Raw genomic sequence first — 57,374 nt, forward strand, 5'->3', positions numbered from 1 at the left:
AAAGCACTCGATAAATAAAGTTGATTTGATTTGATTTGAGTCAGTAAATCTTCCAGTTTCTGTACAGTAGCTTCCCTTAGAAGACATTGTACACTAAACAACATCCTTCCTAATAACAGTTTCCCTTCAGAAAAGAACCCTTTTCACATCAAACATTTATTGCAATTTGCTCCTCAACATGTGTTCCATCAAAACAGCGCGAATGAGACAAAAGAAGTTGCTCAATTATGCACCAAGCCGTTCACAGGGCGCTCTGCTAATCCCATCATGCTCCACTGAACTAATGACAGCAGCAGGTGCAGGCAGCTGTGACCATGAACACGTGAAATTATGGTCAAACACGCTGCATGTTTTTTAGGTGGAGAGCACTGAGCTGTGACATTTATTTACCGTTTACGCTTCAGTGATGTCACCATTTTTTTTTTAATTGCAGGTTTTTACTTGGACATCAAACGTGTGATGAGTCTGGATGTGTGTTCAGCACTCCAAACTAATTCATCTTAACTGAACTCTGTGTTTTAATGAAAGCAGCTAAGTGCATGAAGCTCTTCTACTTGACAGTGTTCCATTTGGTGTTATTTTATGTGTACCTCGCTACATGTCAGACGGATGTGTTGAACTTTTTAATCCATGCATTTCACAGCTTTAGATTCTCGCTACAGATTCAATTTTACACATTAGCTTTGTTGCAAATTTAACCAACTAACCAAGACAATATTTAGCTTATTAGCACCACCTTGAATATACTGACATGCTGGTTAAATGTTACTGCATCAGTTAGAAGTGACACCATAACAGGTTGCAGGACCATTCTGCATAATAAGTTCTTGGACTTTGAATGCGTTTTATTGTTTTCTGTAGTTTTTCTTCAGTAACCCTGTCAGTGATGCACTTTTACATACAGTTGTATCGGCTCTTTAGCTTTCACTAGAAGGTGATTTAAGGCTGTTACTGTACTGGATTAGTTGTCACAAAACAGAGATGTTACAACGGACAGAAATCTTTGCACTGAGCCTGTGATTGTGCAGCGCATGCTAAACAGGTGCCCTTTGACTGTGACACACACACACACACACACACACACACACACACACAGTGCATCGGTTCTTTCTAAAATAGTTGTGAGGCCTTAATGCATCCAGATCAGCCCTCCCCCCACCTCCGATACACACCAGACAATAAAGCTCACACCGCCCTTTTTTTCTTTTTTTGTATCGTACAAAAAATCATTAATGGAAAAGGAATGCAAATAACTTGATTCTTTCTTTCTTTTTAATCTGAAAAGAGTCTTTCACGGGCTGCTGCATAATGTAGAGTTGCCATGGCAACAACCTCCCTCATAAGAAGGGAGGGGCTTGACTGGAAACCGCGGTTACAACTGGAGCCGGGACGTCCCATCAGGAGTCCCGCAACAGGCTGCTGCTGTTTGGTTGGAAACGCTGGTCATTTCTGGAAAAAAAACTAAAAACTAAACTTGTTTTTAGTGTTTAAAGCTGCACATCTATATTGTAACACATCCAGTTACCTACAGCAAAAGCTTGGGAAGTAGGCAAGACTTAGTTACTATCTGGATGCAAATAATATAAAGTTATAGCATATTGGAGAATTTGAAGCGACTGGCACTTAGCTTAGTTAGCTTAGCTTAGCACAAAAACTGGAAACTGAAGAAAATGACAAACCTGGCCCTGTTCAGAAGCACATTTAAAGCTTCCAAATTACATCTGAAACAACATTCAGAATGAAACAACAACTAAGTAAAATGACAGTTGTTATGTGCTGGGCAGGTTATGAGCAGTTGCTAGGTAACCAGAGGAAATTACAGGAAGTTACCAAAATGCAATAATCACAACCCATTTATCCCCGTATTTTCCGCCATTTTAGTTCAATTATTTTACAGAATAAACTAATGATGTACGTTTGTCATCACAACATTAAAACCGCCTGCTTAATACTGTGCAGATCCTTGTTGTGCTGCCAAAACAGCTCTGACCCATCAGGAAATGGAGGTGACCTGTTGATAAATGGCTACCAGGACTTTGACAGTGAATCCTTTGGGTGCTGTTAGTTGTGGGCTTTGGGCCTTCTTGGATTGGACTTGTTCTGTCACATCCAACAGATGCTCCATCAGACTGAGATCTGACGAGTTTGGAGGTCAGTGTATTGAGCTCGTTGTCATGTTCCTCAAGCCTTGACCTGTTGGGGAGGCTGCTGCTGTCTGGGAGTGACACTGCCAGCAGAACACTGTATTGTAAGAACATAATTGATGTCATTCAGGGGTTTACAGGCATGGCTGACCTATGCATAATGTGTGACCTTGTTTTACCTCAGAGGGGCTGATAGCTGAAGTTTTGACCTACAGGTCAGCTAAGTCAGGTTAGTTATTACCCTGTGTTTCAAGGATTTGAAGTTAAACTAAGCTAGTGAATACTGGTCAGTCGCTCTTTTTGTCTTATTCTCTGCAAAAAAAGAATAAAGAATGACCTTATTATTTCCAAAAACGAGGAATTACGCTTAAGAAGTTTATTTATAGTACATTATTTCTACCACAACACATTTAAGAAGCTATTGTACTTTACGCTTCACAACATACTTGATTGTACATGCAGTAAAATATTAAGGTTACTATATGATCGTTTTAATCCTAACTACAATATGTTGAGATAAAACAGTAAAAATAACACAAAACTTTGCATCAACCATTTTGAATTCTGAGAACTTCTAATGAAATTATGTTCAACCAACAAACTACACTGAGTTGGACAAATTAGCTTTTCTTCATCATCAGAGATTTTTTGTTCTTCTTCTTCGCAGTCTGAACCATCTGGCTAACACTTTATAATAACTATCCTATTATATATAGCTTTAGAATAACGTCCCAATAACATATATAAACTATTAACCGATACTTAGCAAGTCATTAGTAAGTAATTCACTAATGGCTTGTTCATGATCTATGACTGATTTATAAGGTATGGCTGTAAATCATTAATATACAGTTAACAAGTCATTTATAACTCATTAACTAACAATTTGTAAATGGCTTATTAACTATCTATAAGGCATCGTTATAAATCATCAACAAACTATTAACAAACACTTAACAAGTGGTTAATAACTCACTAATTAACAGTTTACAAAGGATCTATTAACTAGTTATAACGGATAGTTATTATAAAGTGTTATCCACCATCTGAATTGGTCCAGCTATGGTAAGATCTAGACGAGGGGACTTTAAATCCTACTGAAAAGTTAGCAATTCAATTTAAGCCTTTTCAGGACTTTCATGATGTCATACACAGAAGGTCTTTCGGGTCCATTGGACACCAAGAAAGAATATGTGCAAAATATTTGTTGGTATTCATTATAGACTTTTATACTATGTTAAATACATGTTCTGATAAGTTGATGTATTTTTGGTTCCAAATGCACGACAAATGTCCTTCTTTTTATATAAAAAAAAACAAAAACAAAAACAAACAAAAAAACCCAATAAAAAATAGAAAAACAATACCTGTCACCTAAACCAAATAGGGTTAAGTTACCTCAACTTCAATTTTAATTAGAAACCAAGAAATGCTGCATTTTGAGTGTAAGTTACACATAATGTTAAGTTGATGCAATTGCTGGTATATTTTGTCAATTCAACTCAACAAAAATAATGTTTGCAACTTAGAAAGTTCATCAAAATCAGTAAATGTACTTTTTTTTTTCTTGCCTCCCATTAATGAAGTGTTGAAAACAGCTTCCATTAATTACTTTCCACACTAATAGGGGCCATTTATCTACAAAACAAAATGCTCTTGTTTTGTTAGACTATTTTTGTGCCTCCTTACTTTACAGACAATCATTAAAGTCAGTTTAAAGTTAAAGCTGTATTATAAAAATCACGTCCTCTCCAGTTGATAACAGGCCACCAACTTGCTTGTGTAACAGAAGCAGCAATAATGCATGGAGACCAGGGCTATTTATACACGTGGATGTAATATTGATGCAGGTTTCTCTCCGGCCTGGATGGAGCCAGACTGCTGCGGTGTCTTTCCCTTTTACCGTCAGCGGATCCCTTTAATAAGTGAAGTGGAAGTGAAGCGGCTCAGTGCAGCTGCGCTTCGGTCGTGGAGAGCAGCAGACGGACGGACGGACGGAGGGAAGGCGGGCTGCAGACAGACAGACAGGCAGACAGACAGACAGGCAGCACACGGTAAACTGGGAAAATCCCAGTCCGGACCAGCGGCTGTCGTCACCTCGCACATCCTCATGCGTCACTGTAGTTTTTGCGCCGGCACCATCAGATAACCTTTAGGTGAGTGAAAACATCCGCTCCGACTCAGTCACACTTTGTCCTTGGTGATTTGTGTGCGAGACTTTATTTAGATCACGGGATTCATTTTAAATATGCATCCAATCATCTGAGTGTCCTGTCTGGCTGTTGGATATACGAGCATCACTTCAATCAGAACAAATGTGCTGCGTCCTGAATCTGTGAAAACTTCCCTGGACCTCTGTGTTCACTGATGCACCTGCTGGGTTCTGACTCAGACAGGATGTTATGTGTCACATGGATGGTGTTTTTTTTATGACTATTATCCATAGTTTTGCATGCATCAAGCAAAAAAATATTCATCATACATGTGTGCATGTCCACTCTATGGTTTCTTGCACTTCTTTTTTTTTTTTTTGTACATTATTTTTCCTATTTGTGGTTGATCTTGACCTGTGAGTAAGTGCAGTTGTCCTTCACGCTGAAGTTGAACAGAGTTTTTCCACAGTGTGTTTGGCTGATAGTTATTTGCTCCTTTGCACTGGAGTCGTCATTGATTTGAACAGTTTTTCTGCTATGAAAAACGTCTGAATGGGATTCTTGTGGGAGTGGTCCAAAGCTGGGAAGGTTCAAGCATCTAGCAAATATAACAGCATTTCAATTAAATTATGCTTTACTCATCAAGTGACTGACGTTTGGAAATGGTATTACTTTACATGTCAAAGGCATTGATTTCTTGGGGGGATTTCAGGAGGGGGGTCATGGCAGGAAAAGTCCATCCATCATTTATCCGTCCATTTTCCTCCGCGGTCGGGTCGAGGTGGCACCAAACCAAACATGTCGTTCCAGGAGTTCCTCTCCCCAGCAGCTCCTCCTGGCAGGTTCTGAATCCACCCCGGGGTCTCCTCCCAGTTGGTCGAGCCCAGAAAACTGTCAGAATACAAACCGAAGCTCTGTTTGATGTTTTGGAAATTGCATGTATTCACGTTCTTACAGAGAGTTAGAGGAGAAGATCAGTCTTATATCTGAGTGTGGGAAGGAGTTAGCCTAGCTTAGCATAAAGACAGGAAGCATGGGGCAGCTGATGATTTATTGCTGTGCTGCAATGATTTGATTGTGTTGTATAAAGCATCCTTTGTGAGTCCTACAGTGTTGCAGTGAGTGCGATGCTAAATGTTTGGATTACGTTTTTAACCCACTTCATAGCACCTTTACTGACACTGTATGTGTTTACATCTGGTAAAATAGCAAGAAGGATACCAATATAAAAGTATCCTTCTCCTGTAACTGATTAAACCCCTAAAAACTTATTTAGGAGATTCCTGTTGACTCTCCCCATGGCCTCTCAACTGCCGACATATAATTGGTTTTGTTTTGATGCTTTTGTAAACGGCTGACTGCCACCACAAATCTGGCCTTTTGAATTTTATGATATACTTTATTTTCGCAATGTTGAGGTACTTCATGGAAATGATGTTATTTGTGCAGCTTCTATATATACTTTTTTTTTTTTTTAAAAGGCAATGACAAATGGACAAAAGCATTCTTTAAGCCTGCTACACACTACGATCTCCGGTCGTCCTCGATGAAAGATAACAATCATGAGAGAATCGTGACGATATCGTCGGTCTTGGCTCTAAATTGGCCGTTGTCATGGTCTTGCGACCAAGGACAACCTGGGATGAAGTTCTGACAGTGTCAGAAATTTGGGGTGATCATCTCACAGTGTGACTGCTGCTGATACCAGGTCAACTAACTAACCAATAGAAATGCAGTATGCAATGACGTACTGGTCAGTGCAACACCAGCTCCCCATGTCCATATTCTCCTCCTTCTCCTCTTCTTGGGATTTCTCTCCAAACACATAAATGGGCTCCATTCATGCTTCACTAGTTTCTTTTTCGTGGATGGATGGCGCACGCTTATGACGTTTTATTCTTGCCCATTCACATTGACTCATGTACATCATAGGCTGGGATTCAGCTTGCATTTTCATCGTGCAATCAACACACAGCAAACTTCATGTTGTGCCCAAAGTTTATTAGATTCATGTCATGTCATGGCTAGCTATGAATTTATAAGATTGTTAAAACTGCACAGTTTGTAGCCGGCCTTAGACTGGACTTCAGGAATGGTTGTCTCTGCTTTAATAACTCTGTTTAAATGAATATAGTTTAGATGTGACTCTACAGCGTAGCTTCACCTCGAATATACAGATCTATGAATCCCTGCCTCTGTATTCACAAATCCCTACACACTCACTGTAACTCCAGCACACCAGCTCACCTAAAACTGTACTCAGTGAAGTGTAAAGCTACTCTACACTATGCAATGGCTGAAATATTGGAGCAGGTCAGTAATACGCGTTTGAACTGAAAGCAATTTCTTAAGAAGAATAATGACACATAAAGTTCCACCTCGTAACTTGACAAAATTGGTTCCTTAAGTTTTTTTGTTGTTTGTTTTTTTTTACATCTGCAACCCTGAAAATATGAATCCATGTTTTTGAGACTGTCATCGTTACATCGTTGACTTCTTATCTAACTCTGAGCAACAAGGTGAATAAGTGAAGTTCCCAAGATGGTAAACTATTTAACTTTATCAAGTGAGTAAATATCAAAGATGGACCAAAGTAGCTTTGGATTCTGGTAGATTTTAATAGAACTTTTAAGACTTTTTGTACTGGATTATTGTTGTTTAAGAAGTACATCACCAAACCATATTCATTTCATTAACTGGCTCCGTTCCTCTTCAAAGATAAACTGCGTGGATTAAAGTCTCTTTTCATTTGCCGGCCCTCTCTGTCTAGCCTGATCTCTCTCTTCCTCACCCTGCGTGTGAGAGTCTTTGATGTCCGATCGGTAGTTTTTCTATGGCAGCTGTTTTTTCAGTCATTGTGACATTAGAGGTGCTTCAATGCAGTAAGTGGTTCTGGGAACAGGAAGCGGAGAGTGATGCAGTAAAGGCTGCATAACTCTCCCACCACTGCAGTACACTGTGCTGCAGCTCAAGCAGCGCTTATGTGGGAGTATTCTCATGCTAATCAAGAATTAAAGCAGCCGCTGAGATGACTCAGAGCTCTGGAGTAACACGAATACGTAACTTCACATACAGTGGCTGACTTGTCACTTTGCGTTACATGTCATACGTCAAAGCTGCTTTGATTGTAAACATATGAGTCATCCCATTTTTGTAAGTACACATGTTAGCAGTCTTTTGATATTTTTCAGAAAACAGCTTTTAGTTCTGTACTTTTTAGTCCAACCTCCCCGACTGCGACTGTGTTGAATTCAGACTTCTTCGTCACAGTGTTAGCAAACATCCATTCATACAAACTTTACAAAGGTCAGATTAGTTCTATCAAACTGAAAATTCTCTGAACGTCACTGTTTGGAATTAAAGATGCATCTGTAACACTCTGGATTGAAACCTGTAGCAGACGATGGCATCAAGTGCTTCTTCAGATTCAAGTTTTTGAACGGCTGTTTTTGTTGGGGTGATGTTTGACATTTAAAATTAAACTGGATTTAAGAAAAGTAATGTAGATGAACATGGCTGGTTTCTTCAAAGTAAGGTATGCAAGAGTAGACATATAGTCTGTAATGTCCTGATTTAGCTGTTGTAGCGACAGCAAAATAATTTTTTCCATGAAATTCCACCCTTGGATCTTTGTTTTGTGAAATATGTTCATGAACCAAAGAAATAAGGGTAGGACAAAGGGATAAAGGAGGGGAAATTAGGAAAAAGAAAAAGAAAAATCAATAAAATAAACATTAAAAAAGTAAAACTAGAGAGCCCTCAGTAGAGGGACGTAGCTGCCCAATGTATGCATGTTTACCTGATTCTGTGTTTTACTGTGCACCTACTTGAGGATGAATTTGCCTTAAAATGATGCATAATGTAACAGGAGCTTAGTATCATGTAACACAGATGTTTTTCATGGAAGGGAAGCATTTTTCTGTAATTTACGTCTACAGCCAAGCACCTAAGATGTTTGACCTTGAGTTATGACCAAATGTCACATCACCAATATGGGTTCCTATCTGATTGTAATGAGAAACTATGTGTTTATCTTACAGCTTGTCCAAATTATAATGGATTTAAAAATGTGTGATGATTCAGTGTGACCTTGACCTTTGTCTGAAGGTCAAATGTTACATCACCAGTTTATTGGCCTCGAATGTCTTCCTAAGTTAGTGTACTTAACTTATGTCTTTTTGTGCATTTCCAGTCATACAGAGCTTTTTAGGGACATGTGACCTTTGACCTCTGTAGCAGTCACCAATGCATGTACTGACCCCAAAATCTAATCAGTCCAAGAAGGGACCATACTGAGGTCATGTATGAAGTTTCAAACTCGTCTCCTGTAAAGCGCTCAACTGGTAAAAGAAAAAAAAACAAACACACGGGCACGACACAGCTGCAAAAAAGGAGTAATTTGTCTAACGTCGACTAAGCCAGAATCCAAAAAAGTAGAAATATAGAATATAGACACCCAGAGACAACGGGTTTAACACACTATGACGTAGATATGTCTGTACAGTAAGCTGACCTCCAGTGTTTGATTATCCTGACGACGACCGACGTATTTTTCCGCTGCACGTTGACTGGTGGTTGTATTGATGTTTTCCCCGTGCAGCGACTGGAGGCCCTGGAGGCTTGTTGTTCTGAACTGTTGCACTGCGACACTTTAACCTCTCGGGATCAATGGACCCAGCGCCGTGAGCTCTGCTGGGGCTCTTCAGCGGCGACGTCCGTCTGGTTAAAGCTAATTGATTAACGTTGGACGTGAGCCAGCTCAGTCACTATCAGATGAGTCGTTCCTTCGAGTGTGTGAAAAGGATTTCGAGAAGTCACAGTGTGTCTGGGTGCTGAAGGGTGAAAGTATTACTGCAAAAAAAACAAAAACAAAACAGCAACACGAGGCTCTTTTGGTTGGTGCACTATCATTTAATGAGTGCTGCACAGTCAAGCTGTCTGACCTTAAAAACACCAACGAAAAAATGCTGGGATCATCATCTTCTTGCTTAGTTTGTAATTATTTGTGCCTTTTTCAGCTGTAATCACTGGTGGATAAATGAAAGGTTACTAACATGATCTGAACAGTACAGCTGAATGGATCTGTCAGTTGTTATTAACTTAACTTGATGATTTAATCCATTAATTGTAAAGCACAAGTGAACAGAGCGCATCACAAGTTACCAAAATCCAAAAATCACGTCCTAAAATTTGCTTCTTTTGTCTCATTAGCAGTTGTGAAACCACGGATGATCAGCTTTTAAAGAAGCAGGATATCTTGATGTCTTTGGCGATCAGACATTTTACTTTGATCAGTTTGTTGTCAGTATAAATCATGGACGGAAGCCAGAGACTTCGAGAAGTTTATTATCGCTAAATTGGATAAGATTGGTTTGTGCTTTTCTGTAAAATTTGACAGTGCTGGATCTGTGTACAACGACCTTCACAGGTACACAAGCCTTGAAACAAACACTGGACTGTTTTGTTGCAGTTCAGTTCAGCTCAGTTCAGTTCAAACAGCTTCGTTGGCATTTATGGCCACAAACAATCTCCCTTCAAGACTAAATGCTGCCCAAGCAATAAAACACAATTTGTCCTTGCAGCTAGATATGTCCTGTTTTCTTCTCCGAGGAGAAATGTTCATTTTGAAGTTCTTGAAATCTAAAATTACAAGAGTTTGTTAAAAAAGAATGACCCTCATGTTAGTGTATGTTTTACATTATAGGACGAGGTGCATCTCCCCGTTGAATAGTGACGACACATTCTGTTTTCCTTTCTTCTGTGTCCTCCTTTTTCCATCACCGGTTTGTAGTCACCAAACAGTTTGACCAATTGATTAAAGAGTTATATATATATATATATTCATGTATATTCATATATTCAAACCAACAAAAGAAGCAAATCCTCACCCCCAAGAAAGAAGAGACGTTTTTGCTTTAAAATGAAATCATTTATAGAACCAGCAGCTGATTAATTTTCTTTCAATCAACTAATTGGATCACCTCTGCACGCTGTGTTATTGATTGCAAAAAATAATTAATAGAGCCGTTTGTTTTGATTTGAATGGGCTCATTCCTCTAAGATAACACATGCACATACATCCGCCAAGAAAAGACGGCGTCTCCATGCATGAATCTGTGTTTCAGAGTAGTAACAGTGGGGGATTAGACTCTTGTAGGACCAACGGTTAGTTCTGGTACCGTTTGGAGACCGCTCTGTTCTGATCTGTCCACACAACAGTGACAAATTGTTGATGAGAAGCTGAATCCATCCTCTGACTCCTCTCCTCTATGTCTGCACTGACATGTTCTATACCTACTTTCTTAAAGAAACACTCCGTCTGTAAAGTGTGCGTCATGTTCCTGCCAGCAGGGGATATCAGTGTTGCACCAGAGGAGCAGGACCCGCCCAAATAATTCACATAACCTGAAAATAGACTTGTGGTGCTTGTTAAAACATACCCAGTCATCAGATTTGGTGACTTGTTTATGCCAGTTGGCCTGATGAATTGGCCAAGCAACGAATGCGTACCCAGTGTGTTTAATGTTTGCATTTCAGATTATTCTGTTCTTTCACTTCCCGTTCTTTTGCATTCTCTTTGCATTGAACAATTTGTTTTCTTTGCTCTCCAGACAGAGTGAGTCAATATTCAAAAATAACCTGAACAATCTGGGATTCCTCTTTGACCTTTTTGGGTTTAGTGTCTGGTTTTCTACGCAGTTTGCTGCAGTTTATCACTGGACTCCCTTTAATTATGCTCGGCTGGTACTTAGTCAGCAGAGAACACTAAAGTACATCCAGAGCAACTGGTTTGTTCGCTCTAGCATGCAATATAATGAGACCATGTGGGATGTTTTTTTTGTATAAAAATAGTTAAATTTCTATGGAAATTCTCTTGTGTCATGTTCTTAATTCATTGTTGACTAACTGCTCATGAGTTGATGTGTCCTCAGAGGTATGATGGACATTTTGTGGTTGGTTAATTAAAGAAGAATCAGACGGGATGAAAGTTAGTATCATCAATAAATTGTGCTGCTGAGTGAGAGCAGTGTGTGGGATGAGCTTGCGTTCCTGAGATCAAAGTGTTACCTTCCAACGCACCTGCATGTGGGACAGTGAGATGTGTGAATATGTTCTTTAAAAATTGTTAAGAAATTGTGTGCACAGTATATTACTGGAGTTAAAAATGCACCGTTGTGGATTCAAAATCTCCATCTTTTAGAGATCTATCCAGCTGGTGTACCTTCACTTAACTAAACAAGTAGCACAGAGACAAGATATAAATCAAGACGGAAAAAAAGAATCGAATCATAGTATTCCCGTTTCCTTATAGAACTAGTTTCTATGCAGAGAGTAATCCAGTTAAGTGGGAGTGGATGTACAGAGGGAAAACAGATGCATTTGGATAATTACTACAAACATTGTTTGTGGTCTGCCAATAAGATTAAAGCTTTCAAGAAATAGGAAACTCTCGAGGGGCACGTACATCTGTGAATGTGGGCTCCTGTGTGTAGGAAAGAAGTGAGTGTGTTCAGCCTGAAAAGACAGCAGGAGTGATTTGGTTAATATGGAACAGAAAATGTTTCTCTGCCCAGATATAAAGTATAAAAATGTACAAAGCTTGAGGGGAAATCTGTGATCTCAGGATGCTCATTTTACTGTCATGTTTTTGGATGGAGGAACTGAGGTCTATAAAACATCTGTAATGAGACTCTCATATAGACACAAAGGCCTGGATGTTAAGACTATTTCTGGTGATGACCAACATGTTGTGTATAATATTAAAGATGTCAGGTTGGATTCTTGTTCGCTTCTGCTATGATTTGCCAGTTGCTGATTTTATTGTACATTTTGCGAGTTGGAAAGTCACTCGCTGTCCCTCCTGAGTTTGTAGTCACTGGTTTTGTTGCATCATCTGTCTTGTTTACCAGCTCTGCCTCGGTGCGTGAGTCCCTCGGGGCCAACAGGACAGATAGTATCTTGCCCTTGCAGCTGGTCAATAACTTCTGCTCCTTCAACTATCATGTATATGAGTATAATATAGTCTTCTCTCGGAGGATTATTAGGATATTTATGGCTTTTTTTAACCATCCTGTTTCAATTACTGTGACTTTGACCAGCTGTTGCTTTGAACTCTTCCAGGAATCTCAGGAATACCAGCTGATAAACTGTTTGTTTAAAACCCTGCTGCAGTTTATGCAGTTGAACCATTCTTAATGGACTGTTTAGCTTTGTTATTTTCCAATAATATCACTCCAGCTGTCTTGGAGGATAATATACACTTCGGGGACAGTTTGGTTCAACTCTATCCATGCTGTGCCTTTTGCACCAGTGACACTGTTGTATAAATGTAATAATTTGTCTCCTGCGTCCACTCCTTATCTCCAGGACTCACTGAGGTTAAAGAGCAGCGTTTAAGCCCAGCCTCCTCCAGCCTCACTCCCTCCTCTGATTGGCCCCTGCGTTCCCTCTACTCCGCCGTACAGCCCTCCCCCTTCACCCCGTGGCTTCCTGTCAGTCTGTTTGGATTATTGTAACAGCTCAGGCCTCTCACATGCGTTGCCCTCACTTGCCCACTGCACACACTCCAGTGGTATCAGAGATGAGAAGGATTAGATGACAGAGAGCCGCGTTCGTTTTCCTCCCCAGGAGAAGAGAGAGCAGCCATGGAGTTAAAGTAAGTGGGATGTTTTGCAATTTAAAGATGGAAAGAAAGACTGGAAAGAGTGGGTTCAGTAGAAAATGGAAAAAATGTCATTAAGGGAAGGAGAACGCAGAACACTGTTGCTTTGAGAGAGTCCTCGTGCAGAATACAGTCTTGAAAACAAATGTCAGTCTGCTGGGCTTCTGCAACAGGAAATCATTATTAAAAAAAAAAAAAAGCTTCTGTAATTCTAGGTTGTTACCCTGGACGTCGGGTAAATTACTGCTAGAAATACAGGTTTTGTTCACGTGGTCTCAGTTGTTCACATAGCGAGACACATTCTGTTTACTTTCAGAAGATGTGCCTCAACAGCGTATCCGTGCACTTTCATTTCCTTTTCTTGTTTGTGAAGCTCCTTGTCTGCTGCACATCTGTCTTGAAAAGCAGCAGGTGCACCGTGCAGCGTGTTTATTCTCTGTGTGTTGAAGATAAAGTCCAGTGTGTGACTTGAATGCATGATAAAAACGACAATAATACCTCGCAGCGTTGTTTAGCTGTCTGATGCATTCTGATGCATCTCACTAATTAACATGTTTGTCCAGTAAATTTCTACGACTTCTTGTTTTTGGAGCAGTAACTTTCTAGAGTCTCTGGTGGTTGCCTGGCAACTGCTGCCAGCCCAGAGATAATTCGGCACGTAACCCTCTGTAAAATAGTGAATTGTTGTTTTTATACTTTGATTTTCTAATGAATGAAACAAGTGAAACAAAACAGTGAACTTTACTGCTGGTAGGATGCTCATTAGACTTACTTTCAGTCTTCTTGCCAAACTAATGCTGAAGCTTTACATTGAATTGACGGATATGGAGAGTGGTATTGGTCATGTGATCCAGCTTTCTATCAGAAAGCGAATATTTATATTTTATTTATGAAATGACAGATTACATTACACATACTTTTCCCAATAAAATAAAATACTAAATACAGTCTGTACAATAGGGCTGCAGTAAATTATTATTTTCTTGTTGCTTAATCTGTTATTTTCGCAATTAGTTGATTAGTTGTTTGGTCAATTAAAGCCATAAGATATGATCAGTGTTTCTCAAAGCCCAGGATGACGTCCTCAAATGTCGAGTTTTGTCAGCAGCCCAGAAAAGATATTTACTTTATTTTATAGTGGTGTAAAGAAAAAACAGAAAATCTTAAATTTTAGGAAGGTGAAATCAGAGAATTTTTCTGTTTTTTTAAAATAAAATATATTCAAACAGATAAATCGATCATCAAAATAGTTTTTTCGCTGACAACTAATTAATTAATCTTTGCAGATTTACCAAACAAACCCTATTTTCATTGCATGCTGTCAGCTTCCTCAGGAGGCTCAAAGGTCAGCTAAATCAAAAACTAGACCCAGTGTACGTTGTCACTGTTTCACTACGGGAAAAAGCACTTTGTCTGGACATTGAGCCACATTGTTTCAGCTTCACTGAATTCTGGTTGACAGATGTGCAGCGTGGACGGTTTGCAGGAGCATTATGCTTGCACATCTGTAAGCCTTAATTTTAGGTCAGCCGTTAACATACATGCACTCGCAGACGGACACATTGTCTTATCTCGTGTCCCCAGACGGCAGGGGTGGCAGATATAAAGCCAAAGTGACGTCTGGTTTCCTCACTCAGCTCAGTCATTTTATTCAGGGGCGTGTAAATACAATCAGATAAACCTTCAAAAATTCACAGAAATCCTGACCAGGACTCGACTCTCGAGTTCTGCAGCTTACATCAAAACTCAAAATGTCTTAAAGCTGCCTGAGCAAAATCCCTCACTGACCAGGACATTTTCATCTGTGGTTTTCAAAACTGCTGCTCAGACATCTGAAAGAGGGGTTTGTGGGCAGGATGGAGATGGAGTCAGACGAGGGGATGTTCGGACTGAAGGCGTGCTCTGCCGCTGTAATCTCTCATCATCCTGTCCCCAGTGGACGCTTTAGATTAGCATGAGAGCGTCCTTATAATTCAGGGGTGGGGCTTCTGTCACCCACTCCAGCTTTAACGGCATGTAAAGCCCCTGATTCCACTGAAACAGAAGCTTAAATGTGTGGTTTTGTTTTTTGTTTTTTTTTGGCAATTTTAGGGAACTGCTGCTGAAAAATATGTTGCCAGACAAACTGTGATCATCAAATCACACATAAACACCATTTATAATAATAATATAGTGTACAATCATCAGTCAATGCAGTCAGTGCAGTATTCAGTTCATGTTGTCGGTCCTGATTATGGTGATTTTAGGCATAATGAACACATGAGAACAGTCGTCTGGAAGATAAGCAGGAGCCCATTTGTGGCTGTTTTGTAGCCAGCAGCAGTTATTATGGTTCATGTAGGGCATGATGAATGGGATGATGTGATCGTCCCAACTGCCATGTCTCTTTTGTGCTTGACCATGATGCCTCTGTTTAAATATCCCGTCTAGCTTGGAGCTGCCTTATTTTGTGTCCCCAGAATGGATGGATGTCAGATCTAGAGTCTTTCAAATCATGTACAGTGCGATCAGACAGTTAAGGAAGAAGATCAATACTCCTCTCATGACTGTGCATTAAAGGGAATTAACCATCAAGGTTCAAGATGGCGAGAAACTGCACGTAACCTGACCCTGAAAACATATTGTGCTCTTTGATTGAGATGGAGTTTATTCATTAGGAGGGATCAAAGTTACACAACTGGATAGATTGTCATAGGAGCTTTAAAAGTGATAGCAGGTGTACATTTGAACTTTAGACAGAGCGTTCAGTCTTTATGCTAAGCTCAGCAAACTGCTCTTGATTTAAACTTAATGCACACACATGACAGTGTTTCCCCAGTTCTCCAGTGTGCTGTAACTCAGATAGCACCTAACATGGGCTGCATTCACCCCAGCTCTTTAATCTGAAACTACATCCTGGGGTAAAGCGAGGTAATGTGGCTCAGCGTAACAAAGAAGCAGCAGCAAAGTTGATTCCATAACCTGCTGACATAACATTAAACCTGCATGTAACTGGACTCTTGGACTTCTGGCCTGACAAATTAATGAGTCTTATGTCATAAAACATCGCTCAATAATGTGCAGGTGAAGTGAGACAAACTGTGTAATCTGTCACCTCGTTCTTTCAGTGAACACGTGTATGTAAAACGAAGTCATTCCTCTCGTTGTTTACATGGTGCAAGTGGCCGTTCTGACTGGACAGTGTCGTCATTGTGCAGCGTAACACAGCATTTTGTGTGTTTAGAAATGGGGAGATGATAAAAACAGCTGAGGTCGGTTCTCTGGAAAGAGCTGTGGGAGGACGGCAGAGGGAAACCCAGAGTAACACACAGGCCACCATGTAAACCAAAACTAAAAATATACCTTAAAGAACTGCATGGACCATTTATTCTTCCTGGTGAGTGGAATCAGTTTAAAATGACATCTCAGTGCAGATTCTCATCCTGCAGCAGCTAAACTGTAACTTTGGTTGCTTTTATTGATTGGAGGATGGGTTTAGAGAGGAGCAGGTCTTGTGAAGTTGAAATAGAGTTGTGTCATTTTGCACTTTATGGCCGTCTTTGAAGTGTCTGTAGAGCGAGCTGATGATGTGGGTGTAAAAGGTGAAGCAGCTAAAACAGGTTCAGTGGCGTGTTCACTCCTCAGTGTGTGAATGTGTGTGTGTGCCTCGGAGCTGTTGGCGTCGCTTCATTGTGTTGGCTTCGTTCCAGGCCCTGCAGTGACATCATGGTCATGTAGGCTTCTTTGAAACAGAAAGAGCTGATATCCCAACCTGTTTTTGAGCATATTTACATCCATAATAGTAGGTATTAGCATGCAAATGAAAAATCGATAGCTTGTTGATCAGCTCTTTATAACTGAAGATGCCGGCCTCTTTTTTCTTATTATTTTTACACACACTATTGATGCATCCAAATATTCAACAACATTAATAATGTGAATCCTAATTAATGTTTAATGTTAGACAGTTTCAGAGTCTGTTTGATTTCAGGCTGTACCTTTCAGAAAATGTGTTGAAGTTGTGAGTTGTTTGTCGTGGAGGCTGGTGCCTGTAAGGATGGCAGCGTATGAAGAAAATTTGCATTATTCAAATCAGAGGCAGCTTCTATGACCACTATATAAAAGTCTCTGGAGGGATTTTCACCACAACCTGTGCCACTGAGCAATGTTATTGTTCTTTTGTTTACAAGGATACCTAACAAATTTAAAAAAAATAAAATAAAAAAAACTTGATTTGACTTACAAATATTCTGTGTAGCCAAAGCCTGAAGTAGCTTATGTGTGCCATAGAAGTCCGTTAATGTTAGTACCTGTTGAAATTGTGTGAAATGTTTCTTTATCACGAAGAAATATTTAAATCATCCCCACCTGCTATTAATGTTGAGTAGTACTTATTTATATAAAATAATCCCTCAATATCGCCCCAGTTTGATTCAATAAAAGCTATTTTAGAAAATGTATTGGCCTTTTTAAAGAGCCCCTATTTTGCAGATTTATAGGTTCATAATTTTATTTTTGGGGCTCTATTATAATGTGTTTACTCTCTTCAGTGGGCAAAAATTGTATATTTTTTCTTATATTGCACATTGCAGCACCTCTTCCCTTCCCGTGTATCTGAAACGCTCCGTTTTAACTCCTGTCTCCTAAAGACCCCGCCTCCTGGAAAGCCCAGTCTATTCTGATTGGTCAGCTGGTCCAATGAAAGCAAGGCATCGTTTGTTATGTACAATTAACCCAGATCTACGAGTAGAGTGGCGAACTTTAGGAAGCTGCTCCTTCTTTGAGAACGTTCCAAAAAATGCCACTCGCCAGGTGTTATGCAAATGTGTAACATGGTGATGTCAGTAAGAAACAGAAAAACAGTGATTTCTGTGGGATAGAATAGCACCTCGTTTCCACATACCTCTGAGTCCGTATATGAATCAGACAGACTCCATCATTCCTATAGGAACCTTTGTGATCTTTGATGAGTTTACAAAACACCTCCTTTCATTTTTTTCTGGTCTGGCCTCCAGTATGTTGAAAATTGTAAACGTTTGCGGTGTATTACGGAGGGACTGGTCGTGTGCAAGGAAGTTTGAAAATGAATGAGCTAACATCCTATTTAGTTATTTGATTATGTTGACAGTCGAATGTACAAGTACTAAAAACTACTTTAGCTCGTTTAACACATGCAAACTTTGTAACATGCAGACTTCACACATCGGTGGTTCATACGTCCTGTAACAAAATACTTCATAAAACTGGCTACACATGTGGTGAGATAACCGTCTCACTTGTCACTGCGTATTATCGTGTTTTTGTGCCAGTAATGCTCCATGCACGTATGCCATAAAAGTGGAAGGTAAAAACTGAACTGCCTCAGAATAGCCTCTCTGGTCTGGCTGTGGTGAAGTTTTCATTCATCCTTAATAAAATGCATTTGCCTTGCATTGAACACCAGGGGGCTCAATTCTTATATTATGCAAATTTACGGACATAAAGCGAAACTATGTGGAAATGAGGCTTTGCTACTTTTCTAAGTTTGCAGAACGTATGAATGTACAAAAAAAACCCAGCTGTATCACACTAAAGGAAAAGGAAAACACCAAAACTCATTCAAAATTTGGGCTCTTTCAAAGAAAAACAAAACTTAAACAACATATTTGTGACCAGCTTTAAAAGGTTCACATCTTTGTCAGCAACTGGGCTTCGGGCCGAGCGCCGCAGCGGGAAGGGAAGTCAGAAAAGTCCTGTGAGGCTTGTTTGATTGTTTCTTTTCATTAGAATTCTTGGCAACAGGAAAAATATAAAGTAAAACCAGCGTTTCCCTTTAGGGCACTGAACGCAAGGTGAAGCTTTAGAAATTAATTGTTGCTGTCATTTGCCTGCATGTAGATTCTCCACCCACACGATCTGGTATGTGGCCTGCATTTCATTCCCTACACTGGCTTTTCGTGTTCTGCGTCCCACTTCTCTGACTGACTGAGCTCACTGAGTTTGGCAGAGGCTCAGATGAGATCACTGGAACAGCTTTGGAGCTGCCAAGCATAATGAAATGTGTGAAAAAGCTCCATCAAAAGCAACTGTTTTGTGTTTTACAGGATAGCAGTCTCTCCGGTCGCAGAAATTAGGTAGCAAATCTTCAGATACAGAACCGGATAAGTGTTGGGGAAGACATTATTGTTTTTCTGTATCAACAACAGTAACCTTCAGATTTTTTTTCATGGTTGAATCTCAAATCTGAACAAGTTCATTTTAAACTGACTTCATATGTTTTTATTTGAAGGTTAAAAACATTTGTCATTTTTTCCATAAACAGTTAGGACTTTCCACACAATAATAGATTCACATTCTGCCCGTCAACAGGGAACATTTTTTTAATGCACTTACATGTTTTACCTGCAAACAAGAAACTTGATGCAAACAATCAAGACTATTTACCCCAATAATCACAGTGAAATGCCATTTTGTTTCACACTGGGCTCATTTTAACTGATTTCTCGCATGAAGGAGTCCTATTTTCTCCCAGCCCATTCTCTAGAACATAATTTTCTCTTAACCAGTGAGTACCAAGTGATGCATCCATCCCAGTTTTCATTCAGACAAAGACACTGTGGCAGCAGTTGCTAAAAGTTCATATTTGTCACTTTAATCAAAGTGTGTCGACTTATTATTTCTGTATGTGTACATTAAAATATCACCTCAGTCGGTCTCATCCGTCGTTAGATTTAGCTCAGAAGAAGCTAGCTGGCCGTGAATGAAGATGATGTTCTTGTTCCTAATGTCGCCCACGTAGCTGTGATTTATCATTTGCTTTCTATCCACTGAACAGTTGTCAGCAGACCGACCGGAATCATGCACCAAAAACCCTTTCAGTCACTCCATTTACTGACCAAAAGTTTCCTTTTTTTGTGGTGGAGAACCCATCACATGATGTACATAATGTGCTAGTATCATCCAGCAGTTTATTTATCAGGTCTGGGCTTTCTTGGCGTCTTAAGGTTGCAGTTTGCACAGTTTGTTTTTATTTTCTATAGGTTTTCAGACACACCGGTAGAGTCCGAGTAGCTACGACGCTGATGGCAGTCAGGCCTTTTCAGTTGGGCTCTATTCTCTCAAAAGGGAAATAAGATTTGTTTCATGTTAAAGGAAAACACATCTGCTCACCTCTTCTTTTTCTGCCATACTCTGAGGTTGCTAATTCTCTGTCATCTTCTTTCCCTCTCTTCATTTTCTGCATCTGACTTTCTTCTGTTTTGTCTGTGCATGCACAGTGAGTCAGCAGCCTGCACACATATGCACTCAGAAAGATCCATTTGGCTCCATCTCTATTGGCCGAGCTGGAGACCCTTAACTGCTTCTTTTTTTTTCTTTTTTCTCCCCCCCATTTGTTGGATCACCGGCCGTCAGCCAATACTGGCTCACATACTCCTGATGCTGCACACGCTCGGCGCTCTGCAGTGAGGCAGCATTTAGTTCAGACAGAGAGGAAGGAGGGAGATGAATGGATGAGACGGACCGAGCGAGGAATGCAAGTGATGGGAGGAGAGGAAGTGATGAGGGAGAGTAAAGGAGGGAGGGGAAACGATGATGTAAAAACCGAAATACAATCCGGCTGAATCGCCCCTCCTCAACTTTGCTCACGTGTGTGCACACCCATAAACACATGGAGGAGCCGAGCTGCTCACACTCATCCTGGCGTCTCCTGCTTGGCTTCTCGTCACCACCTGGAGGGAAGCATCGTTTCATGTCAGGACTGATATGGCTTGACGGCAGGTTCAGAGGGATCTGACACACAAAGAATCTGTGTTTGACTGATTTGGATGCAGTGTTTCAGTCTGTATGCTGGTGTGGATGACGCCTGTTGATTGGTTCATAAATGCAGCACTGTAAGTCTTCTTACTGATATTGTCATAGTTGTGCTGAACTATTTAGAATAGCTGCTGCTGTCTTGATCTCATGTTTTGTTTTGGGTTTTTTTTTTAGCGTGGAGTCATTAGGTGCTAGAAGGTTCTATTTATTTGTTTTAGAAGAAATTCCTCCAATAATATCCCCCTCTGTCATGCGTACCTTCCTCTGCGTACAAGAGGACGACTCAGTCCAACAGGAATTATTCCGCTTAGCTGGTGCGGATCTGATTATGTAAGAGAGAAGCGTTGTGTGGCTGCTGCTGCGACCTTGTGCACTGTCAGCACAGCGCTGCTTCTGTTGTCCTGTTGTGACTGTCTGCGGGATTTAGGATTTTTAGATTTATAATCAGGGCCATATTTGATACTCTGTTCATCTCTTTTGAGCTGGTCTGTGGAGCCGGTGAGTTGCAGTTTCTGAGCTTTTTGTGTTTGTGCATGTCTGTGTGCAGGCATATTCAAATCTGACACATGCAAATGTTTGTTTTTGTTTTATATGTGGGTGCACATGAATGAATATAGATGACAGTTGTAAAATTTAGCTTTTTTTTTTTTTTTTAAAGATCAGCTTGTGGAGTCCGAATTTAGCTGCTGTGCATTCAGCTGCACTACTGTGACTGTGCTGCTCAGTGTTTTACTGTTTGGCAGCTAACACATAACATACCAACCATCTAACATGCTGGAAAGTTTGACAAAAAAGCTCACTGACAGCACAGCAGCTTCATTATAACAGTATTTATATCCTCTAATCTGCATTTTCAGGCTTGCCCAAACACCACATTGTAGTTCGAGGCTCACATATCTGCTCCCAGAGACAGTATTGAAAGGAGGAGACGGATGAAGAGAAAATAGACTGGAGGAGAGAGGAGAAAGAGCGTGCACCGTAGAAAGAAGTCCAGTCCCTGAGGGTTTTCCTCTCAGCAGCAGAGGTGGCCTGTTTCTGTGCCTGTCTTCAATGTGAAGAGACAATAAAAGCACTGACACACTTTCCGTGTCTAAGTTAGCTGCCAGATAATGTTACAGGAATATCACGCAGAGGAAACCATGCAGGGACAAGATGTTTCCGATAAAATTAAAGAGCACTGTGGAAAGGATGCAGAATTAGTCGTAATTATTCGGTTCTGTTCTGTTGCGGCGTCTTGTGTCGGTCGTTTCACTGTTTTGTTTCTCACTAATGTGTGCTGAACGCTGAGTGCCGTAGCTTTCACTTTGTAATCAAATATTTATCACTCAAAGTGCCTTTTATGACAAACACGCAGCAAAAGTTCCAGCTCGGATACAACCACTGCTCTTCTGCTGCAGTGGTTCCCAACACGGGGGTCGAGACCCACTATGGGGTCGCGACACAAATACACAATGTAACTTCATGGGTAAAATAAAAGGGAAGAAGAAGCAGTCTGGTAAAAGTAAAATTTTACTTTTCTCAAATGATGTAGTAACTCGGGACATTTGCTGATATGGAACACTTATCCGTATTTCTTTTTCCAGGATTTACCATCTTTACGTAACTGAGAAACTGAGAAATGTGTAGCAACATGAGGCCACAGATTGCTGTTGTGCCTACGCTCAGGACTGTATCAAAGCTCATACAGCTCAAGCTCTCAATTTCATAATGACATTTACAAAGAAACTGTACTTTATCTGGATCAGGCCTATCTGGCTGATATTCGATCCACTTAATAATGTTAGCCAGCGCCAATCTGGTTCCTAGTAACTGGATATCCATGTAGACTATTGAAGTTAAACAATAGGACAAAGCACCATCACTTTTTGGTCACAGCCTGAATTAAAGCTGGGGTAGGCAGCATTTTTTTAAAAATTTTTTTGGCATCATCATTGTGCCAAAATTCCACAATCATCTTCCAGCAAATTACAATAATTGATGTGGTCTGGGTTCATCACCTCCTCCTAGCTCTTTATTCATGCTTCAGAAAGTTTATCCTGTCATCAGAGACTTTAGCCAATCACAGGGCTTTCCAGCCAGCTAACAAAGTCTGCACTTGAAATAGGATGGTGATGGTCAAACAGAGAACTTTTACTCAGAAGAGCAGAGTTTGGATCCTGTGTGAAGCCATAAATCAATATCAGCTTTTACAGCCTACTGCAGCTTTACCTATTAGAGGTCCTCAAGGTAAAAATATGCAAATGTGTTACGTTAGAACCAAACTTGTTGCTGGCAAATAAGTTGGCAAAAACAAACTGGCTTGCTGTTTATCTGTGATTTTGTGCAAACTGGGGTCTGGTTCCCTGAAACACTTTGCTTGGACATTTATCCAGACTTGGGTTTGGTTGAATTGCTTAAAAGCTTGAATCTATCCAGCTGTGACAAAGAGTCACAAGTAAACAGTGCCTCATTTTAAAGGATGACAAGCTAAAAAAAAAAAAAATTAGACTGATGGACTGTTGCCAAAAATACAAATGGTCCATCTAGTCACTATTTAGTTTGTTTTTCTTACTGATTTTTTTTTTTTGCCATCCGCTGCTTCCAAAACCCCAAATCCATATTTAAGAGATAATTTTTAGGCCAAGTTGTAGAGTAATGGAAATCTGAACATTGCATCAGCTTATTAAGTCCATCTGCTGAGCAAGATTGTGTGATGTGATTGCAAACTCTAGAACAACTGAGTGGATTTGTGGTGAAATGTTTTTGTGAGCTGTTATTCCCAAATGTCAGAAATGAACTTTTGATCCCAGTGTGTTTACAATGTTGACCAGGCTGTTAATGTGAAGAGTTCATTTGCAAAAACAGATAACTCCATTTTTGTAGATTTTCTGAAATCTTTTGTCGTTGTTGTTTGTTAGCTTGAGATAATATTAATCAAACTGAAATTGAGTGGATTTGACTGACAAAAATAGAGATAATTCAAGTTTGATTGGTATTGTCTCAGGTAGATGATGGAAAAGTGGGTAGGTGATGGAGTTATCTGTTTTTACAAATGATCTCTTCGTGTTTTGATCATCAGCTGAGGTCACTTGGACCCCCACCTCCTTGTTCTCAACCTCTTCGATGTTATACCTGATCCTATTGACATATTGATGAGAGGATGTAATCATGGTAATGAGGTTCCTCTACTGATCAACTGGGAGTGTCCTGCAGATTGAGGGGATGTTTACAGCCACTGTTTCTAATCTTAATACTTCATTGTTTATAGGATTGGGTTAAAGCCAGGAGCCACAGGCGCTGATCGGCGTGTCTTTTTGTGCATTTCCTCTCTCAGCGAGCGCACGGAAGGAAGAAGCTACTTTGTCTTTGCCTTCAACCTCAAACTCTGATCTTTACAACCCGCAGGTTTCCACTCACCACCGTGAGACCGTTGCGGTGCGTTTGATCATACACGGTGCCCTTTTGTTCCGTACTTAATCCCTGTGTGTCACTCCGCAGGGTGCAGGGTAAGAGGAAGAGGGACTCCTATGTTTTAGGATGGCCAGTGAAGGCTCCACTATTCCCAGTCCCGTCGTCCGCCAAATTGACAAGCAGTTCTTGATCTGCAGCATATGTCTGGACCGCTACGAAAACCCCAAAGTACTGCCCTGCCTGCACACCTTCTGTGAGAGGTAAGTGGAGTTACCAAGCTGTTCTGATTAATCCTGTTCATTTTGTACTTTGGGCAACACTTGTTGAGCTTTATATGTATAAATGCAAATGTATTTTATGTGAAAGGGCTATGCTGCCCGACAGTACGAGCAAGACGCAGCAACAATGCTTTAGAATGCTTAATCAATACTGCTTTATTCTCACAAGAGATGGTTTTGCATCGCTGCTGTTGACTTTGTTGTGTTGGCCTCATCCTCTCTGTTTACCAGCCTTTGTTCCTGACACAAAAGACAAATTGTGGACTGTGCCAGGCTGTCCTTTGGCTCTGGTTGCTTCTGGAGGGTTATTGTGCTGTTACATTTAACAGTAAAGTTGTTTCCTCGTTCTGAGCCGTGCATCTATTTCTCACATAATTATCTGTGATAAATTTTAATGTACCATCTCCTCCCATAGTTAACACAGTGATTGAATCAGATTACAGTGAAATTATCTTAAAGCTTTGTATATCCTGGGTTTTGATTTTCCTCATGTTGCTGCTAGATGGTGTATTGAGATCCTCTATTCAAGTAAAAGTACCAATGTAAAAATACTGCATTACATGTAAAAGTCCTGCATGTGAAATAATGTTTGTTAAAGTATATACATTAGCAAGATTTAGCAGTAAAATGTAGTTAAATTATTGAGGTAAAAGCGGTGGTCTAGTCCCTCTAAGTGATATGTAGTCGTATAGGACATCATTAGATTATTAATAGAGAAGCATCAGTGTGTTACTGTTGGAGCTGCTGCAGGTCTGAACTACTTTATATACAGTTTTATATACAAGGACATCAGATACATTTAAAGGCTGGTCGGATGATTAATGGGAGAGAAAAGAGACTTAAAAAAACTACGTCCTGATACACAAATCTGTTTACAGTTTGTGGACTTATTCTAAAATGTTTGATTTTTGGTCAATAAATTGGATCCTGTGTGAAGTTTAGAGAGAGAAAAAAAAACGCTATTTAATGGAACTTTTAACAACTCAGACATCTAAAATGTGATCCAAACAACACAGTGCTTTCTGTAATGATGCCAAAGTGGTTGGAAACTGGAATGATCTTTAAGTGTGTGTTGTATTTTATAAGCTTGTTATATTATCCATTGTGCAAAATCTTTCTTAAAATTGTAGTGACGTGGAAATGTAAAGTAGCTTAAGACTACATAGTTACTCAGTTACTTTTTACCGCTGCAGATAGAACTATGTTTAATCATGCTTTAATTGTAGTAGAGAAGCCAGAACAACTATGTGGATGTTAAAAAGGCAATGAAGCACTCGGTCCTCAGTGGCACAAAGACATGCACTGCACTGACCTCTGTACTGAAACTACACAGTTATTGTAGCCAAAACAATGCATGATATCTACTCAAAGACTAAGACTTAGAAAAAAAAAATACATATGCTGTTAGTAAAATTCATCTTTCATTCGCCTTGTTGTGTTTACTCTCAGAATACCGTTGTAGGCAGGCTGTCGGAGTGTAAGTGTACTGAATGTTGTTCCCATGTTAGTGTCAAACAGATTGGAAACTTTTGTTATCATATGTGTATTAGCATGATATCAGTGGGACATATTGTGACACTGCTAGTCATGAGAATGGTCTATGATGTTGCACTATACTGAATTCATTAAGTACATGTGCAATCAATTGCAATTCAATACTCTGATGATGACTCTAATGATGGCGGCGCGAACCGTCTCTGACACAGTGTCAATGTGTTGCACACCGGACATTAAAAGCTTCACAAAGACTGCATTTATGGCAGGTTTATGGTGTTTGATTGCACTAATGTGCACCGGCGTAGCTGATAAAGGAGGAAGCAAACAAGTCGGTGCTGTAAATCACTGTCAGGGTGTAAAACTTTCAACCACTAGATGTCCTCAAAGGCAAGATTTTCCTAATGTGTCCCTCTGGTTTATTAAGGTCAAATACAACTGTTGCTCTTCAGTGTTTTTGTTGAATGCTGACAAGTTGCATTGTGTAACTAAAAATAAGATTATATCCTATGAGACTTGTCAGTTTGGAGAAAAAGAAAAAAAAAATCTGCTTGAGCCACAGTCTTTTTAATACAGCTTTCAACCGTCCGTCCTCTCGTCCTGCAGGTGCCTGCAGAATTACATCCCGGCCCACAGCCTCACACTGTCGTGCCCCGTGTGCCGCCAGACCTCAATCCTGCCGGAGAAAGGTGTGGCGGCGTTGCAGAATAACTTCTTCATCACCAACCTGATGGACGTGCTGCAGCGGGCGCCGGACAGCTGCAGCCAGGAGGCCGCCGCTCTCAACAACATCACCACTGTGGCTACAGGCCAGCTGCTCTCCTGCCCCAACCATGGAGGCAGTGTAAGAGGAATCACACCACTTTTGCATGCCTGTTTTTCATGCACTCATACTCACAAAGTGCTCAACAATGATAGTATGACATTAAACAAATGTGTAAACTCATGCATAAAGTGAGAGCTGTAAGGCAGCTAGTGGGTCAGTTATAGATTTATATACAGTTTAAGCCTGAAAGTATTCACGTTTCTCGCTCTCTTTTCTTTCTCATTTAAGTGTAACTACTTGTATGTTTTTGGCTTTTGGGCTGATGAGAAGTTCAGGTTTTATGTAATGATTGCTTTTGATGTTTACGTTCACCCTAATGTCATTTTAGGAGTTTAAAAATATATACTTATTTTTACAGTATGGCAAGGGCACAATATATGAAAGATATATGAATAAAAGACAAAAATGCCCAAAACTAAAAGAGAAACTTAAAGGAGGGCTGTCAGACAATTTAAAATACCAAAGAAAACCAAAAATGTAGCTCTCTTTTATAACGTTAACACAATAGTAACATCTTGAGAGTGAAGATGAGCAACACTGAAAAATGAGTCAAGCTAATTTCCATACCCATTTGTGTTACAAGACGAATCTAGGTCCTTATTTATAAGCAGTGATGCAACCCTGTGCCAGCAGAGGCCTCATATCCTCTCATATCTATTCTGTGCTGGGTTTGTACAGATGCAGTTTTTTTCCATTTATGCAACAGACATCATTTCCATCTCCTGAACTCAATCTGTAGAAAAAAACTGCACATTAAATGAAAGGTCAAAAGTGTCTGTAGAGCATCAAAACATTGCTGCCAGCTTGTGGCGTAATGTTACTGGAAAAGGGTATTGAGAGCAATTTGAAATTTGCATTCCAGAAGCTGCACAGTGTCGGGTGAAACCAAAAAGGATGCGTTAGCAACCCTCACAGCAGAGCAACGCTTGTCACACTGAGAGAACACTGATGGGAAGATGTGCTTAAGTTTAGTTTTTGAGCAATGCAGCCCACACATCAGGTGTTAACAGAATAGCAATGAACCCGAGGTGTTGCCTCAACCCAGAGCTCTGCTGGTACCTCTGGATTCAAATCACTGGCTCAAGCTTCAAGAATCAATGGTTGGGGTGGATTCAACATGGGGAAACTTTTCCTTCATATTGAGTCTGATTTGGAGATATCTAATTTAAAAAATGGAAAACAAAAGTTGGTACATAATTGAGAAAATTATCTTCTAGAATCCCGATTCCTGTCATTTTCCAACCATCCAGGTTTGAATAAATGGTTTCAGCTTGTGGGGCCCAGTATGGAAACATTGGGAACAATGTGGTCCAACTTGATTTAATTTAAATGAGGAATTTTCTGAAATACAATTGAGTTAAATTTGACTGATCTAATCATGCAGAACTGTAGAACAACAAAGCAAAATATGTTTCTAACAACAGGGGCTTCCAGTACAAACACTGCAGAGTGTTTTCATTCCCTTTATCACGTAGAATAATGAGGTAATCTTGGATATGTGTAGGTGAGTCTACGTGATTTTTAACCCCATAAAAACTGTATTATGGTAAAATACGGCTTCATTATTAAAAGATGCCTTTCAATCGTATGGGTAAGCTGTGAAAACCATGTCGATGTTTTGGGGGATCATGTATGACTTTACCAAGATTTACAGCAAAATCAAACAAAATCAACAATATAAACCTCACAATGGAGCTAGAATTAAAGTTAGGGGATCACATACTCACTAGGATTCATCCTCTGAGGGCCTTAAATGCCTGCACAAAATTTCATAGCAATCCATGACATGTTTGTTGAGATTTTTCAGTCTGAACCAAAGCTGTCAATCAGCTGCCCACAGAACCACAGTGCTAATGTGGCTAAATAGTTTTGGTGTAAGACTCATGCCTGGTTTTAAGTCTAATCTTTACTTTTCTTGCATTTCAGGTCATGGAGTTTTACTGTCCTCCGTGTGAGACAGCCATGTGTCAGGAGTGTACGAGTGGGGAACACGGAGAACATCCTACTGTGCCTCTCAAAGACGTAGTGGAGCAACACAAGGCCTCGTTACAGGACCAGCTCGACGCCGTCAAGAAGAGGTACAACAGGAGCATTATGTAGATGTCATTAGGCTGCACCGCAGACGTCATGCGTATCAATGACATGCATTGGGCAAACACAATCCTCCTTTATTGTCACACTCTCTCTCATATGACTCCTGACCGGCTTTATGGACATTTTCTCCTCATTTTCCTCGTTGCTTCCAGGTTACCAGAGATCGACTCGGCCCTGCACACGCTGTCAGAGATCCTGCAGCAGCTGACCAATCAGAAGAGCTCCATTGAGGACGACATCCATTCTACGTTCGATGAGCTGCAGAAGACCCTCAACGTCCGCAAGAGCGTTTTATTAATGGAGCTGGAGGTCAACTACGGCCTCAAGCAGAAGGTAAAGAGAGAAGTTCAAGTGTGAATGTTTCAATGAGACTTTTGTGATCACAGTCATGATGAATGTTGTTTGAGGTTTTGAATCAGTGTAAAGCACTTTGCACTTGTTATGTGGCTGAAGTAACGAGAAACCTTGTGTTATAAACACCATAAGGAATTTATAGAGAAATGATCAAAATAGTGTAACTTTAAAATGAATACAACACTGATCTTATTGTAGTCTATTCTTGGAAAGCCTTTAACCTCTTGCAGGCGACTCATCAGGCTGTTTTTGCTGATGTATGTGTCAGGGGGCTCAGCTGGCCTGATTGGCGATTAACCGGTAGAAAGAGGGGGGTCGGTGGAGCTGCTGCTGCTGCACCACCCCGACCCGACAACCAATCACTCAGATGAGTTAAGAGCCGGCTGCCACTCCCTCAGGGAGCCTCATCACATGGGCTGCTAATGATTTACCATTCAGTGGCTGGTGTGCAGTCAAAACACTGCAGCCCAGGGAGGGTGGGACGTCAGATATGTGACTTTCAGCTGCTGTACTGCTGTAGCTAGATGGAGCCAGTGTACTGTATGCACTCCGGGGTTGATTTGGGCGTGTCATGTGCAGTGAGCAAATACAGTACGGCTCAGCTCTTCATGCTGCAAACACTTTGTCCTCCTGCTCTGAAGCTTCTGCTCTGTTCTCACATATGGAGAGGATGTTCGTTTTTAGAGCTGGTCAGGTTGAATCAGTCGACAGGGAGGAGTGGTAGCTGAAGGTATTTGGATGAAACATTTGACTCCAGGTTGAGATAAAACGCCAAATGGCCTCTTCTTTTGGAGGAGAAGAGGAGTGTGATGGCCAGATGCAGGTGAGTTTGCTTCTGTGCTTTCATGAGATGACGGTGATGTCGCCAGAAAACAACAGCCTTTTATATTATAGTTCCTGATGTGTGCTGTAGCGCACTGAGAGGTTTTATGATCTAACTGCAACTTGTTTGTTATTGGTTGAGATGGTGACACTTCACATGAAGGTTAGAAGACACATGACGAAGCAATGCGTCACTAATGCATGACTTGTGATGATGTCATGCATGTAATAATTCAGGATGTTTAATCAGTTTCTATAGCTAGCAGTTAGCAAAGTCACTGTGAGATTGCATGATCCACCCAATGGATCATGAGCACCTTACATTTATTTGTATGTTCCCAAATCAGCTGTAAGTCATTTACAAGGAAAAGTCATTTCAGAGCAGTGAAGATATGAAACTGTTTTTATCAAACTGGTTCTCAGACGTGTTGCAGCATGACTCAGTGAGGTTTCTGTCACATCTACAAGCTAGAGGGTGGCACACAGGCTTTTTTATGCATTTTTTTTTATTATTGCTGAAAAAAGTAGAGTGAAATTTAAAGAACATAATAAAGAACATAAAAGAAAACTGCAGCAAAACTATGTAACTATGCTAAAGGTTATTTCTGTCTGCCATCAGGCTTGTAACAACAATTTCACAGATTTGTGTTGTTGTTGTGTAGCACGGTGGGGTCAAAGGGTCAGATGTGAATTGTGTTAGTAACTGGACCACAAAATTGGCTTGAAGAATGGAAAATGTATTTCAGTCTGAACTGACAATGAAGTTAGATGTTATTATAAATGAACACAGGACGTGGCAGCCACATCTGACAGACATTTATCTGTTGTCATGGACAGTAAAGCTGCCACTGTGCACGTCTGACAGACTTTTGCTGGTGCACACGTGAGGAATTACAACAATATATGTTTCTGCCAGCATGTTTACAATAAGCTAAGAGTCGCTCAATACCGACAAGTCCTGATCTTTAGTTTTTACACTGGTATGGAGGAAATCTTTTTTCACTTTACCTACTAAACATTAAAGCTGGCTGGGGTTTTAATGTGGGTTTGGCTGCAGAAAACGCACTGGTTCCTAAACTAGGCATTGGGATTTAACAGAAACAAAAGGTTTTGTTGGACACTGAATAATTTTACTTCATCTGGTAACTGTAATGTACTTAACTGGGTAACTATAAGAAAACAAAACAGTCATTTGGTTTCATCTAACTTCAGTGTCTCTGCTGCCCCCTGCTGTGTCCATGTGTAGGTGCTCCAGGCCCAGCTGGATACTCTGCTGCAGGGCCAGGAGGGCATCAACAGCAGCTGCAACTTCACGGAGCAGGCCCTGAGCCACGGCACCGAGGCCGAGGTGCTGCTGGTGAAGAAGCAGATGGGTGAGCGTCTCATGGAGCTGGCCAGCCAGGAGCTTCCTCTGCAGCCCGGAGAGAACGACCAGCTGGACTTCCTGGTGGAGACAGAAGGACTCAAGAAGTCCATCCACAACCTGGGCACTATTGTGACCACTAACGCTGTGGCCTCTGAGACTGTGGCAACAGGTGAAGGGCTACGACACTGCGTGGTGGGCGTGCCCACATCCATCACCATAACCACTAAGGACAAAGATGGAGAGCTGTGCAAGATGGGCAACGCAGTCATCACCGCTGAAATCTCCTCACCTGACGGCAGCAAAGGTGACGGAGAGATAATGGACAGCAAGAATGGCACGTATGAGTACCTTTTCACAGCTCCCAAGGAGGGCGCTTTTAATTTATCACTGCGCCTATATGACCAACATATCAAAGGAAGCCCCTTTAAGATAAAGGCCACCAAGTCCATAGATGTGTCGCCAACTTCAGACGGCATGAAGAAGAGGCTGAAGTCTCCAGGCAGCGGACACATCAAACAGAAGGCCATCAAGAGGCCGGCCAGTATGTACAGCACCGGCAGGAGGAAAGAGAACCCCATAGAGGACGACCTCATCTTCAGAATTGGTAAGAGTGAGAGTTTTCTGACCAGGAGGACTGAACATCAAACCTTTATTAGTACCAGCTGAAACAAACTGATTAAATAGGTTTCAAAGGTGCTTCTCAGTGTGACTTTATTTTGTTAAATAAAAAAGAGAAATGTAGAAAGATGCAGAAAGTTTTTTTTTTTCTTACTGCAAGGTATTGAGTAAAATATTATGTTTATATCAGTTTCAGATATGGCACTGGCACTTACAGTCATACATTTCAAACAATGCCTAGTTGAGGTCAGTAGATCAGCTGCTTATAAATCTCTCTGATGTCAGATTCAAGGAAATTACTTTCTGTATTAAATCTTTTCCAACCAAACTTGGCCTCCTCTTCCAATTACAGGTGAGTCTGTATGAAAAAATCCAAACGTTTGCTATTTGTTCAGCTTCTCAAATGTGCTGATTTTCTGTCGTTCTCAGTTTTTTTGATACTGTAAATTTGACATATTTGGAGTGTGAATTTTTGGTCAAACAAAAAGGGCATTAATGGCATTTTGTCCACAAATTTTCTACTAGTTTGTGGGATAAATATATAATAAACAAAGAATAAATATTTAAAACAATGAATCAATAAGACCTGCAGATCTTTATATTTTGGTAATATGCTGTATAAATGCTTTTAAATACTTGCACAACAGCAAAAATTACAGCAGCTGCCTGTGTTCGTGCAACTATGGAGCTTTATGCCACCTTTATATGTTGATTTATAAGCATCACTTCATTACATGCAGTACCACTCTGCAGGTAACTTGATTAAAAGGACATTTCACGTGACAGTCCGACCCTGACCTCAGAACCAATAAGCTGCATCGTTCACTCCAGTATGAACATGGCTGTGTTTTAATGTCTTTCAGGCACAAAGGGAAGAAACAAAGGGGAGTTCACTAATCTGCAGGGAGTGGCTGCATCCTCTCTGGGAAAGGTGCTGATAGCAGACAGCAACAACCAGTGTGTCCAGGTAAAAAAAAAAGACTTTCAGTGCTGTAGATGCTGCAGTTTATTCAGAGGTCAGTGGTGAACGTACGAGCACTCAGTGGGGTCGAACAGCGCTGCTTCCTCTGCACTTAGTTTGGACTGTGTTATAACAGGTAGTAACACTTTATGGAGCCATGGAAATTTAATTTGCTTAATATCTAATTTTTAAAAAAATGCTTTGTGTTATGTAGATTTTTTCCAACGATGGCCAGTTCAAAAGTCGTTTTGGTGTCCGGGGCAGGACTCCGGGTCAGCTGCAGCGGCCCACAGGCGTAGCCGTCCACCCAAATGGTGACATCATCATCGCCGACTATGACAACAAATGGGTCAGCATCTTTTCAAGCGAGGGCAAGTTTAAGGTGAGTCAGGCTTTTATCAGTTCTCATCTTTATTCTACATTCAGAGTGCAAGTAATTCAACCGTGATTTCACTTAAAACAAGAATCGTTGGTATATTAACGTGAAGACAGCTGCCATGAATACTGGTATTAAATGTTATATTGTCCAAATATCACCACTGCACCACTTTTTAAAAGATCACTACAACTCTGGAGAAATATAAGTTGTTTTTTTAATGATTCACAGAGCAAAAAAAGACAATCTATGTGCCATGCCCTGAGCCATTTACAGTTATCAAACCTCATTTACACATTTACGGAGATGCTCTTATGCAGATTTTGCCTTCCCTTTTCAGTCTCGCTGTCTTTACAGACGTGAGTGCAGATTTTAAAGTGAAAATAAATTGTTTTCTGCTTTGCATAAGTTTTACTTTCTTAGTTAAGTTACAGCGCAATTGCAATAGCAAAATGAGAGATATTCCTGTGTTTCATTGAGGGCAGCATGTGGCTCATCACTGAATGGAACTTCTCTTAAACAGTGTGAAAGAACTGTTTGTTTGCTGTCATGGATGGTTTTATTTTGCACTCTTTAACTGAAAATCACATATAAGACAAGATATGAACACTTGTTTGGTATGCATAATTTGGGAATTGTGTACTAGCCATTAATCTAATGAAACAAATACTAACAGTGATCATTTATAGGGTAGGTGTTAGTTTCCTCACATGTGGTGTCTTTTCCAGAATAAGATCGGCTCGGGGAAGCTGATGGGCCCTAAAGGCGTGTCGGTGGACAGAAACGGACACATCATCGTGGTCGACAACAAGGCCTGCTGCGTCTTCATCTTTCAGGTCAACGGCAAGCTGGTCACCAAGTTCGGTAACCGTGGCAACGGTGACAGGCAGTTTGCAGGTACACTCAATGGTAATACTGTGCACTGCCCCCTTACAGTCTTTCTCCAACCAGCTCACACCCGCATGTGGAATGAAGACGTTTGCCAAAGCAGGAACCATAAAGACCCCATGTTCCCGTGGACTCTGAGTTTTCCGACATTTGCAGATGAGATAGAAGCTCGTAAATAGGTCATGAATGTAGAGATGACTTTTTAACTTTGCATCGGTCGTTACATACATGATTAACTCAAGTGTCCTTAAAGCAGCATAATGTCCTGTTGATCATGTTGTGTATATGAAGAGTTCATTTGCAAACACAGATAACTCCATTTTTGTAGATTTTCAGAAAACTTATAGATTTGCTGTTTGCTTGAGAAAATATTGATCAAACTGAAGTTGAGTGGATTTGAATCAGCAGAAATGACACGACAAAAATAGAGATAACTTAAGTTTGATTGATATTGTCTCAGGTAGATGATGGAAAAGTTGGTTTTCTGTAGGTTTGTGAAGATGGAGTTATCTGTTTTTGCAAATGAACTCTTCATATCTTACTACAATCTTTTTGACAGTATACTTAATTTAAGTGTAATAAACGTAATCATACTTTTTTTCTGGCTGCTGCATGTCTTCCATAAACATCTGCCATCCCAAAGTTTGCTGAACTCTGTTTCTTTTGTTTTAAGAGCAGAATTTGACAAATGACACATGTCTGAAACCCTTTGTTTTTTATTTTATTTATCCAGGCCCTCACTTTGCTGCTGTCAACAACAACAATGAAATCATTGTGACAGACTTCCACAACCACTCAGTCAAAGTAAGTGCAATATCGGAGCAGTCAAAGTGTATTACAGGTACACTGGGTGCAAGTCCAACAGTGAACCCTTAAAGGGCCCTCCAGGCAGAGTGTGTTCTTTTTGTTACTTTACTTGTTTGCTTCATGCTGGAAAGGCTGTTTTTAGATTTACTGTTTAAAGGGGGAAAGTTAGGAAAGTTCTGGTCAGTCTAGAAACCATCATAGTCTACTCTGCAACTCACACAAGTGTAACATGGAAGTCTCAGTGAAGTGGGAGACATTTTATGTTCAGAAGTTTTTAAATGAGCAGTATTTGCATATTCATAAAGTCTGTATTTTGTCAAAGAGTAGATATGCTTTCAAGATTTCTTAAACAGATAGATCACTGAGCTTCTCTGGGAAAAAATGATCAGACACAAATTACAGTTAAGTCCACAATTTTGGTAATTTTGCATCTGTGCACCACCAGAGGGGATTCAAAATGAAGCAATCAAGACATGAATATCTGTAGACTTTCATAAAAAGTATCGTATTAACTGTTTTGGAATAACAGGCCACATTTGCACAGGCTCAAAAGTAACTGGATAATTGACTGAAAAACAGTTTCATGTCCGGCTGCCGTTTCCTTATTATTTCATGACAAATTAAGGAGATTAAAAGTCTGACGTTTATTACAAGTGTTGAATTTGCATGTCCAAAAAGGTGCTGATACAATTACTGTATGTTATGAACTGTTTGCATACAAAGGTGCAAAGTTTTGTTTTATTTTTAGTCATTTTAACATTCCCTCTCTTCTGTTACCTCCTTGAAAATGTAGGTGTTCAACACAGAAGGGGAATTCTTGCTGAAGTTTGGTTCTAATGGCGAAGGCAACGGCCAGTTCAACGCCCCCACAGGAGTGGCAGTGGATGTCAACGGAAACATTATAGTAGCAGACTGGGGCAACAGCAGGATACAGGTTAGTGCAAAACTACAAGATGTCTCACATCCACTCAAGTCTAAAGAAAAGACAAGAATAAGTAGAGTTTGCTGTGTTCTATTATACAGGATTCAAAGACGTTTGAGTTACAGTATGCAGTGATGGTTAATTTCTATATCTTGCAGATCCAATGTCAGAGATTTAGTTTGAATGTAGATTTTTACTAAATCTATTGCCATGTTATATTACTATGTGATATCCTACTTTTTAATATAATGTTGCCAAGACAACACTGTTTTGCTAATATTTATGTACAGGAAAAAAATCTAATTTAAACTTGGGAGTCTAACTTCATTAACTTTCATGTTACCAAATGTAGGTCTTTTGGGTCCATTGGACCCCAAGAAAGAATATGTGCAAAATATTTGTTGGTATTCATTATAGACTTTTGTGCTATGTTAAATACATTTTCTGATAGGTTGATGTATTTTTGGTTCTAACTGCATGACAGATGTCCTTCTTTTAATATTTTAAAAAAAGTCTTCACAAATAAAAAACAATACCTGTCACCTAAACCAAATGGTCTGAGGTCCAAAAGACCCCAAAAGTCCTGAATAGGGTTAAAAATAAATACATTACAAGATGTGATTCTTGTGTTCTCTGTGATTACATATCATTTATAGAAGATCCAAATGCAGTGAAAGACAAATCATCTCCTCGTAATACAAATATAAACACAACACTGACGACATTTCTCTCTGTGTCAGGTGTTTGATGGCAGCGGTTCGTTCCTGTCTTACATCAACACATCAGCAGACCCGCTCTATGGCCCACAGGGACTGGCGCTCACCTCTGATGGACATGTTGTGGTTGCTGATTCTGGCAACCACTGCTTCAAAGTCTACCGCTACCTGCAGTAGCCCTTCTCCTCTCAATGCACAACCTGTACAGTGTATATATACCTATATACACACACACACACACACACACGCTAGGATGGATGGACTGGAAGATGTTGCGCTCATCCACTCACCCATTCATCCTTGCATCGCGCTGTCATCGTGCCATCCTGTCCTCCACGCGTTTGACCCCCGTGCCGCTGAAGAAACAACACAGAGAATCGTTTGCGGTGAAGCGAGAGGATCTCAGACATTCAGACGGCTGCTGCTCACTGGTGCTTTCAGGAGTCACTCAGAACCTTTTTCACATTCCATCTTAACTGTGCTCATTTCAAAAATGAAGCTTTAATATTGTACATATGGTAGACCTTTTGATTTCTCATCACGTGGCAGAAAACTGGAAAATAACGCACTTGTTCCTAAAGCAAACTGGCTGGACACTGTGTGAAATGAGTTTGATATTAAAGTAAATAGTACCTTAGTTACCTAAGAAATAATGGAAATCCTTTCATAGTGACAATAACTTAAGCTTCCTTTAAAAGCCCTTAAGAGTCCTCACATTTTGCCTGTTCACTATAAGAGAAAAGTGTGTTCACCTAATGTAGGTAGCAGGGTATTTTCAAGCATGATTAGGCATCTCTGTGCATGCTGTTTTTACTAACGAACACCTGAGAAGCTACTGTGCACAATATATAAAACATCATCACGTGAATCTTTCAATGGAGGCACTGGTTCAATTACAATACTTCTATCTATATGTGCAAACAACTATTCAATGTTATCTACAGTATGTCGTCACTCTAAATTACAGTGCAGTAAGCTGATGACTTAATTGGTTTAACAGAACCACATAGTGTGTGTTTGTGTGTGCAAGACAAGTGTGATTGTGTGTTGTGATTAATTAAGGTACCAAACATAAGCCATCTGATACGCTCACTTCTGCCATGTAGGTGTGTTTGCACCTGTGTGTTTGGGTGTGTATGAAACCTCTTAACATTTCCACTTACAATCTGCTGTGATTATGTGCAAACAACTTCGAGTTTCTTGCAGAATTTGAAAAATAAACTCAGTAGGGTGCATCTGTCTTCATCTGAAAGGTTTAGGTTGAATTTCACAACATCCGAACTGTGATCACCTTCACTCCTCTCCATGTGCTCTTATGTCTTTAAAATAAACCGTAGAACCACTAACAGGTTGTATTTTAGCAGAAATAATTTGTCTATCTTCACAAAAACAAACAAACAACAACAACAAAAAAAGATGCAATACGTAGTTCAACAGTTGAGGTGTGTGTTGTTGAGCCTTGTTCAGACATTGTCTTCAAGCACACAATTGTCATTATTTGTTATCCTCAATGTGGTCATCCATTTTCTACACAATCCTGTAAAAATTATTTGTTTTCCATTGTCTTGTTTATATTTGTAATGCCAAATGGAATTAAAGTGCCCATAGAAAAGAGTACTGTGTTTGACTCTTTGCAATGCAACTACTACAATAAGCTGATTACATTATGAGGAGAATCATGTCAGAAATAGTTTTAAAAATCTTTATAGGATCACAGGATCCCTGTTGTTCTTCTAATCCCTGCAACTGCAGATGAACACTTGTATTTCTGCACAGCAGCATATTAACTGATGCTCTTCTTACATGGATGACTCTCTGCACAGGCAGCAGACCTGAAGGAATCCGAACAAACTTTTGACCATGAAAGCTTCTTATTCTCAGTGCTGTTTATTCTTCTGTAGCTTCTGTATGTGATCAATGTGTTTTATTAGACAGCAGAGGGCGACACATAGTCATGAAGTGAAGTTAAACGACATCGTTGAAGGAATGCTGCCTTCCCGGGAAGTCGGAAATAAATAGGACGGACATCAACAAGACACTAACGACTCCAAAAACTGGTCAACACATTTTGTTTTCACATCATATCTAGCAGTAATTTGATATCTGATATTCAGGAGTGTGAAAGCAGCGATATTTAACTGATTCAGAGTGTGTAATGTAGATGTGGCTCTATTTTTTTTATCATTTCTAATACTAAAAAAAAACAAAAACTAATTGTGACAAGACACCATAGCACACATTATGTAGGTGTGTAGTCGCTTTTAAACTAAACACACATAAGCACAGTTATTTTAAGAAAATAAATAGATAACAAACTGAGGGAATGCTGGACTGGTTGGTAGTTTAAAACTTTTGCATCTCTACTCGCACAGTTTATCCCTATAATTAACATTATTTGCACCTTTTTTATTTTTATTTTTACAGTATTTACGCTGCTATGCCGTGAACGATTTCAAATACTTTAGATAGTTACACAACTCGTGCTAATTTTACTTGTCAGTAGAAACGAGGCGTTTACGAGGATCAGTGAATGCAGCATTACGAAGTGACAGCCTTCCGCGGGAAATTCGGTATTAGCTGAACGATTCTCTCTTGTTTGGATTACAAAACACCACAACAGCGCCATAATATATTAAATTGCCTACATACGTCTGTGTTAGTGCGTTTTAGGTAGAGGCTACGTCGCAAAATGGTAAGAAATGTTCGTTTTGTCCTGCTGTTTAGCGGGTGTTGCTGTGGACACAGTAGACGCTCATGTAGCTACATGCTACTATCTGTACGGTAGCTCTTAGCATAGCTGTTTGTTACGCTACCGTCAACACTCTGCGGCACCCGGTTAAGACACAAGGTTTATTCATACTATAATTTTAGAAAAGTGCTACTAAGCTGGCGTTACGTGTAGCAGTCATTCAGACTACCTTTCAGTCCTGAATCACTACCCGTGTAACTTGACCACTTCATATATTCAGCGCTTTTTAAGTTACTTTACAGAGGACCAATGGAAATATGAAAGAAATGTGGAGGAGATGGACTTCTCATTTAGCTATTGGCAGAAAATATGGAGTTGTCAGGCCAATATAGATAAACAAAATTGCGATTCAGTCCGACCAAGATAATTCATATTATCCCACAAACTCAAGTAAAACTTTCCAAGATGGCGCGTATTGACCTTCTTCTGTGAGGCTGGTGTGCTGCTCAGTGCTGCCACTAGTGGATGGAGGCCGTATTACAAAAACACCGATGGAGGCGGGCAGTCAGAATATTAGGGTTGCAACTAACTTTTTTTTTCTTGTTGATCAGTTGTTTGCTCTATAAAATGTCATAGAGTGATTTTAAAAAATGCTGAACAGCGTTTCCTAAAGCCCAACATGACCTATCCTTCTCATGTCTCAGTTTGTGCGTCCTTAATTCCTCTCCTCATGTCCTAGTTCCTCCCACCAGCCATGTGAGCGGAGGAGGCGAGGCAACATGCATTTAACAAAATGACACATACATGCCTTGGAGCTGATTTTTTAAAGCGGCGCCAATTAAATATGACGTGTTGTATAACTGCATCATCTTTCCATTGTTTTGGTACGGCCTACCACCGTGTTTTAGGAGATCTGTCAGATGGATAGAACAGTGATTATGATGACTTACAGTAGGCTATATAATTACTCGTAAATCCATTCACATCATGGCATAATGTGAAAACAATGTTGTTTTTTTCATTTTGATTTAACTCAAATGGGCAGGGAAGTATAAAAGAGCCATGGCGTACAAATGAGTAATACACAAATAACAAGTGACATATTTTATGAATGAGAGATTGTGTTTTACACACATTTGTTACATGCATTTGGGCAGGAGGATGGACGACAGAGGCGACAGGAAGGATAAAATTAGTGAAATAAGATGAGCCACAGGCCTGCAACTAATGATCATATTCATTGTTGATTAACATGTCGGTTATTTTTCTTAATTAATGGTCAGTTGTGTGGTCTATAAAATGGTGAAAAATGTTGACCATTATTTCCCGAATCCCAAAAGAATCCACTCATGTCATTTCTCAGTTTGCACATACTTGGTTTCTTTCCTTGTGCCCTTTTCATGTATCCTAGAGATGCGAGTGAAGGAGGTAAGGAAAAGAAACGAGGTTAAAGGAGTTGAGGCAGTATGGTTTAAGATAATGAGACATACTTGCCTTGTTTAAAAGCAACACCATTTGAATATGACGTATGGCACATATGTCCATTGTTTTATTACAGCCTGACACTGTGTTGATATATATTACATCCATACAGTTGTTGTCAGTCCTGCCCCAACATAGTCTTTATATTCCAGCTGTGTGTCACACCACTTTTATGTCATGTGTTTGACAAAGACTTCCACAAAGGCCACATCAAGGATATGCCTGTACATCCCCTCTCACAGCTCATCCATCAACCCTTGCCAATACTCTATCCTCTTTCCTGCATTATAGGAATTGAGACATCTGTCATGATGGCGCGCCCAGATCGATTTCCGGGTCACAGACAGGAGAACAGAGGAGATTAGCCTTTTCAAATTATTGTGTCCACAACCTAAAGATGTTCAGTTTACTGTCACAGAGGAGTGAAGAAGTCAGAATATATTCAAATATTTAAAAGAATCCACATTTTAGCTTTTTTTTTTTTTCTTGAAAAAATACCCAAACTGATGAGGGGATTATCTGAATAGTTGGTGATCAATTTCATAGCTGACAACTATGTGATCAATTGTTGCAGCTCTAAAATATACAGTATAGAAATCACTGGTCGGATCATTGGTCCACATGACTATTGGATATTTTCAACGTGCTCTGTTGCAATGTAAATTGTTCCTTTTGTAGTTGCAAGCACATAACAGGAGTTCAGGACAACATGAATTGGACTCCATCAATCAACCCCTCATACATTGTTTTATTGCCCCTTACATGTTACTGTTTTGTGATTTAGTCGTCTTTCTGTTACAGTCGAAGAAGAAAGGACTAAGCTTGGAGGAGAAGAGGACTCGCATGATGGAAATTTTCTTTGACTCAGTGAGTTTTTGTCTTGCACATGACTTATCTGTACAATAAATGTCACAGCTTTAATGTCCCTTTTCTGCTATCTCAATTATACTCTTAGCGCATAGATTTAAAAGCTAATAAATATTCACTTCAGTCATTGTTTTGTCATTTTTAAACACATTCTGAAAAAGAAGAGTATTGCTTTAAAGTTGCTCTTATTGATTTATGCTGCCCACTTTTTGGAAGGAGATGAAAGCTAACATGCAAACTACTACCCAGGCATAAATGGTCACAGGGGAGGGGTTGTGTTCTAGCTTCTAGAACTGCCGCAGATACAGAACAGGTTGTTTTTTTGTCAGTTTATGGTTGAATTTCTCTTTGGTGCACACACACACCACACACATATACAATCACATAAAGTCTTCACACAAATGAACAGCCCAGCAATGACAACGAGGCAGTGCTATGAATGGATTATTATTTAAGTGTAAATTAATTTCTTTAAGTATTTAAATCTCCAGATTTTTGACCTTTTAAATTTCATACTTCTCCATGCTAAACAAATACATTCATTTAAAATTAATTTAATTTAAATGAATTTAATTAACAGGAATTAATTTAGCAAAATATTAAATATATATAATGCAGAAAAAAACGATGTGTTGTTCAACATTTTAGTACTGTAGTTAAATCAGGCCAGTAAAGGTAATGGAAATGTAACATTTCTACGATTCCTAAAACAGGTAAACTCTGCATAAAAATGTCTGAAAAGAGCAACGTTGTGCTCCTGTATAAATCAAGTTATCTATGTCTACGAAGGTGTATTAACCTCAAGAAAGCCAGAATAAAGTGAAGCAAAGATACAGATGTAGATGGCTGTTAAATACTTCCTGTCTGTGTGACAGAATGCTGACAACAATTCCTTGAACATGTTCTCTCACTCTCTTACCAGAAAGATGTGTTTCAGCTGAAAGACATTGAGAAGATTGCACCTAAGACCAAAGGCATAGGTGAGTAATGATCAACAGTTTTACACAAGAAATATCATTACTTGTGCATTTTTCAGTGTTCAAGTGTGCTGCCTGCATGAAAAACAATGTTCGGTCCTTTTTTGTTTTTCATGTTTTCCCACTAGCTGAACAAATGAAACCAGTGTAAAGGTTCATAGATACGCCTCTCTTTATTTTTTAGAAAAGACAAATTATTTTGATCGATCATACTGTTATTTAATTATGTTTGCATGGTTTAGAGCCAGTTACCACATTGGCCTCATATTTCATCTGATCTCAAAGAACGTAAATAAACAAACTAATAAAAGGAAATACACCATATGTGCTAAATTCAAGACTTGTAAAATGGGCATAAATATAACAGCGAGAGCAGCAGTAAATCTTCTGGTGGGTTTTTTTTTTTTTTCTTTCTTTCTTCTCAGCGGGTGATTAATAATAGTTATAGCAGGCGAAGAGAACTACAAGAAATGCTGCAAGAGTAACAAATGGGATAATGTTAGCCATCAATTACCATTAGCGCTTCTTTAAATAGCATACAGTTAGTTTCTTTGCAGGGCCTGTACCGACAGCGTCAACAAGCGTCGCACTCTCATGCATTCTTGAAAGCACTGTGGTGACATGCTTACAGGATTGCCATGGCAACCAGGACTTGCTATTGCCATTTTAACTGTATTTAGTCTGTATAAGCAGAACCAGACCTATCAATAGCAGTCATCTCACAGTGCAGAGAACTGCTGAAAGCTTTTGGTTCCTAAGTAAAATATGTTCCCTCGACGTACGTCAGCCCAGAGCCTGACATTACGAGTACCATGGGAACATTTATAAAAATACAAACGTGGATTTTTTAAGTGCCCGAGCGCCCAGACGAGCGAAACTGTGTCGAGTGTGTTTGAGTTGAACTGTGGAGGGATTTGTTTTTAAGTGGACAAAACGTTAATCTGGAGAAACTGGATCTTGTTGCTGTGATTAAAAGCACATGTTTCTGACCCCCGTACTTGGGCATAATGTAGTTACTGAGTGATGGGGGGAAGGGGGCAACAAGAGATCTGCATTGTGGGCACATTTTCCTGTAAAAGGAGAGAAAATGTGAGAAAAGGGGCCAAGGAAGTGATCTCAGCTAAGTTTTTAAAAAAAAGAGTGGTAATACCATACTGGTAACCATTAAAAAGGCAGTTTGAAGTTTTAAAAAAAAGGCAGAAAGCTGTTTGAACAGAGAAGAGACAATGCACACATACAGAGTTTGTTTAATCCATCCAGTGTGTTTCTCATTTTCAATCCTCGTTGCCAATCCTATTTTTTGCTGCTGTTCAACATCCTCTCAGCAGATAAGCTCTTTCAGTTTCACAGTGGACCGGCTGAGCGAAGCGTGTGGGAGTATCACATTTCACCGCTGACACTGTTCAAGATGTAACTCCTGCTCTATTACATCCTCTCATGCAATGTTCTCTCAGATAAGTAGAAAACGGCCAGATAGGCTGCAGATGTGTGGGTTTAGTTTTGTGAACATTTGAGTAGCATACCTTGCCAACAGTAAAAAAAAAAAAAGAAAAAAAAAAAAGAGAGAGACCTGATGATGACTTGTACTTTTGAAACCCTGAGTAGGATGCAATATTTTACTTCCAAATAGATCTGCTGAGCTTGTACTAGCCCTGCTTCCACCATAAATCAGCTGTCCACAAACCGAATCACAAATCCGCAAATAGCTTTAACTCCACTGCAAAGCAATAAAAGGATGGAAAATTAATGATTTTATTGTGGAACGTGTACTTTCCCCTCTCTGCTGTTTTAAGCTCCCATGACAGTGAAGGATGTGCTGCAGAGCCTGGTTGATGACAACATGGTGGACTGTGAAAGAGTTGGTACGTCCAACTACTACTGGGCCTTTCCCAGTAAGGCCTTAAACACTCGCAAGCACAAACTGGAAGAGCTGCAAAAACAGGTGAGCGTCAGTTTGAGTCTGATCCACACGACCTATGCATACTATACCCAGTACATATACTAAACCTATATTTTAGGAAAGGAGAAGATAGATTTTAGTTTCCCACAAGGTTGCTGTGTTTTCTGGTTTAAGAGGACACTGTTGTTTACAGTAATGAGGTCAGCATGCGACAAACATGGCCTAGAAAATGCTTCTGTGTACTGGAGATTAAAACAAAACAGAAAGAAAACACAAATAAGCTGCTGATAAAAACCAAGAGTTTGTCAAGAGTATGTTAAAAAAAAAAAAAAAAAAAAAAGTATATATATTGTAAATATTTCTTATTAGCCATTTTTACCTTTTGATTATTCAAAATAACCATTAAAATCCAGAGGTTAAAATAAATAAAAGCAAACCCTAATGAGCATTAAAAATCTATAACGTTGTACGTTTGTGAGAGATGTGTTGTCAAAGAAAGTTCCAGCGCTCATCTTTGAATGTCAGTGATGACCCACTTCCCTCCCCTGTTGCATGGCAGACAGATGGTGTGAGGGTGGCGCCTCCTCAGAGAGCGTTAGCCACCAGATTTCTGGGGCAGAAGTTAAAAAACAGCAAGCTCTCATTAAATAACCACGTCTGATTGTGCAATACGTGTGACAATATGCAGCCGTTGGTGAGATACCACAGCCGGTAGATAATATCGTTATACATCCATTTTACGCAGCAACGCAAATGTGTGTGGTTCATGTTAAGACAAAAAAATAAAAAGACAAATAATTGTTTGCAATTTACAGACATATTACAATACAGTATCTTCTTATTAACAAATTAATTTTATCATATAACAGCACTGTAATTTTGTATGAATGCAGGTGAATCATTAATGTCAGATACAGTAACGAACTGTTATGTTCCGTTAACTCAAAACACTGCAGTCAAAGGCTACAAAAGCCATGTTAGCTCTAATGTCGATTTGTTTCAAGAAATTATTTGTTGGTCTCGGTCATTTTTCAATATTTTGAAGTTGATTTTGTTTCAGGAAAACTCAGTTATCTGTTAATGGTGTTAATGTATCGTGTGAGTTTAACGTAACTCTGTTGTTCTTAAAAGATTTCTGAATTAAAGCAGCGCAAAGTGTCTCTGGAGAAGGCGGTTGAAAAGGCCAAAGTAGGACGTCAAGATACAGTAAGAACATGTTCATCAATGTCACAAATATTCAAACTAAAATGAATGAAATAAAACGAGTTTCACATTACAAAATATGTATTTGTGCGTGTGTGTGTAGAAAGAAAGAAGCTCTCTGCTGAAGGAAGTGGGGGCTTTGAGAGAGGAGCGAACGCAGCTGCAGGCTGAGCTGGAGAAATACCGAGAGTGTGACCCAGAAGTAGTGGAGGAGATGAGTGAGTACACATGACACCTGACAGATTTTAAAACATTTATCTATTTTTTTTTGCCTCAAACACACCATCCACAGTTACTGACTGACAGCATGTTGAGTTAACTGTGTAGTCACTTTTTTAGGGCGTAGTTGGTGTTTGGAGTGTGTTCTTAGTTCTCTGTTTCCGTTTTATGACAAGGTTTGTGTTGCAGGACTATCAGATTACATTATACAAAGGTTTACATTTTTCTAGTTACCCTGAATTCAATGTCCAATTAAATTAGAGAAGGACTTGAAGAGCAAAGCAGGTCACTGCAGAGTGCTATTCAAGCCCTTATTTGGTTAATAAATATTTTTTCCACAAGATTTAATCAACTGCTGTCTCTCTGATGAACAAACGAGCTCATTTGTTCTTTGTGTCAATATCCAGGTGTTAATAAGCTTCGAGCCGCACTGTGAGCCATTGTAGTTAGAAGCTTTGATCTTAACAAACAAAATTAGGCTCTTGAAAGAATAAGATGGAGCACTGGATTCTCACATCAGGTGGCTATTCAATGCAGATGGGACTGTTTTGCACACAGTGAGGATCTCTGATTAAAAGGCGAGGCAAAGGAACGAGTTGGGCAACATCCAGCATTTGAGAGGCTTCTGTAGTATTCAGCCTGACGTGAATAAGTGGTTTCACACCAGATAACAAACACAATAGTGCAGTTGGAGCTGGATTATTTCAGTGTAACCTCCCACACGATGTTGGATATTGGGGCGATACAAATAAGACTTTGGTGCGGTTGGCTGACATGAAGAATTTTCACCCTCTTTTTAGCTGTTGAGCACAGCAATGATTCAACACAAAGACAGTTACTTTAATGGAAATGATAACAGAGAACTCCTCCAGTAACCAGTCCTCCACTGAACTTGGCTTCCAATCAAAAGCACCTACTCACAGTTAAACATAAGCAAGATGTGGCAAAGCATATTTTACACCCTCATATTTCCTCCTCACTCGTTCTACTGAATGATGTTGGACGTTCAGACAGCTCGAAATAAGGTGTGAATGCATTCAAATGCGTTTAAGTGATGTTGGGACTCAGGATCATTTCTAAAGCCTACACATGACCACATTTATGATGAGTACAAATGCCTGACAGCTGATCTGCCGGCGTTAAAGAGCGAGATGTCACAGTGTGTATTTTATGGCGTGCTCTGCTCTTCTCTGACTCCACTGCAGAGAACAAACATGTCTGTTTAGCAGCAGGGTTTCAGATTCTCACGGTTAAAATCAAACGCGAGGAAGCGAAAAACTGACCACAAGTTGCTTAACATGCAGTTTTAAGGTTGTTTTAAAATATCAGCTTCGACCACAGACATAGATACAAGACAGCAAGTGTGAGGAGAGCAAGACTTCCTGCTGTAACGGAGGTATCTTTGTCTTAAGACTCGAATGTCAGTTTTAATTGCAAGCTAAATGAACCTCTGACCTCTCATTTTACGGGGATGGTATTATAAACTTTTAAAACCGCCAAGACAAGGCCACAGGACATGACTTCTTTACTGGCTGTTACACACCTCATTCCATGAAATGGCTTCACAATGCATGCAGCTATTGATGGTATTAGAAAAATCCTAGACTGCTTTGTGTTCATGTTACAGCTGACCTGTGGTATAGGGGGTGTGTTACTTTATCTGCCCATGTGACATGTGTGGTGTCATAAAAATATCTGGTCTGTTTACCTGCACCTCCCAACGTTACACCAGCCCTGCATTCAGCGTGCACACGGCTCGGCTGGGTTTTTTCCACTCCACTGTGGCAATACTGTCTCTTTTAATGACAGTCACACCGACATGCAGACAGGTGATTTGTGAATAACCTGCTTTTTTGAAAATTATTTGAAATTTCAAAAAGTGATTTCTGCAATTGCATGTGAGCTAAAAGGTAAAACGTACAGCCATCCCATAATTACATCAAGTTATAATCAAGACTAAAGCAAGACAATCAAACATATTCACACATTCTAGGTTTCACATGTGAATATTTGTTGTCTTAGACTCCTGTGACAGAAAAGTGAGGGTTTTTAAGTTTTGTTATGTTGGTAAATGGTGGATGGAATTTTTGTCACTGTTTTCTGACATTTTATAGACCCAATGATTAACTGATGATAAAAATAACTGTTAGTTGCAGCCCTAAATTAAATCAAGGTCACATCCCCATGAAGAGCCTCTGTCATCGAGAATAGATCAGAGGCGTCTATAGAAGCACTCTGTCAAGTGCAGCTGGACATCTTGTTCAGAACTATCCAGTATATTGAGTATTTAACTTAGTGCATCACTTGCCAGGTTATTAGACAGACTCATCTAAAACTAATGCAGTCTAACACAGTTGGGCTGCAGTGATTCCTGCCTTAATGAAGGTTAGGATGTTGATATATTTGTGTTTCATATATAATTCTGCTAAAACTGTCTTGGAAAAGTGTTGATTTAACTGCACAGTGATTTTGGAGGCTGCAGTTTGTGGTGCTGCTGAACTGTATTGCGTTACACTGACAGGTGTTTCTTTTATTTTGTCCACCCTATTTATATCACTGAGTGGAGGCTAAATAACAGAAACGCCTCACAGTATATAATCTCATTCAATTCAACTGCAATGCAAACCACATCCTTCAAAAGGACCATACAGTTGCATCCCCACCTGTCTAAAACAAAACCTGAACATTAACCTTCATGAAGACAGGATTTAAACTGAGTGTGTATCACTAAGACACATTCCTCTTAAGCTTTTCTGCTAAAGCGTCAGGGAGTCTGGTGGAGCTTTGACTGTCGTTTCTTAATAGAAGATAGAAGCATGTTTTGAACGTCCTTGTTTTTGCGTTAGTATATATTCTGATTTCAAAAACCTGAATTAGTCACAATCCAGGTAGAAACCTGTTATGTCGCTGTTAGAGAGTAGCCAGAGAATTGGCCCCTAAATCCAAGCAGACAGATAAAAGCCAAATTTGGCCAGAAAAAAAAATATGCAGTGGAAATTTTGCTCAAAAAGTCACTTATATCAACATGATATGACAGATTGTGAGTGATTGTGTGTACAGCATAAAGTGTTATACTTCCTCTTTGAGGTATATTTTACTTGAGGCGACAAAAACAATATTTTTTATTCATGTTGGAACTAAGAGGAGATGGTATGAGCAATTTATCAACCCCCTTACAGAAACGTCTCTGAACACCCCTCTATGGCCGCCTCTCTTCATTCCCAGCTGCCATATTATACACACACATACATGATTTCAACAGCAATCTGTTGAAAGTGATTTTAGGCAACGACTGAGTATAATTAACTGTGTCTGAGGATTTGTTGACTTCTGTTAAGTTTAAATCTAAAGTCCTAATTATTAATTAGACAAAGAGTATGTGAAGTTATCAAAACACTTTTTCATATGTGTGTCAACGAGAAGATCAGGTCTGGTGTTGATTACTCTGCATATTACAGACATAATCTATTGTCATCTTAAACACATTTACACTCATTTCATCTCATTCTATGTATGGTGAAGACTTTCTAAACATTGGTGTTGTACGATAGAAATAACTTTCCTCAGTCCAAAAAAATAGGTATGTTTATTTTCCTCTTGACATTTTAATAAACATTATCAATCAGTTACCTGTTATTGTTATCATCCCTGGAATTTAATATTGGTACATCATTATCACAGATAACTGATAAATCTGAAGTTCAACAGATAAATCAAAGGACTGCCTTTCCTTTCAGTGCCTTTTGTTTTCACATTACAAGTGACTACACATGCCTACAGGTCTGATTTTGTTCATTCTTCACCACACACACACACACACAGAGCTTTCTTACAGATAACCATCTCAACTCACCGAAGCTTGGATTGTACTCTGAGAGCAGCTATGTGCTGAGTGTATGACATTGTGTTATGTTTGTCGCTGAAGGGGCTTTGACTGAACTTGCAGAATGGGCTCAGACCTGTTCCTGCTTATAGGGAAGCTGTAAACATGATACTCTGAGGTTCAGAGAGCATCTCAAGGTGGCCGTCTGTTAAGACTTCTCAGCTTACAGCATTATTGCAGATGTTGTAATGTACTGCCTGTGTTGGGTTTTTTTTAAGGATTTTGTGGAAGGATGTAAAATGATCATCAGAATTGCTCAGAAATGATGAAATGGCAGCTGGTTCATACTGTGTCTGTCGTTGCTTGTTCAAGAATCAGAAGTAGGGTATCTCATAGCATGATTTACTTCCTACACCGTGTCTCTGTTCACATTAAAGCAGACCAACAGTCTATTTGGAACTACCTATTGGTTTGTTTTTATAATGTCCTCACACTTTTCAACATATTGCCACATTCACACAACCAACAATGAACATGAGCTACAAAAACAAAACTTAAAGTGTACATTGTGTGTTAGATTCATGTCTTCTTTCTTGTGTATCTTTGAGTAAATAGCTGCCACACCCATGCAGGCCTGTATACTGTTGTGGCAACAGGTGGGATGGAAACCACCAAATAATCAGACAGAAATCAACATTTAAACACATTTGTGGGCTGGAGTCACTGTGTCATTTCTCTCATTAGATTAAACGCAAAGACGTTTCAAAAACACAGTCGTGCTCACTGTAATTACCACTTCAAAAACTATTGGTGGTGCACGCGACAAAACAAACAGACAAGGTTATGATTTATGTGAGAATAAGTAGGTCAAAATGTTTGACAATGCTTGCCACACCTTTAAGCCTACCTCTAAGCTGTTGTGATAGCAGGCATGGTTAAAAACCAAACATGGGTAGGGCAACAAAAAAAAAAAAATCACAGAATGGTCGTGCATGACTGATATGACACCTTAAGAGGAGACAGAAAGTTGAACCTTCATCTTTTTTATAACCATATTGAATTAATATTCAATCCTAAATGATTTGTCTACTGAAGAAACAGTGATTATCTCGTCTTTTCCATGTGTATGTATGTATATATTCAATGTTTAGGCTGCTTTCTTCAGATAAAATCCAGTATTCTAAGTTAATTGTGACTTTTATTTACAGTTTGCTTGTTTGAATCATCAATAAGCATTATCCCTGCCAAATATACAATAATCATTTGGGTAGGTAAGCAAATGAAAAGTCAAAAGATCAGTGAGTCAGAACAGCTGGCAGGTCTGGATGTTGGGTGAAAAGGTTTGCACAATGGACCCACGAGTTGTGTCAGAAGTTGCCTAATTCATTTCCTCCCACTTGGCTTTATTTTTAACGAATAAAACATTTGTCTTCACTGTTGCGTAATTAATGTATGCTGGAAAAAGTCTTTGATTCCCTTACAGGCCCAGGCAATGTTTGCCACGTATTCTCACGATCCTACCAGACACTTTTAACAATAGCTCTGGATCTTTTCCAGTTTTCATAAAGGACAAATCATAGAGAAATGCTCCAATCCTGCTGTAAACCTTGCCTGAAATAGTTTATATTGGCTGCGTTTAAGGCAGCCGTGGCCCTGCAGCCGCCAAACCAGTGTCTGTGGATAGTTATTGCAGAATTAACAAAAGGTTATTTTTAACTTCTGGTAAAAGGTAAAGTGATTATTCCAGGTGCCTTAAGACTTAATGATGTTATCTGCTGTTGTTTTAGGATTAGTTTTACGGGCCACCAGACATTTCACGCAGAAGTAGAGCACTCTTCAGTTACTGCACATTGTTCGGCTCTATTTCAGGTTTCTATAGTCGATGAGCTGTTTGAGTCAGTGAAGAGAGGCTAAAGTGTCCACTTTCATTTAGTAGGAAACCCCCACTTGTTCATACACCCATGATTGTAGCTACCTGACCAGCACATCACTGACTGTACTGCCAGAGAAGTATTTTTTCTCTTTTGTTGTCAGTGTTTTGTGACTGGTATATTTTTTGTTTTTCAACCTATAAGACTTGTTTCAGCTTGTTTTCTTCTCTGGAGACGACAAACCGTCAACCGAGCCCTCACATTTAGCATATATTTGTTTTTATTTGGTTTATTTGTGTATGCACGGTGTGTGAGTCTTGCTCATAAAAGCTAAAGATCATTAAAGAAACAAAGCATGGGAAATGAAGCACAACACAGAAAAGGACATTGATGTTTTTTTGTCTCTCATGTGTAACAGGGCACTTTTCATAATGCTCTCACAGAATAATTGAGCAGAACTCTTCCTCTTACTGGGGATGTTATTGTACTGACTCTGTTGGTTGCCTTGAAAGTCTTTTGAGGACAGAAATTTGCTTTGTTGCTGAAAAACTGCATTTGCCCTCGTTCAGCCGGCTGCTGCTGTGACCTGACTCTGATTGTGGTGAATGAATGGAGGGATGAACTTTACATGTATGATGCACATACTGATCACAATTTGTTTTTGTTTTTTTTCACAGGAAAATCAAATGTTGTTGCGAAAGAAGCTGTTTCCAGGTGGACAGGTGAGTCAAGTTACCTTTTTGCACATGTAAGAAGTTTCAATTCAAACTGCATTAATCAGTTGACACCAAATCAACACTTTTTTCAAGCAAAAACATTTGATAGTTACAGCTTCTCACGTAGAAGCGAGAACTTGCTAACTTGCCATAGTCATACTTTAGTAAATTAAATATTTTTGGGATTAATACTTTTGGTTGAAGACATTTTTTGATATCTTTTGGGCTTAAGGAAATTGTAGTAGATTAAGATTTTTTTTTTTTTTTCTTTTTTTTTTTCTTTTTACATTTTTGATGCTCTTTAGACTAAAAATTCTATGAGCCTAAGATGTCAGCAGGTTAATCTGTATCCAAAAATAATGTCCAGTCAGACCTACTCTGGATTTAACATCACTGTTGTATAGAACAGGTTCCTCTGAGTGCTGAGTTAAAAAATAACCTCAGAATGACAGTGGCAGGGCCTACACCATTGATTGCCCTTTAAAACATTCAAATTCACAAGTGAAAGCTGTAAAGACACTTTGTGTCTAACAGTTACCTCCCAGGAGTCGACACTTAGGCTCTCTGTATGCATTTGTTGACCTGAGCAGTAACCCTGGACACAGCTGACCTTTGAGGATCATGGCAACCAGCAAAGCCTGTGGTCCTTTGACTCTTTAGGTCAACATTGCCTGTTGCTGGTCAACACAGGCAGTTTTGGTTGACACAGATTTGCTTTCAGAATTAAACTCATTTGAAGAAACTGAGTCCTATCTGCCTCTTCCACAACTTGTACTTCCTTCTTCTTATTATCACTGCGTGCGCTGCCTTGTCTCAGAACAAGAACACTGTAATGTTCTCACACTTTGCTGTTCTTGTTCTTACAGGTCTTATCATTCAGTTCAGCTTTGCAAATCTTCTAGTTTTGGGGGAAGAAATGACTGCCACTTTTGTGTACCTTTTGTTTCTTAACAGTAGTATGCACTGCATTGCTGTTTTGTATCGCTGTTATTTCAGCATCTAGTAGGTTGCAGCAGATCTCTGCAAATTTAAGCAACAATGCTGCTTAATGTGTCGAATCTTCTGCAGCTACAGTCTCAAGACTTTACTTCAGGAAAATGATGTGCAACTTTGAATGTTGCTACTTGACCCTGAGACACACCCACACAAGCCCTGACACATTTAGCCGCTTGTCTTATCAAAAGTGGAGTTTAGTGATCCACAGGACTGAAGTGAAAGCCATTACTAGTGTGAGTAAGAGTTTGTTGGCTTAAGCTGCTGATAGTAAAGGCGCCAGTCAACATGAATGTGTTTGATTAGATTTTTAAACTGATGACACAGTTTTTAACATTGTCTCATGAATTACCTCCAAAACATTTTCCTGTAGTCAAGACATTTTATTATTATATTATTATTTTATTTTTTTGTTGGTACTTCCAGTGATTCATTGTATATTTATGTGTTTGTTTTAGTTATTTTCATGTCTGATTGTCATTGTACATTCAGCATCAGAAGTCATCACATTTACTCACTTTAATTTCTTAATACAGTTAACACCACAGTCAACAGTTAAAAATTAAATAGAATTACACTGTGGGATCGTGTGCATTCATGTTCAGTAACTCGCCAAGTCAAAAATGTTAAACGGATCCCTTATATTGTGAAGTTATGTAAATAAAGTGTCAAAATCCCACTACAAAAAAACCCACAAACCAAAAGACTGAGTTCACTAAGCAAAAACACATCTCAGTTAGGAAATTGTCTAGAGGATTGCCACAGTTTCAGCTCACGCACATGCTCCGTAAAACTAAATAATATTAAATCTGCGCTCACTCGGATCTCTTTTCAAAATAATGGTGCACTTGTGTCAACAATCAAATTGTAGCGTAAAGCTCATAGAGCGCCTCACCTTCATTAAGGTCCTCATTAAGACCTGTCAGATTCCCCTTAATTACCCAGATTGTTTCCAGCCGCCGTAGATCTTCTCTGGTGGGAAATGTCCGCTGGGCTCAGGAAGTAATAATCAAATCTTCGGCCAAACTTTTACCAAACCGACATCGAACAAATGCCTCAGAACAGCAGAGCAGATGGTTTTGTCCTTGGACTCAAGCGTCATCCTTGAGTCCAAGAGTGTGTTGCTTTTCCCAGACTGTAAATCTGTGTAACACTGAATGAGAAGATGCGTCAGTGTATTTCATCTAATTAAGTATTCCTGTTTTTAGACAATGTGTTCGCCATCAAGTCGTGGACAAAGAAGAAGTTTTCCTACGATGACAGCCGCATTAATAAAGCCTTTGGGATCCCTGAGGACTTCGACTACATGGACTGACTGCCCGCGTTTCTACCAGAGTTCATGGATGCAGTTTATGGGAAAATATGTTTTGAAGATTCTGTTTGAAGCCTACATACCTGGTCCCTGCATTTCTAGTTTCTGTTCTGTGTGTTGGAGTGAAGATTGCACCAGGATTCACGTCTATGGCATGGGGTGGGCTTTCAATAAGGACAGGAAACGGTGATTTCGCAGCAGCAGATGGACTTTATCAGCAGATACTGTGTTGCTTTGGTGCAACCAGAGAAGAAACTGAATGACCCATTAGTGCCTGTTCGAGGTGACAGGTTTCTGTGATGAACACAACTTAGCAGCCGGACTTTTGGGACACCTGTTTGCATGAAAACTGAGAGCTCCAAGTTGATGATGGAAATGACTCAACGCTTAACACATCTGTGCTGCCAGTGAATTCGTTTTTATGGCTAAAACAGATGGTTTGGAACGAAATACTCGGGCACTTTTTTCTTTCGTTTTTCAACTTCCAGTAATCTTAAGAAACAAAAAGTGCATTGAGAGTGATGGCAGATTACAGAGGATATGTTTAGGTTATGTGTACTCTGCTGGTAATACTTAGTTTTTAAAGTACATTTATTCTCTGTACAACCTCTTTTGGTGCAAAGAAATTGGCCCTCTGAGTTTTACAGGTATGTTTCTAGAGTTAAAAGAATTCTTTTGCAGTGTCTGCATGTGTTTACAAAAGGCCTCCTATCTTTCACTTTAATTTCTGAATAAATTACCACCGGAACATAACAAAATCCTTCAAAAAAAAGCACTGCATTTTTTTTTCCTTTCAGGCCTGCACACTCACTTTCTGTATGAACCAAAAAAAGGAACACTGTTGTCATGACATGCCTAGAATGATGATCGCTCTGCCTTTTTTCCTCCCTTTTTTCTGCCAAACTAGATGCAAAACAGGTTGTTGTGTGTTGTGAGTTTGCTCAGTGGCCTACTTGACAAGGCCAATGTGTCTGGGTTTGTTGATTTAAATTTCAAATGTGCTTCGTACTTGTCTTCCTTTACTCATCCATTTGTTTTTTTTCCCCCCAGTGCATGAGTTATATGCAAATATATTTCTCGTTGATTTGCAACTTCTCAGCACAAGTTACTGTTTCTGCAAACTGTTAAAAAAACAAGCTGGTAGTAAAACACTATTTTTCTGAATAAAAGTTTTGTATTTGTAATTCCTCCTATTGCCGTTTTAGCACTGCAAGGTTTGTGTCCTTGCATCATGTGTATTTATTTATTGTGGCAACCGTAACCTTCTTGTTGAAGTGCGCTGATGACTGTAGCAACACTAATCCTGAAAACAAAAAATGCTAAATGCTTTTTTTTTTTTTTGAGGGAGCTGACACACCCACAGAAAAGAAAAAACCTGAGTATAAGTTCATGTGCATACCTGCCCGACCTGTCCTGTGATTCACGAGTCTGACATGCTGAATGTCAAAGCCCTGTTTGAAGACTCTGCATAGTTTTACCTCGTTGACTTAGAGTCGCACTAATTTCAGCTTCTTTTGTCAAACATGCCTTGTTCTCAGAAGACACGAACGATGCAGCACTTTGGGCAGACGATAGACTTTCACTTCACCTAAATGCAGCACCACAGACGAATACGCGACACCTAACTGCCGCATAAAGAGCATTGGTCGCATGTATTTTTAAGGGTTGCTATGAAGTAGGTTTAAAACCTGTTTTTACTCATTTGCATTGTAATAGTAGGCGTTTCCACATGTTTCTCACTAGTGTCAGTAGGCGTATTCAGATCTGGATTTACAGACGTGAGAGTGACAATGGGTAAAAGTCCAGCATTCTTTAGATTACCTACTCAGGTAAATTAACAGAAAAGTTGTGGTTTTGCCATAAAATGTCCCTTCAGACTGAGATATTATTATATAATCCAATATTAGAACAGCATTTTACTCCTGAAGCTGATCAACGTCTTGCTAGTTGCTGCTTTACATGCAACAGCTGCCTATCAAAGCTCAGATAAATCTAAGGGGGTGGAAAGAAGAAGAAATGTGGGTACGCATTTCTTCCCTATCTTGCTATAAATATATATTTCAAAATATAATTTTATATTCTTTTTAGCTGTTCTAACAGATCACATACTAAAAAGATCAGAAGCCTCTGGTTTAATCTTAATGGATTATATTTTATAAGCTTCTACGTCTTTTCACTGTTAAATCTTTCAAATAGTTCTTGCATGTAAGTAGTCGAGCATAAGGTCCCATATATGTCTCTGTCATGTGGAACAGAAGTACTAAACTGGTGCATAAAAGGTGCAAACACCTCAAAATTTACATACATAACTTGAGTTACAGTGACCACCAAGTATGGCGACAGTTCCGTAAATGTCACTTAAGCAGCACTGTGTATGTGTGGTATCTATCGTAATTATTATTCAAATACTGATTAGATAATAAATTAGATGTACGTGGAGTAGAAAGCACAATTTCCCCCAAATGCATTTCAGTAAAAATCTAAAAGGTGATTCATAACAATCCCAAAGTGTAAGCACACGACTAATATGCCAGTAAGTGATGGAGGAAGTAATTACACACATTGTGAAAGTAGCAGCACTAAAAATAAAAAATGCTGCTGTGAAAATGCCTCTCAAGCATTATTTGTAAGATGTGACTCAAGTATTGAAAGTTGATATTATGTGTTATTATCCCAAT

At 39.6% G+C, this 57,374-nt stretch overlaps 2 protein-coding genes across 3 annotated transcripts; both read left to right on the plus strand.

Moving 5' to 3' along the window:
- Positions 1–12,834: 12,834 nt before the first annotated feature.
- trim2a (tripartite motif containing 2a) lies at positions 12,835–36,915 on the plus strand. Of its 2 annotated transcripts, none has more exons than XM_008296995.1 (12): positions 12,835–12,953; positions 24,210–24,382; positions 26,501–26,738; positions 28,647–28,798; positions 28,967–29,147; positions 31,237–31,960; positions 32,838–32,941; positions 33,150–33,317; positions 34,040–34,208; positions 34,933–35,003; positions 35,800–35,940; positions 36,669–36,915. In XM_008296995.1, the coding sequence occupies exons 2-12, from the start codon at positions 24,249–24,251 to the stop codon at positions 36,819–36,821; spliced, it is 2,235 nt and encodes a 744-aa protein (XP_008295217.1). In that variant the 5' UTR covers positions 12,835–12,953; positions 24,210–24,248; the 3' UTR covers positions 36,822–36,915. The 2 variants fall into 2 exon arrangements, with proteins under 2 accessions (XP_008295217.1, XP_008295218.1); XM_008296996.1 differs by lacking the exon at positions 12,835–12,953 and adding an exon at positions 20,754–20,809.
- A 2,314-nt stretch (positions 36,916–39,229) lies between these two features.
- Positions 39,230–55,880, plus strand: mnd1 (meiotic nuclear divisions 1 homolog (S. cerevisiae)). Its single transcript, XM_008296997.1, has 8 exons — positions 39,230–39,336; positions 41,617–41,682; positions 42,605–42,662; positions 44,453–44,601; positions 45,691–45,765; positions 45,866–45,980; positions 52,353–52,397; positions 54,593–55,880. The coding sequence occupies exons 1-8, from the start codon at positions 39,334–39,336 to the stop codon at positions 54,697–54,699; spliced, it is 618 nt and encodes a 205-aa protein (XP_008295219.1). The 5' UTR covers positions 39,230–39,333; the 3' UTR covers positions 54,700–55,880.
- Positions 55,881–57,374: the final 1,494 nt, after the last annotated feature.

This window comes from Stegastes partitus, unplaced genomic scaffold, assembly GCF_000690725.1.
Source record: "Stegastes partitus isolate 25-593 unplaced genomic scaffold, Stegastes_partitus-1.0.2 Scaffold1175, whole genome shotgun sequence".
Taxonomy (NCBI): Eukaryota; Metazoa; Chordata; class Actinopteri; family Pomacentridae; genus Stegastes; species Stegastes partitus.

Excerpts from the sequence above, each read along its gene's own strand:
- trim2a (XM_008296995.1), top strand. The coding sequence starts at position 24,249 with ATGGCCAGTGAAGGCTCCACTATTCCCAGTCCCGTCGTCCGCCAAATT. Across the intron at positions 24,383-26,500 it reads CTGCACACCTTCTGTGAGAG|GTGCCTGCAGAATTACATCC; the intron begins GTAAGTGGAGTT and ends CTCGTCCTGCAG. Across the intron at positions 28,799-28,966 it reads CTCGACGCCGTCAAGAAGAG|GTTACCAGAGATCGACTCGG; the intron begins GTACAACAGGAG and ends CGTTGCTTCCAG.
- mnd1 (XM_008296997.1), top strand. Across the intron at positions 45,766-45,865 it reads AAGTAGGACGTCAAGATACA|AAAGAAAGAAGCTCTCTGCT; the intron begins GTAAGAACATGT and ends GTGTGTGTGTAG. Across the intron at positions 45,981-52,352 it reads AGAAGTAGTGGAGGAGATGA|GAAAATCAAATGTTGTTGCG; the intron begins GTGAGTACACAT and ends TTTTTTTCACAG.